The 72089-nt window shown below is 39.0% G+C and overlaps 1 protein-coding gene and 1 non-coding gene across 2 annotated transcripts; one reads left to right on the top strand and one right to left on the bottom strand.

The window, feature by feature from the left end:
- Positions 1 to 41887: 41887 nt before the first annotated feature.
- LOC142175580 (small nucleolar RNA R71) lies at positions 41888 to 41994 on the bottom strand. The gene has a single exon (XR_012704689.1). It is a non-coding gene; the product is annotated as a small nucleolar RNA R71 (small nucleolar RNA).
- Positions 41995 to 42258: 264 nt separating this feature from the next.
- LOC107828140 (uncharacterized) lies at positions 42259 to 43458 on the top strand. The gene is made up of 2 exons (XM_075241842.1): positions 42259 to 42521; positions 42699 to 43458. The coding sequence occupies exons 1-2, from the start codon at positions 42259 to 42261 to the stop codon at positions 43456 to 43458; spliced, it is 1023 nt and encodes a 340-aa protein (XP_075097943.1).
- The last annotated feature ends 28631 nt before the right edge of the window (positions 43459 to 72089 follow it).

The raw sequence follows: 72089 nt of genomic DNA, 5'->3' as shown, positions 1-72089 counted from the left end.
CTACTGACAATTCAAACACCGAGCCATATACTTCACAATATCTTTCTTCATTCTTCTCCACCAGTAGTGTATTTTCAAATTATGGTACATCTTCGCGGTGCCCGGATGAATGAAATACCGTGAAGTATGGTCCTCTTCAAGAATCAGCTCCCGTAACCCATCAAAATTGGGCACACAAATCTGACCTTGAAGTCTCAACACCCCGTCATCACCAATAGTAACCTCCTTGGCATCATCGTGCTGCACCGTGCCCTTAAGGACAAGAAAGTGGGGATCATCATACTGACGTGCCTTGATGCGCTCAAACAAAAAAGACTGTGAAACCACACAAGCAAGAACCTGGCTAGGCTCCAAAACATCCAACCACATGAAATTGTTGGCAAAAACCTAAACATCCAAAGTTAACTGTCTCTCCCGAATTGGAATAAAAGCAAGACTACCCATGCTCTCAGCCTTCCTACTTAAAAACATCGGCCACCAAATTGACCTTCCCGGGATGATAAAGAATGGTGATATCATAGTCCTTTAGTATCTCTAACAACCTCTGTTGCCTCAAGTTCAGATCCTTTTTGCTTGAATAAATGTTGTAGACTCCTGTTATCCGTGAAAATCTCACAAGACATGCCGTAGATCAGCGCGTGAATAATGGCTGCCAACTCCAAATCATGCACTGGGTAGTTCTTCTCAAGGTTCTTCAATTGATGCGAAGCATAAACAATCACTATACCCTCATGCATCAACACACACCCAATGCCAATCTGTGAAGCATCACAATAGACTGTATAAGAACTGGATGCTGAAGGTAAAACTAGAACTGAAATTATGGTTAAGGCAGTCTTGAGCTTCTGAAAGCTCTCCTCACACTCGTCAGACCACCTGAATGGGGCACCCTTCTAGGCCAGTCTAGTCAAAGGTGCTGCATTGGATGAAAAACCCTCCACAAAATGATGATAATACCCAACCAAGCCTAGAAAACTTTGGATCTCAATAGCAGCAGAAGGTCGGGGCCAACTCTAAACAAGCTCAATCTTCTTCGGATCCACCTTTCCCCTTACTGGACACCATGTGGCCCACAAATTCCATCGAATCAAGCCAAAACTCGCACTTAGAGAATTTTACATATAGCTTATTCTCCCTCAAAGTCCGGAGCATGATCCTCAAGTGATGCTCATGATCCTCACGATGATGAAGGAATCATGCTGCGAGAATATACCAATATATCATTAATGAACACGACAATGAAGGAATCAAGATATGGCTAGAACATGCTCCTTTATGCACGTCATGAACAACATATCTGAAGACTATATCTTCCACTGATGGTACCTTGATCTCAAGTCAATCTTCGAGAATACCTTAGCACCATGAAACTGATCAAACAAATCATCAATATGCGGTAGTAGATACTTGTTCTTGAGAGTAACCTTATTCAACTGCCTGTGGTCAATACACATCCTTATAGATAAGTCTTTCTTCTTCCCAAATAGAATTGGATCGCCCCATGGTGAGACACTCGGTCTGATGAAACCCTTATCAAGAAACTCATGAAGTTGTTTCTTTAATTCCTTCAACTCCACTGGTGACGTGCGATATGGTGGAATAGAGATGGACTGAGTGCTCGACACCAAGTCAATACCAAAATCAATATCCCTATCAGGTGGCATGCCCGATAGGTCTGCTGGAAACACATATGGAAACTCTTTCACTACCCAAAACTGACTCAATGGTAGGAGTATCAACACTAACATCCCTCATAAAGGCCATGTATGCCAAGCACCCCATCTCAACCATCTGTCATGCCTTCAAAAAGGACACTACCCTACTAGGAACATGACATAATGTACCTCTCCACTCTAGCCTCGGTAACCCCGACATCACCAACATTACGATCTTAGCGTGACAATCAAGAATAACGTGATATGGTGATAACCAATCCATGACCAAAATCACATCAAAGTCTTCCATATTGAGTTATAAAAGGTCTACCCTAGTCTGATAACCCCAGATAGTGACCAAACACAACTGATAGACATGATCTACCATATTCAAATCCCCCACAGGCGTACACACATAAACAAGGGTACTCAAAGAGTCACGAGACATATACAAATATGAAACAAAGTAAGATAACACAAATGAATAAGCGGAACCCGAATCAAATAAAACTGATGCATCCCTATGACTGACCGGAATAATACCTACGATGACAACATCTGATGTTATAGCCTCAATACTATTATGAAAAGCATAACAATGGGCCTGGCCTCCATCTATAGGATGACCTTTACCCGCATGTCCTCCACCTCTATGTGGTTGTGTAGGTGGAGTAGAAACTAGAGCAGAAACCATAGCTTATTACCATGCGGAGGTCCATCCCTTCAAAGTTGCGGACAATCTCTCACCATATTCCTAGTATCACCACACTCGAAACAAACTCTCTGAGGGAGTAACTGCAGGTACTGAGTCGGACCCGGATGGATAGAATAGCCATTGTAGGAACCCCGTGCAGAAGGTGCACCGGAAGATGGCTGTCCGAAATGGATACTTTGAGGTCCTTGAATAGCTGGAGCACTGCGAGTATCCTGAAGTGGAGAATGAACCGGTTGACTGATAAAACCTCTACCATGACGAGCTGAAGACGCAAAGCAAGAACCACTAAACCCAAAGTCTCGAGGCCTCTTTGCCTCCCTATCCCCTCTCTCCTGGTGGTGGATACACTCCAACCTCCTAGCGATATCAACAACCTGCTGAAATGGAGTATCAGTCTCCAACTCCCGTGCCATCCTAAATCGAAGACCATAACCAAGTCCCACAATAAATCTACGGACCCTCTCTCAAATAGTAGAAACTAAGGCAGGTGCATGATGAGTTAACTCACTGAACCTCATAGCATACTCAAACACCGTCATAGTCCCTTGGCGCAACTGCTCGAACTCAGTGCTCAACATATCCTTGAGGGTCTGTGGAAACAACTCCCTCAAAATTAGATATGAAAACGGAGCCCAAGTGAGTAGTGTTGCACTAGTTGTCCTACTCTCCTCATAAGCTTGCCACTATCTATACGTCGACCCCGTCAGTTGGAAAGTAGTAAGGTTGACTCCACTCACCACTATTCCCATGGTGCGCAGAATATGGTGACACTAGTCTAGAAAACCATGTGCATCCTCAGAAGTTGAGCCACTGAAAGTAGTAAGGTAATACTTCTTGAACCTCTCAAGTCTCTTCTACTCCTCCTATGATGCCACTGGCTGACCTCAAGCTGAGCTGCAATCACGGGTTGTACCAGCATAACACTTGGAGCCTGATCAACATGATCTTGTTGGTCTAGAGTAGGGGCGGAGGGAGTAGTTCCTAATACTAGGTAGGCCTAACATAGAACAAGATCAATGCAAAATACCACATAAAATATTAATGAAAAGGTCAAGAGTGCCATGAATTAACTAACAATGAAAATATGGAAGTCACATAAATTCCAAAACCAATATTACTGAGTCATAAAGTCTACAAAAAGTACATAATGAGCACCAAAATACAGAACTGCTTGGAATACAATAAATATCAATATGGAAACAATAGAAGGTGACTCTGAGACCTGCAAGCGGGACAACAGGTATACCTTGAAGTCTCCTCAGCAACTCGAAATTAGTCCACTAATATCCAACACGCTCTGAGGTACTTGGATCTGAACAAAAACGCTTAGTATGAGTACACCACAACGGTACCCAGTAAGTATCCAGACTAACCTCGGTGGAGTAGTGATGAGATTAAAGTCAAGACACTCATTAGACATAAAACATGTGCAGAATATCAATTTGAAGACGGAAAGCAAAATCAATAAATGGCAACAAAGAGTAACACATGATGACACAGAAAACTAACCCAAACATAGTTAAAATGCAGGTGAATCAACTAAGAAAACAATGACAGTTCAAATCTCAAGCCGTTCCAACACAAGATTTACAACAAGAATCACTCCGAGGTACCGCACCTTATAATCACAAGTCACAAGTCACCCTTATGACACCGCGTTAGCTTCACATTTTTATTACATTTTTCCGAAATAGGTTCACACATATAAGCCCCATTATCTCACCGTGTGTGCTTCACAATGAAGTATTTTCCCTTACTAGCAACACACGCATAAACCCTCTTATCTCGCTGCATGCGCATCAATGTACACACAACCCCTATTCCGCCGCATGCGCATCTCATCATAATGCAACAATAACAATCACCCGCACCTCACGTACACATGTGCCTCAACATCAGCACAATAACAATACCAATGCCACAACAAGATACATCCCACGGCTCTCCAACAATGCGTATAGGAATCATAACAATAATATAAGGATGTGTGGGGTGAACAACAAAATAGAAACATGTTTCATATCATAAATAACTCCAAATCAAGGCATATTAATAGCCTAAGGTCTAATACGATCATAATCACCACATACGCCAGTGTACACCCTCATCACCATATGGACACGTCGTTTCACATATTACAAATTAGACCAATTAGGCAAGATACTTACCTTAATCAAGCTAAATCAATCCTCTAATAATCCCTTCCCGCATGCATCAACCTTCGGACGGCTCGAATCTAGAAAAAATAACTTAATAACATAAATAAAAGCCATAGGAAACGATTATGCAAGATAATGATTCCATCTTTAAATAAAATCAAAAAGTCAATCCAAAAAGTCAACCCCGGGCTGGGACCCCAGAATCCGACAAAACTCACAAATTCCAAACGCCCATTCTGATATGAGCATACCAATTTCATCTAATTCTGACCTCAAATCGGCTTTCAAATCATCAATTTATGTTTTAGAAAACTTTTTACTAAAATTCTCAATTTCTTCAATTTGATTCATCAAACAATCGCTAGATTCAAGGTTGGAATCATGAAGCATAAATTAATCCGAGTAAAAAATACTTACCACAATCCAAATCATGAAAATCCCCTCCAAAATCGCCCAAATTCGAGCTCTATAACTCAAAATATGATAAAATAACAAGAACCTTCGAAATAGAGTACTTAAATGGTCTGCCCAGGTATACAAATCACGATCGCAGAACAACCTTCACAATCGCAAAGAACAAATTCACCTAGCTGCTAAACCCTTCTTCGCGAACGCGACATCCCAATTGTGAACGAGATGCCCAACTCAGCTACACCTATGCGAGCACACCCCTACACCCACGAACGTGAAGGCTTAGAGCCTAACATACCCCTCTGGGCTCCCCTGCTCGCGTTCGGGAATCACTGCCTCCCCAAAGTTCTGTGAACGTGAAGAACAAATGTGCCAGACTCCAAAATGCCCTCCGCGAACGTGACTCCTTAGTCGCGATCGCGATGAAGGAAATGAGAACTAAGAATCAGTAGTCCAAATTAAGGTGGAAATGGTTCGAAACCCATCCGAAACACACTCGAGGCCCCCACGACCCTGTCCAATCACACCAACCAATCCCAAAACATAACATGGACCAACTCGAGGCCTCAAATCACATTAAACCATATCAAAACCACGAATCACACTTCAATTTAAGCCTAATGAACTAATAAACTTTCAACTTCCTAAACTCATAACGAACGATATCAAAAATACTCCGAAAGACCTCAAATTTTGCATGCAAGTCCCAAATGACCCAGCGGACCTATACCAACTCTTGGAACCACAATCCGAACCCGATATCAACAAAGACAACCCTCTGTCAAACCTATCTACCGTCTAAACCTTCATCTTTTCAACTTTCGCCAATTCAAGCCAAAACAACATAGGAACCTCCAAATCCAAATACGGACATATGCCTAAGTCCAAAATCACCATATAAAGCTATCGAAACCATTAAAACAATATTCTGGAGTCGTCTACCCAAAAGTTAAGCTCTGGTCAACTCTTACAACTTAAGCCTTCAATCAAGGGACTAAGTGTCCCAAATCAATTCAAAACTCTCCCGAAACCAAACCAACCAACCCCGCAGGTCATGTAACCACAAATACACATATGCAAAGCATCAAATAAGGGAATCGGGGCTAAAATATTCAAAATAACTGGCTGAATCGTTACACCTAGTCATGATGGCACCTAACCCCAACATGCTAGGTAATACAAACAATGAATAATACAACTTAAATGAAAGATCATCAGTAACAACAAATAAGAAGATGAATATCCATAATATCCCAAGAATTGGTAGTACAAGTCATGAACAACTAAGATTTAGATTTACGAAGCTAGTTCGAAGAATAAATACAACATATGTTTGAATATATATAAACAGAAGTACACATCCTAAACTATCAAGAACAAGTGGTAGCTTATATCTAGAATGCAAGTACATCTTCAATGCTAGCATTCGTTATCTACAGTAGCTCAACTCCAAGATTTACACACAAGGTGCATAAGTGTATAACCGATCCCATATATTCAGTAAGTATTCTGACTAATCTTGGTGAAGTAGTGACGGGATTTTTAAGTAAAAAAAACTCACTTTGAATAACTTGTGCAATTCAATAACATGTACAATATAGAGAAATATCTAGAAAAGATAGTCATAGAATAATGGCTACCAATAATAAAGGTGCACAACTGGTGTAGGGGCAATAAACAAGCTTTGTCAATTAAACAGATCAAGCAAATACAAGTTGTACCAACTCCTCACACAAAGAGACATGTTCCAAGTAGTGTGTGTACTCAAATACTCATACATGAATGTAAAGTTTGTACATAAAAATTATCCAATTCTGTATCAATTTTTAAATACCATGTTTATGAGTCTAACGTTCAATGTATGATGATGACTCTCTTTTTCCATCAATCCGACACTCTCCAAGTGTCTAACAACAACAAGTCTCGTAGATATGTAAAATACATCAACTAGCATGTGTATATGATATGCATGAATAATTCATGTAAATGCATTAATATGCACTAAGGATTGCTCGAACGTCCAACCTTCCACGTTTATGCTCAACAACTCATCACATAGGATCCCATGTCACAATCAACTAGAAACCCGTCGGTTTCTCCCAACCTGCGTGTACTCCATCTACAGAGAAACATGAGAGGGTGACCCTAGGGGGGTGGATCCATATCCACATGCAACACAAACAACTCATGTGCCAATAATCATAATAACCGCACGAATAACTCACGTGTTGCATGAACAACTCACGTGCCATAATCATAACAACCATACGGCCAACTCACAATGGCCAACTACCTTGCCATAATCATAACAATAGCATGGACAACTCACATGCTACACGAACAATTCACTTTTCATAATCATTATCACATTACAATCACCGCACGATCGTGCATAATCAATAACAATATCCCAAAATTTGCATGGCAAAAACCTCTTCTCATAAACTCATTCCATATCCCAGAATCTTAGGCAGTAATGTATGCATATGAATATGATGTAAGCATATAAAATGCAAGCAGATAGAGAAATAACCATGCACAGATATATAAATATATACAAGGGATGATCACTAGGTATGATGTATGTCTCTATGTACGTATGCCCACAGACCCAACACATAATACGTCGCTCAAATAATCATCATGCTCAAATAAGCATCAAAATCCATTTCATAGTCTTTAGTGTGGGTAAATAAACTCAAGTAGTCATACATCAATTTAAGGCATAACACAGATATGTATTCATAACACACATGTGACCACGTCTAAATCTTGTATAGATACAGTCTCAAGAATAGTTCATTATGCTCCAAATAAGGTACCATTAGCCTTAACATTAACCCTACATGGTTTATCGTACTCACATAGTCAATCAATTGATTAAAACATAGAAGCAAGCAGAACACAAATCAAACAAGGCATAAGGTAATCTAAAATCTAGCTCGAGCATGAATATCCATGGAAAGTTTATATACACTCGTCGCCTCATATATACATTACCTCAACATGTAGCAAACAATACCAATTATTAGAAAAAAATCTCCTCTATCAAATCTAGGGAAGACACTTACCTCATCCGGGCTACTCCAAATCTCCAAAGTTGCATTTCCTTGAAAAATTACCTCTAACCGACTCAAATCTAGCCAAACATCAACAAAGAAAGTCAACCAATGCCACATAAAATGATCCCAAACTATAAAGCATCGATCTTTAAAGAATTCTCAAAAGTTCAACAAAAGTCAACCCGGGCTCGCGTGCCCCAAATACGGAACCCATATCAAAATCCAATGATCCATAACCTTCCGAGTCCAAATATGTGATTAGATTCAAAAATCGAGTCCAAATCGGTACTCAAATTCCCAAAATACACTCTCTTAAAGTGTAGGCAAAATCCCAAATTTCATCTCAAAATTCCATATTTTGGGTGTTAATAATTCAGTTAATAATTCATATAGATTCTTGAAATAATACAAAAAATGATTAGAAATCACTTACCCCAAAGTCTTGTATGAAAAGCTCTAAGCAAAATTGCCTCTCTCCAAGTCTATGGCTTAAAATATGAAAGAATAGGTAAACATCCCGAAATATAACACTTATAGGTATGCCCAAAACTACTCTTCGCTATCGCGATCCACTACTTCGGTATTGCAAAGCATAATTCTGCACCCGTCTGGAAAGACTTCATCGCGAATGCAGGAACACCATCGTGAACGCAATGACCAAAGGACCAACCTTCTATGTGAATGCGAGTTGTCCATCGCGAATGCATAGACAAAGCTTTAGCCTTCCTCAACTACTGCACAAACACGACTTCCGTCAAAATAACTCTATGCGAACACGACCCACTGATCGCGAACGTGAAGCATATCAGGACACCATGTGATTAACTGTGCAATAAATAAAAATGGTCTGAAACACACCCGAGCCCCTCGTGATCTCGTTCAATCATACCAATAAGTACCAATACATAATACGGACATGCTTGGGGTCATAACATCACAATAACATTTAAAACCAAGAATCAAAGATTTATTCATTCTCTTCAATTTTAAACATTCAAACTTCACTGAATGCGTCCGAATCACACTTAGATAGTCTGCATCACAACCAAAATTTGCACACAATATCCAATCCACCAAATGAACCTATCCAAGGTCTCAAAACCCTAATTCGAGTTCGATAATACCGAAGTCAACTCACGGTCAAACTTATAAACTCTCCAATTCTTCCAATTGCTACTTTTCGACAAATAGAGCCAAAACCTTCTAGGAACAACCAAATTCAAATTTGAACATATACCCAAGTGCAAAATCACCAAACGAACTCTGTTGGAATCATCAAATCACTAATCCGAGGTCGTTTATTCAAAGGTCAAACCTTGGTCAACTCTTCCAACTTAAAGCTTCTAAATTGAGAATCACTCTGTTAAATCAATCTCGAGCCACTCAAAAATCAAAACCATCTATGCAGGAAAATCATAATATGCTATATGAAGCCACTCAAAGTCTCAAATCACATAACAAAATTCTAGAACTCAAAACTATAACGATCCAGATGGTCATTTTGTGTATTTGAGTCCCCTTCCCCTATTGGAGGTTTTCCGTATATGTATTTAGTATTTTGTGCCTTGTGGGGTTGATTGGTTTGGCTTCGGGAAGGTTCGGGAGTGATTTGAAACACTTTGTGTCATTTATGGAAGCTTAATTTGTAAGAGTTGACCGAGATTTAACTTTTGTTCAAACGACCTCAGAATGATATTTTGATGGTTCTAATAGGTTCTTATGGTAATTTTGGACTTAGGCGTATGTCAGGATTTTTATTTCGAGGTTCCAAGGTTGATTTTATTCTATTTGGCAAAAATTAAAAATTTGAAAGTTTAGAAGGTTCATAGGTTGACCAAGAGTTGACTTCGGTATTATCAGGTTTAGATTGTGGTTTCGGGAATTGGAATACATTTGTTATGTTATTTTGGACTTGTGTGCAAATTTTAAGGTCATTCCGAGTTGGTTAGACATGGTTCGACATAAGTTTAGGAAGTTTGAAGTTAGATTAGTTCATTAGACTTGAAATAAGGTACGATTTATAATTTTGATTTTATTTTTTGGGATTTGAGACCTTGAGTAGGTCCGTGTTACGTTTTGGGAATGGTTGGTGTGATTGGATTGGGTTCCGGAGGCCTCGGGTACGTTTCAGGGTGCTTTCAGACCAATTTCCCCTTGTTTTGGGCTGTTGGTTTCTGGTGCAGAGGGTCCTCTTCACGATCGTGGAGTGGAAATTTTGGGCAGACGAGGTTTTACACTTTATGTTCACGCGAGATGCATGGCGTTCGCGAAGGGCTAGGATGTGATGCTTCGTGTTCGCGCTTAGGTGCCGCGTTCGCGTGATTACCTTCGCATTCGTAAAGGGCAGTATTGAGCTGATGTTTTTTTCTCCTTCACAATCGCGATGCATATGACTGGGCAAACCTTTAAGTTTCTATTTTCGGGACTTTTACCCATTTTGCCATATTTTTGAGATTGGGAGGTCGGATTGAGGAAATGTTTGAGGCGATTTTCACCCACCTGGATTGGGTAAGTGTTTTTGAGTCAGATTTAATTATTATTCATGATTCTACCTTTGAGTTTGCATTTGATTGGTGAATCTAAGATAGAAAATTTAGGGGTTTGGAAAAACTTTTGTAAAGTGAAAATAGAGAATTGAACCCGATTTGGAGTCGATTTTGGATGAAACTTATATGTTTGGACTTGTATTGGAATGAGTGATCGGATTTGTGAATTTTGTCAGGTTTCAGGAGGCGGGCCCAGGTTAACTTTGTGCAATTGATTAAAGATTCAATCTTTGTAGCTTGGGTTTGACTCCTATGCATTTATTTGAAATTATTGAGTTTCTTTTTGATAGATTCGGTACGTTCAGAGGTTGATTTGAGAAGAAGGGATATTTTGGCAGATTAGAGGCTACCGAGTTGAGGTAAGTCTCTTGGTAACCTTGTTAAGAGGGAAACCCCTAGGATTTGACTCGTTTGCTATGTGTTTAAGTTATTAGGATAGTGTATATATGTGGTGGCAAGCGTATATGCATATATCAAGTTTATTTGATGACATGAGTAGAATTTTAGTATTTTTAAACTTTGTTTGACTCCCTGCTCAATTAATTCATGATTTATTTGACTTATGTTTCTATGTTTGCTCTCTTATTCATGATAGAAATCATGTCTAGGCTTATGATCAATTGTGAAGGCATGGGAGCCCATTCTCGATATGTTATATTGCTTAAGTGCCATAGTCACATAGAGATTTTATGAACACATATCTGTATAATATTTATTAAGTCCTTGTGCACCTTTATATATAATTCTTGAGCATATACATACATTTAAATAATGGATACAAGATTAAGACTGAGAATTTTGGCACGAAGGGTAAGCGTGCAACTGAGATACAGTTATGGCACATTGGACTTGATGAGAGGACAATGATTCATGAAAGATGCTATTATGCCTCTCTTGTGCTTGGATTTGGATCCGTCACTCCGGAGTCAGGGGATAACTCATGTTACTTTGGGCCTGTGAGCGTGGTCGGTACATAGATTTTATACCAGGACGATACATGGATTTTGTATCGGGTTATGTGATTCTTGGATTGTGTGTCGGGTGTAAGGCCCCTTAAACGTTCACCAAGGATTTGAAGTTTTTTGTAGCCAAAGTACGCAAATGTGTTTGGAAGGTGGTAGGTGCGGAATTTTGGGTTATGCATTGTATCGTGGAGTGGGTGGGAGAATTTTGCAAAAGATGGGAGAATTTTGGGTTACGTCAGTACGGAATTATGTATCGTTGAGGGTCATTTCGCGGTCCAATATGTGGCCGCATATTTATTTTGCGGACTGCACTTTTATCGCCGAATCAACATAAGAATTTCTGAAGGGAGATTCGCAGAATTGATCGGCGGAGTTTGATCTGTCGCAGATCTGGCCAGACCAAACCATATTTTTGAAGCCCATTCTGTGGTCCCTTTGCGAACTGCATATCCATTCTGCGGTGCATTATGCGACCGCAGACCCGACTCAGAGGATTAAGTTTTGGAATTTTGTACCCGACGTTATTTTAATATAAGGACCTAAGGGGTTATTTTAGAGGGTAATCAGACTATTTTAGAGAGAGAGAACACGCTAGAGAGAGGGGAGGATCTCTAAACTCTCTAAATTCTTGCTCAAATCTTGAGAATTCAAGGAAGGAACTCACAAGGCCTTCTACGACGAGGTAAGCCTTCGCTCCTAAGGTTCCATGCAAAGCTTGTACTGTATTTATGAGCTTGATTTTATTATTTTGGGGCTTATGGGATGGTGATCGAAAGCCATAAGCCCTCTATTTCGAAATTAAGTGTGTGGAGAGTGGAGGATGTGATTTTTGTGGGTTGGAAACAAACGTATGAGCATCTTAATCAAGGTATGTTGGCTAAACTTCTTCTATAGAATCGGATTCCACGATCCCCGTATAAATTTCAAGCATGGTTGTCCTAGTTCCTATTTCCCTTGTTCCGGATTGCTTCCGATGGTTGAATTCCAAATGTTCATGACCTTTCTAGAAAATGTCTTAATTTCCAATGCCATGCTCTCTTCCTTATAAATGTTTAGCAATTTCTTTGATTGGTCATATGCACATGAAAATGAAGTAACGACTTTTGTACCACGGATCTACATGATGGAAATTCTTAAAAGGATGAATTACCAAATGCTCATGAAGCTCTACATATTCCTTATTTTCTATAGCCATGATATTCTTATTAAAAATATTTTAAGCATGATTGATGCATCAAATGCTATGATATAAACTCATGTTTCGATTGCAAATCAATATGCTCTCCTTTTGGAAGAAATTCAATGTGTTTAAGGCTCTTTTTACTCATGCTTTTGAAGCCATTATTTCCAAATGTTCTACATATTGGTATTTTATAATGATCCTTGAAAGTAAAGGAATGAAAGTACGAAATATAAAATGCGGACATCGTGCCAAGAACGAAGATTTACATGTGTAGCCAAAAGTGCCAAGGAAATGAATGGATTTTATGAAGGGATACGAGATGAGTATTTTCTTTATATAATATTGTTATTTTTTTGGGAGTATCTTTACATAAACGAGAAGGTATAGGTTGTATAGGCCTACACCCAAAACTACATGTATCGGTGTAGGAGTTGATTAAGGGGTAAATCCCTGTTATATTGTGTTAAGATTATTGCCCTTAATTAGGATGAATTTATTGCTAGCATCAGTCTGATTTTGCATGTAGATCCACACGGCATCGTGGTGAGATGGCTTAGCCGATCGAGTGATAATCGGATGCCATGCCTGGTGGTTCCTCCTTCTTTCCATGTAGATCCACACTTATCATGGCGAGATGGCTTAGCCAGTCGAGCAGTGATCAGACTCCATGCCACGAGAATGGTGGTTTGTCCTTATTGATATTATATTGGATTCACCTTACCATATCGATCCACATATACATTGTGGTGAGACGGTTTAGCCGATCGAGTGGTGATCGGATTTCATGCCATGAGCATGGTGGTTTGTGTTGGTAGTAAATAATCTCCCAACTAAATTAAAATGGTATGATTGAAGGTTTTACTCACACTATGTTTTCTATTATAGATGGCACATTACACTTACATCCATTTACTAAACTTTCATGTTTTCCCTACTTATGTTTCTTGTTCTATTTTATGTGAGGGTACTTAGCTTTACATACTAGTACTATTCCATATGTACTAACGTCCCTTTGTCGGGGACGTTGTATCTTTAATGGATGCAGATGTTTCCGCAACAGGTGGCACAAGTTCCTGATAGGTGTAGCCTCTTCTCAGCTGATTCGACGAGCCCTATTTTACTTCGGGGCCTTATGTAATTTGATTTTGCACATTATGTTTTGAGGTATAGCTGAGGCCTTGTCGCCGGCACTTTCATATTGTACTCTTGTTCACTTAGAGGCTTCACAGACGTACTGTGGGTTGTATTTTAAATCGAAATCACAAACTAATGACGTTGTTGTATTTGTCAGATGTTCCACTTCTAAAATATAAATGTGTAATGTTTTTGTAATCAACAAAATGAAGCTCTTATAAGAATGAAAGTTGGTGTTGTACATACTATTCTCTTGATTGGTTTAACTCTTTATATTTATCCTTAAATTATTCATGGACAGGGTTGAATGGTAGGCAATAAGTAGGATTGCTTGACTGGGGTAACTCAGTCGAGTTTCGGTCCCGCTCCCCAAGGTCAGAGCGTGACATCAGGTACATGGATCTTGTACCGATTGAGAATGCATTCTTATTATTGACTTGTTTCAAGTATTTATTTCATTGTAAATTGTTACTTGTCATCCTTATATTCTAATTGGAAGTCTTGGATCCATTATTTGAGCACGTTGTCTTTTATTAATACATCTGAGCAGTGATAAGGTTATTTCTGTACTAGAAAAGCATGCTTAGTACCTTTCACCTGCTGATATATGTGGTTCCTAATATTCATGATATTATTCACTACTTCAGTTCTTATTCTATTATTACATATGTGTGGTAAGTATTCGAAAGCATCTAACCTCTCCACTACTTCTTCGAGGTTAGACTTCATACTTACTGGGTAGCCACTGTGGTGTGCTCATACTACGCTTCTGCACATCTTCTTGTGCAGATCCTCAAGGTTGTCCTAGCAGAGCTTCACGATTGGGCTTTGAGATCTTATGGAGACTTAGGGTGAACTGCACTTCATATATCTACTTCACAGTTCCCGATTCCCTATTCCCTCTTATATTTCTATCTTATTGTACTTCAGACAGTTTGATATGTATACAGACTTTATCTCATTTTTGTAGTTTGCTTGTGTACTTGAGCACCTAGTCTTGGGGATGTATTGTATTGGCTATTTTTAGGCCTTGCTTGTGGTTTCATTAGATATATTCACTGTTTTGAGATTATTTACATCTTTAACTGCTATATATCTTTGTTAAATAATAAATGGACTTTATTTGTTATCTTCGAGTTGGCTTGCTTAGCAAGTTCGGCTAGGCTCCATCACGGCTTTGAGGTAGGATTTTGGGTTGTGATAAGTTAGTATAAGAGCTCTAGGTTATGTAGGTCTCACGAGTCATGAGCAGGTCTATTAGAGTCTTATGGATCGGTACAGATACATCTCTACTTATCTCCGAGAGGCTACAGGATGTTAGGAAACTGCACTTCTTTCATTTTTTATCGTGCGACTTATTGATTCGAAGTTTGAATCCCTATTTTTCTATATTCTTGCAGATGGTGAGAACACGTTGATCGAGAGCATCTAGTCAGGCACCGGCCGCTCAGGCTAGGGAGGTGCGAGGCCATAGTCAAGGTAGGGCAGCGCCCGCGCTACAGTCAGAGTCCATGCTAGGGCAGTCACTGCGGAGCAACCAATAGCTCCGGTAGATGAGCATGTTTTTGATCAAGGTGAGCCACTTAAATCAAGGTGAGCCATCAACAGCTCCGGTGGATGACCTTGTTTGTTTGGTCTTGTGGAGGGTCTAGCACAGACCAGAGTACTTCATATGGCATCGGCTACTTCTCAGGCTGGGGGAGGGGCCTAGACTCCCACTACTCACACTCCTGAGTAGGTTGTGGCTAGTTATCAGACCCTAGGGGTGGTGTAGGTTGGAAAACACCTCCCCGTAGCTGATGTTAGACCAGTAGTGGAGGCCGCTATGTCTGAGGAAGAGCAGAAGAGGTTTGATCGGTTTAAGAAGATGGGTCCTCCATGTTAAGATGGTGATCCTTTGACAAATACACATGATTTCTTAGATGATTGTCAGGAGATTCTACGGAATATTGGTTTGGTGGAGTCCAAAGGAGTCACATTCACTACTTTTAAACTTCAGGAGCGAGCCAAGAAGTGGTGGTAGTTATATGAGCGTAGTAGGCTAGCAAGGTCACTTCCACTGTCTTCGAGCCAGTTCTCACATCTCTTCTCATAAAAGTTTATTCCACTAACACAAAGAGAGGATATGTGGGGTAAATTCGAGCATCATCACAGTCACATGACTATGACTGAGTATGAGATTACATTTACTGATCTATCCCGTCAAGCATATTTTATGATCCCCACTAAGGTTAAGAAGGTGAGGAGGTTCATTGAGGTGCTAAATTTTGGTACTAAGATTTTTATGGCCGGAGAGGCAGAGAGTGGTACTACATTTATTTAGGCTATGGATATAGCATTCAGGATTGAGTGCATTCACGGTTAGAGTAGAGAGGCCATGGTTGGGAGGGGCAAGAAGCCCTGATATTCTGTCGGTTTCAATTGTACTTCATCTGGCGGTAGGGATCATTTTGGGAGAGGCTATCCTAGCAGGCCAACTCCTTCAACTTATCAGCCCGTTTGTGGTGCTCTAGTTTAGTCTTCATTCAGTGCATTACCAGCACCGAGCTCCTACTGTGTTTCTTCAGCCCAAGGTTCTTCTAGTGGGTATTCACATTACCAGAGGCAGCCTTAGATTGAGTAGCCATTAACAGCTCGAGGTTGTTTTAAGTGTAAAAAGGTAGGGAATATCAAGAAGGATTTCCTAAACATGGTAGAGCAGCACAACAAGATTCTCAGGCAATGACTCTAGATCCAAGTGTTACACCACCAACCCTAAAAGATAGAGGGGGAGCTCAGGCAGTTAGGGCACACCCCAGAAGCGGAGGTGAGTCTGGCGAAGGTCGGGCCCACTATTATGCATTCCTAAGTAGACCTGAGGTAGAGGCCTCTGATGTAGTTATCACAAATATTGTTTTGCTCCTTCATAGGGATGTATCGTAGTTCTTTTGATATTCATGTTCATGTATATACACCCATTGGTGACTCTATTGTGGTGGATCGTGTATATCGGTCTTGTTTGATTACTATTGGGGGATTTAAGACCCGCGTGGATCTTCTGTTGCATAGTATGGTGGATTTTGACATGGGTATGGACTAGTTATCTCCGTATCATAATATTCGGGATTGTCTTTCTAAGACCGTGACATTGGCTATACCGGGGTTGCCAAAATTGGAATGGAATGGTTCTTTGGGGTATACCTCTAGTAGGGTGATTTCATTTCTTAAGACTCAACGGATGGTAAAGAAGGGGTATTTGGTGTACTTAGCCTTTATGAGAGATGTTAGTGTTGATAATCCTACCATTGAGTCAGTTCCTATAGTGAGGGAGTTTCCAGATATATTTCCAACAGACCTACCGGGCATGCCATCCGTTAGGGATATTGATTTTGGTACTGAATTGGTGCCGGGCACTCAGCCCATATCTATTACATTATACCATATGGATCCAACAGAGTTGAGGGAATTGAAAGAGCAGTTGAAAGATTTGCTGGATAAAGGGTTCATCAGGCCTAGTGTATCACCATGGGGCACACTAGTGTTGTTTATAAAGAAGAAGGATAGTTCCATGAAGATGTGTATTGACTATCGACAATTGAACATGTTTACCATCAAGAACAAATATCCATTGCCTCGCATTGATGATTTATTTGATCAGCTTCAGGGTGATAGGTTGTTCTCAAAGATTGATTTGAGATCGGGGTATCACTAGTTGAAGATCATGGCTTCGGACATTCCCAAGATGGTTTTCAGGATTCATTATGGGCATTATGATTTTCTAGTGATGTCTTTTGGTTTGAAAAATGCCCCAACAAACCTCATGCATTTGATGAACATTATGTTTTAGCCGTATTTGGATTCGTTTGTTATTGTGTTCGTTGATGATATCCTGGTATATTCCCATAGTTCTGAGGAGCACGAGTAGCATCTGAGAACTGTGCTCCAGATTTTGAAGGAGAAGAAGCAATATGCTAAGTTCTCTAAGTGTGAGTTCTTGCTAGACTCGGTACCATTCTTGGGCCATGTGGTATCTAGTGATCAGTCAAGGTGGAACCGAAAAAGATTGAGGCAGTTTAAAGTTGGCCTAGACTTTCTACCGCTACTGAAATCAGGATTTGCTTTGGCTTGGATGGGTATATCGCCGCATTGTGGAGAGGTTTTCATCTATTTCAACCCCATTGAATCAATTGACTCAGAAAAGCACTCCGTTCAGGTGGTCGGACGAGTGTGTGGAGAGCTTTCAGAAGCTCAAGACGACATTGACTACGGCTCAAGTGTTGGTTTTGCCTTCAGGATCGGGACCTTATATAATTTATTGTGATGCTTTAAGGGTTGGTCTTGGATGTGTATTGATGCAGGACAGTAAGGTGATTGCCTATGCTCACGCCAGCTGAAGCCTCGTGAGAAGAACTATCTGATGGATGATGTAGAGCTAGATGCTATTGTACACACGCTCAAGATTTGGAGGTATTATCTATATGGCATATCTTGTGAGGAGTATACGAAACTCCGGAGTCTTAAGCATCTATTCAAATAGAAAGACTTGAATTTGAGGCAATGTGGATGGTTGGAGCTACTGAAGGACTATGATTTTGCCATTCTTCATCATCCGGGGAAGTCCAATGTAGCAGTTGACGCCTTGAGTAGAAAGGCGGAGAGCATGAGGCATTTGGCGTTTATTTCGGTTGTTGAGAGATAGTTAGCTATGGATATTTAGGCTTGGCCAATAGGTTCATGAGGTTAGATATCTCAAAGACCCGTAGGGTAATTGCTTGTGTTGTGTCGCAGTCGTCTTTGGTTGAGTGCATTAAGGCATGCCGGTATGATAATCCGCACTTGCTTGTCCTTAAGGACATGGTGCATCGAGGGTGGTTTGAATTAGGTGACTATTGGTGATGATGGGGTATTGAGGCTTCAGGGTCAGATCTGTGTTCCTAAGGTAGATGGTTTGATAGAGTTGATCCCTGATGAGGTTCACAGTTCGCGGTATTTTACTTACCCAAGTTCTACGAAGATGTATCGTGATTTGAAGAATTATTATTGGTGGAGAAGGATGAAGAAGTACATCATTGAGCATGTTGCATGGTGTTTGAACTATCAGTAGGCCAAGTATGAGCATCAGAGACCGGGTGGTTTGCTTCAGAGGTTAGATATACCGGAGTGGAAGTGAAAGCGTATCACTATGGATTTTGTGGTTGGGTTGCAATAAAACTTAAGGAGATTTGATGTTATATGGGTCATTGTGGACAGACTAACCAAGTCTGCATATTTCATTCCGGCCATGACTTCCTACACTTCTAAGCAGTTGACTCGGATTTATCTTAGAGAGATTGTTCTCCTGAATGGTGTGCATGTGTCTATCATTTTGGATCTAGACACTCAATTTACATCCCATTTTTGGAGAGTAGTGCAGCGTGATCTGGGCACACAGGTCGAGTTAAGTATGATATTTCATCCTCAAATGAACGGACAATCCAAGCGTACTATTCGTATCTTGGAGGATATGCTAGGAGCCTGCATAATTGATTTCAGAGTCTAGTGGGATCAGTTTTTACCATAGCCAGAGTTCATGTCACTCCCTGAACTCAGGGAGCGCAACCGGCACTCAACCGAGCAAGCCTGTTAGATTTCCTTCTACCCAAACTAATCCACGAATAAAGAGAAGATGCGCTCCATTAATCAAACACTAAAAAGATTTCATTTCCATTAGCAACTTCACTCGTAATTTCCAAAATATTACAAGTTTATAGCTATAATGAAAAATATGTTTGCCAAATACCAACATTTTTAGTTCAATTCCCCACATCAAACACAACCCAAAACCTGTCTACGGAGCCTCTAAGTGCAATAGAAGATTAGTATGGAAGTGCCGACAACAAGGCCTCGGCTATACCTCAAAACACAATGTACAACATCAAACGACATCAGGCCCAGAATAGAGTAGGGCGCACAAAAACCTGCTGAAAAGGGAGTAACTGCTAACGAGGACCAAAGCTGCCCGCTGATGAACCACCTGCATCCATTGAAGATGCAGCACCCCTGACAAAAGGGACGTTAGTGTCACGCCCCGAACACGAGGGCGAGCCCCGCACTCGGTGCCTCACTTAACATAGCATACCAACTTGCGACTGAGGGACTCTGAACATACAATGTCATACTTTGGCCATGTGACCACATTGCAAGACAATTTGCGAAGCAAAATATAAAACAGAACAGAAACTAGCTTTGACTAAACATAAATATAAAGATGGGCCGACAAGGACGTCATAACTACTACAACTGACAAACCAACAAAATATACATACAAAACCTACAAGGCCAACATGCTGCACTAACTTACAAGATATGTCTACAAGCCTCTACTGATAGATGTCCTGTGATCGGAACAGGGCCCTAACCTACCCATAAAATATATACATAATATGTACATAAAACCCTAGACCTGGCAACTCCAAAGGACGTGGAGCTTACCGATCAGGCTGAACTCGGGTAACATCTACTGAGGAGGTCTACCCGTCTGTCTATCTGAACCTACACGTATGAAATGCAGCATCCCCGAAAAAGGAACGTCGGTACAAAATAATGTACCGAGTATGTAAGGGAATAAAATAACTGAAAGCTGAAACTGAACTGATAATATAATAACTAAAAGTAACTGGGAGTCAAAGATGATCTAGAGATATACTTACCTACTGATACTGACTCAACTCCTTCAATATAGTAAGTAAAATAAATGTCTGGCCCTATAAGGCTCAGCACGTGTAACTGCTCGGCCGTAGTAGGCTCGCTCCTAGGTTCTCGGCCATACTAGTCTCTGTATCTCTGCCATCCCGGGCTTGTTCATAGGCGCTCATCCATAGTAGGCTCGGTATATAACTTACCATAAAATCAGAGGTTGCCCAATAGAGGCCTGCCCACCGATTATATCTCAATGGTGGTGAAAATACTATAATACTGGATATATATAGACCCTCTGCTCTCTTGAATGGAAGAAGACAATACTCAATTGAATATAAAGTCCCAATAAGGGAGAATACTGTAACTTATGAGACTAGGATAATGTATATAAATTTGGGAGTATGAACTTCTCTTTATGCCTCGTTATCAGACACATGTAGTTACGAGATCATGCTAAAATGAAGGAAGGGCTTAGCCTTAACATACCTTATCAAAATATTTCCAATCACCAAGTTGAACTCGCCTCTTCGTACCTTAATCTACAACAATGATAATAATACTATCATTAATTATTACGAAAGGTACAACTATCGCACAACGAACGACAAGCTTATTTTGTATTAAAACGAGCAGCATCTCCCCTATAATCCTTATTTCCTCCAAATTTAAGATAACACCAACAACACAAGAATACAATGATAACAATATATATACATTATTTTCCAACCTTATATACACCACAAAATACTACAAAACAGCCCAACACAGCCCAATCTCTTCATATACAAAACGACCACCGTAGTAGTGTCATACAGCCAGAAAATGTTACGACAAACGACCAGCCCACCACCCTGCATTTATGTGGTGTTTCTACACACCCTTCCTCCTCCAAATCTCCACAAAACAGTAGTAAAACACGCATCCCAACAGCAACACAAAATAGTCCACAAAACAGTCCGCTACAAGTGAATAACTCGAACTCACGGCTTCCGATCACCGTCCCTTGAGTTCTTAAAAATATAGAATGACTTACCATGCATTTAGAGAAGACAAAAATTGATGAAAGAGAGAAGTAAACGTACCTTATTTTTTGGATAACACAGCTCCTATCTTGGCTCTTCAAATTCTGTGTTTTACCTTCAATTAGAACTTAAAAGGGAGAAAAAATCAATTAGGGTTTGTGGAAAAATTTTGGGAGGATTTTTGCAGAGCTTATGTCTGGTTATTATGCCCTATTATCAGTATAATATATGAAGAAAATAGGCCTTTAAAGGGCATCTTTGGACGACCAGAACTGGCCCATTTTCGGACTCTCATTTAAGCAAGTAGGTGACACACCTACTTGTCACCTAGCAACTTGCATAGTCTCACAAAAATGCATATATCTCTCTACTCCGATGTCGTATTGACAAAAAGTTCAATGCATTAGAAACTAGACTCATAGATATTAAATTTTATGGGTGGAACGCCCCATAAATCTAAGTATATTGGGAGAAAATTGCAGTTACATTTGACCCAACGTTTCAGTAAAACTTATGAACGTAACTTGTGATGACTTTCATCGACTTTTGTTCCACAACTCGCTTGACTTTAAAACATAACACACTACTATCATACGACTAAGATAACTCATAACATAACCTACTTATCATACTAAGCACCCTAGTCTCACCCCAAAATTATATGTTATAACATTCCCAACTTGTCGACTTTCGACGAAACATTATTTTTTTAAATTCCTTTAGCTTCTGAACCTACCCACCCTCTTTGTACTTGTTGTTCATGATCTTCAATAATTGTAACCTCTGAGGTAACATGATAACTTACTTCATATACTTCCAAAGATGATCCCATTTTTGGTCTTACATTAGTTTGCTTACGACGCACTTTTACGTACAAAGATATAGGATGTAACATCATTCCCCCCTTGGGAACAGTCGTCTTCGAATGTTTATTCTTAGAGACTTTGGAAAATTTTTGCCAGAGTCTCCTCCGTACACTAGACTAAAACCAACCTGCACGCAACCAGAAAATATACTATGCATGCCACGCATGGCCAATGTCTATAAATAGTAATACTTTGCCTCACACAGCCGTAAATCATAAATACTGAAAGTCAAAAAATATAAGAGCTTACCTGATGACCTACTAGCCTGAATAGAGTTGTGTTGTAGCATCCCATCTCGAGCCATATCTTCAGTTTGAAATAGGTGGGTATATTTAGACTTCATTTCTTCCTCCGCTTCCCACGTCATCTCTTCCACGTTCTTGCTTCTCCATAAAATTTTCACGGAGGCTACCTCCTTATTTCGTAGCTTGCGGATTTGTCAGTCTAGAATGGCAACTGGAACTTCCTCGTATGATAAGTAATTCGTAATTTGTACATCATCAATGGGCACCACTAGGGTAGAATCGCCAATGCATTTTCGTAGCATAGATACGTGAAAAACTGGATGGACAGACTCCAATTCTGAGGCCAATTCTAACTCATAAGCTACTTGGCCCACTCTCCGAATAATCCTATAAGGCCTAATATACCATGGGCTAAGCTTGCCTTTCTTGCCAAACCTCATCACGCCCTTCATAGGTGATACCTTTAAGAATACCCAATCATTAACCCCGAACTCTAAATCTCGTCGCCGCATGTCAGAATATGATTTTTGACGACTCTGAGCTGTCAACAGTCGCTCCCGGATAAGATTTACTTTCTCTTCGGTCTGCTAAACAAGGTCTAGTCTATGTAACCCAGATTCTCCAACATCAAACCGCCCTATAGGAGATCTGCACTTACGCCCATACAAAGCCTCGTACAGAGCCATATGGATACTGGAGTGGTAACTGTTATTATATGCAAACTCGATAAGAGGTAGATGTTCATCCCAACTTCTTTTAAAATCTAACACACATGCTCGTAACATATCCTCGAGCATCTGAATTATGCGCTCGACTCATTCTGTGGATGAAAAGTTGTGCTGAGATTCACTTGAGTCCCTAGACCTCCTTGTAATGGCCTCCAGAAATATGCTGTAAACTGGGCCCCACAGTCAGATATAATAGATACTGGTACTCCGTGTAGCCGCACTATCTCCTTAATATATAACTTCGCATAATCTTCGATTGTATATATAGATCTGACTGGTAGAAAATGGGCTGATTTCGTGAGCCTATCGACTATCACCCATATAGAATTGAACTTACGATGAGAACGAGGCAAACCTGCGATGAAGTCCATGTTTATCGCCTCCCATTTCCACATCGGGATCTCTATAGTCTGTATTAGTCCTCCGGGCTTCTGATGCTCTAGCTTCACCTGCTGGTAACTAGGACACTGGGCGACAAACTCAGCAATGTTCATCTTCATATCGTTCCACCAGTACACACCCTTAATGTCATGATACATCTTTGTTGACCCAGGATGAATGGAGTACCACGAATAATGTGCCTCCGACATAATCCTGTCTCGTAGCCCTACTACATCTAGAACACACAGACGACCCCTATATCTGAGAACCCCATCTCCCTAAAGCACTAACAACGCCTTCTTCTGCTGCGGAACTCGCTCTCTCAATTCGACCACCTCTGGGTCCTCGTACTGCCTTTCCTTGACTTCATCTATGAGAGATGATTTTGCAGTTTTTTGTAGTATAACTCCACCATCGTCATAATTTACTAACTGAACCCCCCAAACAAGACAATTGATGAATCTCTCTAGCTAATTGTCTTTTTTCAGCCTCTACATGTGCTAAGCTACCCATAGATCGGCGACTTAAGGCATCTGATTAGCTTTCCCTGTATGGTAAAGAATGTGAACATCATAATCTTTCAATAACTCTAGCCATCACCTCTGTCGCAAATTCAACTCTTTTTCTTGAAGATATATTGCAGGATTTTATAATCTGTAAATACATCAACATGAATACCATATAAATAATGCCGCCATACTTTAAGTGCATGTACAACCGCAGCTAACTCGAGGTCGTGGGTCGGATAATTCCTCTCGTGCTTCCTCAACTGCCTTGAAACATATGCAATCACCTTCTCATGTTGCATCAGGACACATCCTAAACCGACACTTGAGGCATCACAATACAGGGCATAACCCTCTGGAAGTGTTAGAACTAGCGCTGAGGACAACCTGTTCTTAAGCTCTTGGAAACTCTGCTCGCAAGCCTCTGTCCACTGAAACTTAGTTGCTTTCTGCGTCAACTTTGTCAATGGTGCCAAAAGGGAAGAAAAACCCTCTACGAACCTCCGGTAGTATCCTGCTAAGCCTAGAAAGCTACGAACCTTTGTTGGAGTGGTAGGTCTAAGCCAGGATTTCACGGCCTTAATCTTCTGAGTGTCTACCTTTATACCTTCATCGAATACAATATGCCCCAAGAATGCTACAGACTTCAACCAGAACTCACATTAGAAAACTTAGCATACAACTTACGATCACGGAGGGTTTGGAGTACCGCTCACAGGTGGTCTGCATGCTTATCCTCTGAATGTGAATTAACCATAATATCATCAATAAATACTATCATGAACATATCTAAAAATGGCCGGAATAGGCTATTCATCAAGTCCATAAATACGGCGGGTGCATTCGTCAAGCCGAAGGACATGACAAGGAACTCGAAGTGGCCATATTGGGTTCTGAAGGCTGTATTCGGAATATCTTTCTCTCAAACTCTAACCTGGTGGTGTCCCGACCTCAAATCTATCTTTGAAAAGAATCTAGCCCCCTGCAACTGATCAAACAAGTCATCGATCCTTGGAAGTGGATACTTATTCTTAATAGTTACCTTGTTCAACTGCCTATAATCGATACACATCCTCAGCGAGTCATCTTTCTTTCGCATAAACAATACTAGTGCACCCCAAGGTGAGGTACTGAGTCTGATGAAACCTTTCTCTAGCAAATCTTTTAACTGCTCCTTCAACTCCTTCAATTCGGTAGGTGCCATTTTATATGGAGGGATGGATATAGGTTGAGTTCCCGGAAGCATATCGATGCTAAAATCAATCTCTCACTCTTGAGGAATACCTAGAAGCTCATCTAGAAACACATATGCGTACTCTTTGACTACTGGAATAGACTGAAGTGTAGGTATCTCAGCATCGGCATCTCTAACTCACACAATATGATAAGTGTGCCCTTTTACGATCATTTTCCTTGCCTTCAGATAGGAAATAAACCTACCTCTGGGTGTCACTGTATTACTTACCCATTCAAGGACTAGCTCACCCGGAAAATGAAATCTGGCTGCCCTTGCTCGGCAATCAACTGTTGCATAGCAAGCTGCCAACCAGTCCATGCCCATGATAGCATCAAAATCCATCATCTCTAGCTCAACTAGGTCGACTGAGGTCCGACGACTACAAACTGTCACCATACAACCTTGGTAAACCCATCTAGCAATAATCAATTCTCCAACCAGTGTAGATACCGCAAAAGGATCACTTAGTATTTCAGGCACTATACCAAACTTCCCCGCGATAAATGGGGTAATATACGATAAGGTAGATCCTGGATCTATCAAGGCATAAGCATCGTGAGAGCAAATGGTCAATATACCTATCACAATGTCTGGTGAAGACTCTTGGTCCTGTCGACCCGCTAAAGCATAGATACAGATCTGATTACCACCTGAAGTGGAACCTCTACCTCTGCCTCAACCTCTACCAGCCGAATACCGAGACTCGCACCCTGAAGGATGCACGGACATAGATGATCCTATTGCTGAACTTGCTGGTTATGCCATACCCCCCAAAATCCATATTTGGGCAATCTTGCATCATATGCCTCGGACGCCCACAGGTATAACAAGCATCAGAACCTGCTCGGCATTGACCCAAGTGTCCTCTACCATATATGTCACACCGCATCGGAAATGACCATGTCTCCCCTGAACCTCATTGTCGTTGCAAAAATGACACTTGTGCGCTCTTACTTGGTCCTGACTGAGTATAGCGGTCATATATGTAACCCTGTAACAGAAGTGGCGGAGGCCTAGGTGGCCGTCCGAAGTACTGGGACCTATAACTACCTTGAGACTGGTCCTGAGACCTGGGAAATTGCATCCTCTTATGCTGCCCTTGCTCAGTCCTCTCTGTACCCTGCTGCCGATGCCTACCCCTTTATATATTCTGGGCGAATGCATGAATCCGTGATATATCCATACTATCCTGCAATGCAGCGGTGGCACATGCCTCGGTCAACTTTGGGGCCAACCCTGCTATAAATCCGTGGATCCTGTCCTGCATAGTAGCAACTATGGATGGTGCATATCTGGCCAATGAGTCAAAATGGAGACTATATTCTCGAACATTCATATTTCCCTGCTTGAGGGTTAGAAACTTATCGACCTGAGCCTGTCGGATCTCTCGCGGTAAGTACTGGTCAAGGAAGGCATCTGAAAAATTCTCCCAAACAGCTGGAGGTACATCACGTCCCCTAGACCTCTCCCATCCCTCGTACAAAAGGATGGCTAGATCTCGGAGTTTAAAAGCTGCTAGCTTAACTGCCTCTTTCTCCGTTGCATGCATAACCTAAAAGATCCTGTGAATCTGATATATGAAATCCTACGGATCCTCCCTCTGATCTGTCCCCGTGAACTCTCGGGGATTCAAAGCAATAAACTCTCGAACCCTTGAACTCCCAGACCCCTCAGAAAATCCTGCACTAGCTGATGCCCTAGCCTGTTGCTGGGTAGCTACCAACTATGTCAACAAATGCACTGCACTCCTCAAGTCCTGATCTGATGGAAGTGGAGGGGGAACTGGATGTGCGGTATCCGGAGGAATCTCCTCAGGTGGTGGAGGAGCCGGTAATGGCTGAGTAGGGGTCTCGCACTAGGCCTCAGATTGGGCCCCATCTACTGGGGGTACCCTACTGGTCCCCTCACTTGCTGTTGTATCTCTCCTCTGGCTAGCCGTAGTCTTTCTAGTCACCGTCATCTATGTATGCAAACACCAACACGTAAGTTTAACTCAAATTTCCTATAACTCAGTTCTACAGCACGATTTAGATTTGGAAGAAGGGTAACCAACTCCTAAATGCCCTGTAGTTCCTTGCTTATATAATGTGGTGCACAACACATCTATAAACAAGACCCTACTAGACACAGCTTGTAGACACCCTAGGACAGAACTGCTCTGATACCAAGTTTGTCACGCCCCAAACCCGGGGGCGAGACCGGCACTCGGTGCCTCACTTAACATAGCACACCAACTTGCGACTGAGGGACTCTGAACATACAATGTCATACTTTGGACATGGGGCCATATTGCAAGACAATTTGTGATGCAAAATAGAAAACAGTACAGAAACTAGCTTTGACTAAACATCAATATAAAGATGGGCCGACAAGGATGCCATAACTACTACAGCTGACAAACCAACAAAATATACATACAAGCCCAACATGCTGCACTAACTGATAAGATATGTCTACAAGCCTCTACTGATGGATGTACTGTGATCAGAACAGGGCCCTGACCTACCCATAACATATATACACAATATGTACATAAAACCCTAGACCCGATAACTCCGAAGGACGTGGAGCTTACCGATCAGGATGAACTCGGGCAACACCTAATGATGAGGTCTACCCGTCTATCTATCTAAATCTGCATGCATGAAATGCATCGTCCCCAGGAAAGGGACGTCAGTACGAAATAATGTACCGAGTATGTAAGGCAATAAAATAACTAAAAGATGAAACTGAACTGATAATATAATAACTAAAAGTAATTGGGAGTCAAAGATGATCTAGAGATATACTGACCTGCTGATACTGACTCAACTCCTTCAATATAGTAAATAAAATAAATGTCCGGCCCTATAAGGCTCGGTACGTGTAACTGCTCGGCCGTAGTAGGCTCGCTCATAGGCGCTCGGCCATAATGGGCTCGCTCATAGGCGCTCGGCCATAGTAGGCTCGGTATATCATCCATTCGTGGCTCACTCATAGGCGCTCGACTACAATAGGCTCGATATATAACTTACCATCTGATCAGAGGTTTCCCAATAGGGGCCTGCCCACCGATTATAGCTCGATGGTGGTGAAAATACTGTAATACTGTATATATATATATATATATATATATATATATATATATATAGACCCTCTACTCTCTTGACTGGAAGAAGACAATACTCAATTGAATATAAAGTCCTGATAAGGGAGAATACTATAACTTATGAGACTAGGATAATGTATATAAATTCGGGAATATGAACTTCTCTTTATGCCTCATTATCTAACATATCTAGTTACGAGATCATGCCAAAATGAAGGAAGGGCTAGCCTTAACATACCTTATCACAATCTTCCCAATAACCAAGTTTAACTCTCATCTTTGCACCTTAATCTACAACAACGATAATAATACTATCATTAAGTTATGAAAGGTACAACTATCGCACAACGAACGACAAGCTTATTTTGTATTAAAACGGGCAGCATCTCCCCTATAATCCTTACTTTCTCCAAATTCAAGATAACACCAACAATACAAGAACAGAATAATAAAAACATATATACATTATTTTCCAACCTTATATACACCACAAAATACTACAAAACAGTCCAACACACCAAAATCTCTTCATACACAAAATGACCACCGTAGTAGTGTCAAACAACCCGAAAATGTTATGACGAACGACCAGCCCACCACCCTGAATTTATGTGGTGTTTATCCACACCCTTCCTCCTCCAAAACTCCATAAAATAGTAGTAAAACACGCAGCCCAACAGCAATACAAAACAGTCCACAAAATAGTCCGCTACAAGTGAATAACTCGAACTTACGACTTCCGATCACCGTCCCGTGAATTCTTACAAATATAGAATGATTTACCATGAATTTACAATATAAAAAAATTGATGAAAGAGAGAAGTAAACTTACCTTATTTTTTGGATTACTCAGCTCCTATCTTGGTTCTTCAAATTTTAGGTTTTACCTCCAATTAGAACTTGAAAGGGAGAGAAAATCAATTAGGGTTTGTGGGCAATATTTGGGAGGATTTTTGCAGAGCTTATGTCTGGTTAATATGCCCTATTATCAATCTAAAATATGAAGTAAATAGGCCTTTAGAAGGCCTCTTTGAACGACCCAAACTGACCCATTTTTGGACTCTCATTTAAGCAAGTAAGTTACACACCTACTTGTCACCTAGCAGCTTGCACAGTCTCACAAAATGCATATATATCTCTACTCCGATGTCGTATTGACAAATAGTTCAATGAGTTAGCAATTAGACTCATAAATCTTCCATTTGATGGGTGGAACACCCCATAACTCTAAGTATATTGGGAGAAAATTGCAGTTACATTTGACCCAACGTTTCAGAAAAACTTATGAACGTAACTTGTGATGACTTTTGTTCCATAACTCACTTGAGTTCAAAACATAACACACGACTATCATACGACTAACATGACTCATAACATAACCTCCTTATCATGTTTAGCACCCTAGTCTCACCCCAAAATTACATGTTATAACATTCCCAACTTGTCGACTTTTGACGAAACATTATTTTCTTAAATTCCTTCGACTTTCGACGAAACATTATTTTCTTAAATTCCTTTAGCTTCTGAACCTTCCCACCTTCTCTGTACTTGTTGTTCATGATATTCAATAATTGTAACCTCCGAGGTAACATGATAACTTACTTTATATACTTTCAAAGATGATCTTATTTTTTGTCTTACATTAGTTTGCTTACGACGCACTTTTACGTACGAAAATATAGGGTGTAACAGTTAGTACATATGAAATAGTACTTGTATGTAAAGCTAAGTTTCCTCTTTCAAAATAGAATGCCAATATAAGAAGGGAAAGCCATGGAAATAACAATCAACAATCAATGATATCCAAATGCCAAGTTAAAACATAATAATTTCAAAAATACGAAGATAATATTATTTTTGGTTGGGAGATCTTTAGCACCGATATACCAATGTTCACAATACCAACGTACTTTTATCACGGAGTCCGATCACGACCCGATCGACTAGGCCGTCTCCTACGAGACATCAACCACAATCACAATCTTGATCACAATTTCAATTATAATTTCCAGCACAATCACCACCATGTGTGCGGCATGGCATCCGATCACGACCCGATCAACTAGGGCATCTCACCACAATGCCGTGTGGATCGACATCATCCTTCTTTTTTTAATTAATCATCTCATCCCAATTAAGGGAGATAATTTTATCATATCAATCTCATCCCAAATAAGGAGAATAATTTTATCACATCAATCTCATCCCAAATAAGGGGAATAATTACAACCCACTCCTACACCGGACGTGTAGTTTCGGGGTTGGGTTATTTCAACCTACCCTTCCTCAGTGACTATCGATACTCCCAAAAATATTTTTGATTTGCATACAAAGGAAACAAAAGCACAAATTGCATTTTATCCCATAACCTTTCATACCGTATATAGCTTCATTGGTACTTTCAGCTACTTACAACATCATTATTTCATTGGCTCTCTTGAACATGCATATGATTCATCATTCATGGAACGGTGTCCATATTTAATATTCCATACTTTCATATATTTCCTCTCATGTATCATAAATATCAACATATATAATATTCCGAAAATCACAACTTTAAGTTCATTGGAAATGAAGAATTTAAGCACAATAGATTTCTTTTCAAGAAATGGAGTAAAATGATTGGCAATCGAAGCACAAGTTAAAATCATAAACAAGTAACACACTATTTGTTCTTGAAATACTTTTCCCCAAAAAGGGCAATATACAATTTCCACTCACGAATATGTAAGAACGCAAAACACATTGAAAATACTCATAAAGCATAGCATTACTTAAAATAGCCACATATGGGCATTACTTGAGAACATAAGCTTCTATGAAAATCTACTTTTGATGTAATTTTGGAACAGTTGAATCAAGGCTCATTTCATAATCTTTCTCACATTATCTCATTTCATTGGCACCACTAGCCACAAGTATAACTTTCATTCTTGGCACGGTGGCCACACTCTATATCTTCAACTCACTTCTTTCACTTTCGAGCATCTTTATAGATTATCAATAACAGGGCATTTTCAATCAAGACTTTAGGTACACATATGAGCAATTAAGAGTCTTAAGCATATCGAGTTTTTCTCACACAGTTTGGCATACTAGGTTTCATTTGGAACACGACTCAAAGCCATAACATTTTAATACACAACCCGTACTTTGAACATATATCTTTCGACATAAGGCTCATTCGGAATAGTCAAGTTTATAAGGAATAACTCGGAATATAGGAATTAGGAACTTGAGCCAACCATGTTTGAAACTTACGGGAACATCATGGAATTAATTTCTAAAAGAGTTGTTTACCCAACATACCTTGCTTGAGCTTTTCTTAGATTACTACAATGTTTCGGAAATCCTAGAAACTTCAATCTATTTAGAAACATAACAAAAGTGAACCATAATTAGAAAGATATTCGTGGGTTCACCTCATTTAAGCATTTCATCAAACACTAGATGTGCAAATTTGATTACAAGATTCTTCCACAAGATTTTCTTCACTCCACAACCCAATCTTTACCCATTTGAACTCAACAATCTTCCCACAAACCTTATTGGTACATGCATGTATACATAATACTCTCACACCCAAGAATCATACTCCCAATCACCCATCTTTTACCCCAAACTCGAAGTTGAAGACTAGGGTTAGAACCTTACCACTTGAGTGAAGATCTTGTGAGATTTCGTTGTTGGGTTTCAAATCTTAGATAAGATCTTGATGAACAAAGCACTTGAGTTTCTTCCTCTCTCTAGAACCCTCTCACTTCTCTCTAAAAATATCAGATTTGTGCCTTCAAAATGATCCCCAAAGGCTATTTATCAAAATGGGGTCGGGTTATAAAAATAGGAAAATGGACCCTACAATCTCAACTATACGGTCGCAAAATGCACCACAGATCACGTCTGCGGTCCGCAAACTGGACCTCAAAATCTGGACTGGTCTGCGACCGTTATGCGGTCCGCAGACCACTTATACGGCCGCAGAATGGATGTGCGATCGCAGAATGGGCGCAAAACAGCCTTCAAAGTTCAAAAGCTTTCTGTTCAACTCCGCAATGATTATGCGGGCCGCGAAATAGTTCTGCGGTTGCGAAACAGATCGCAGAACTGCCTATTTTTGCCAAAAATTATCATTCACACCTCAATGCATTCTTCAACCCAAAATGTTTGTACCACGGTGAGCTTGCGAGCCGCGAAGTTTCTATAGTCCTCAAACACATAAGTATACCTCGGGACCACAAAACCTCTAATTCCGTTGTTAATTTTTACGAGGCCTTACAGTTCACCTATAATAACAAAAACAACAACAACTACTAATAGAGTATTCAAATTTCCCCATACAAGGCCTTATATGTGAGGCGATGTCGTTCTCCGGTTGGTTGGTTTGAGCCTAGGGAGGCTAGGTTGTTGGGCACTGATCTAGTTTGTGATACTTTGGAGAAGGTGAAATTTATTCAGGAGCGGCTTCGTACAACACAATCCAGGCAGTAGAGTTATATTGATAGGAGGGTTTGCCATGTAGCTTTCTTGGAAGGTGAGAGAGTTTTTCTCAGTGTTTCGCCCATGAAGGGTGTGATTAGGTTCGGGAAGAAGGGAAAGTTGAGTCCTTAGTACATTAGTCCACTTGAGGTCTTAGAGAGAGTGGATGAGGTGGCTTACAAGCTTGCTTTTCCACGTAGGTTTTCAGGAGTTTATGTCGTGATTAATGTTTTCATGCTTCAGAAGTATCATAAGGATCAGTCACATATGTTAGATTTCAGTTCGGTGTAGTTGGATGAGAAATTGGCTTATGAGGATGAACTAGTGGCAATTTTGGACAGGCAGGTTCAAAAGCTGAGGTCGAAGGATATTACATCGGTGAAGGTTCAGTGGAGAGTTTATCCGTTTGAGGAGGAGACTTGGGAGACTGAGCAGATATCCACATCTTTTTGGCACTCTAGGTATGTCTCTAAACTCGTTCGATGATCAATGTTTGTTTAAGAGGGGGAGAATGTAATTATCCGACTGGTTATTTTATGTATTTGAGCCTCGTTCCTATTTGATGTTTTTCCTGTATGTGTATTTATTGTTTGTGGCTTGAGGGGTTGATTGGTTTAGCTTCGGGAAGGTTCAGGAGTGAATTGAAACACTTAGTATCATTTATGGAAGCTTAAGTTGTAAGAGTTGACCGAGGTTTGAAATTTGTATAAATGACCTCAGAATGGTGTTTTGATAGTTCTAATAGGTTTGTATGGTGATTTTGGAATTAGGCGTATGTCCTGATTTAGATTTGGAGGCTCCTAGCTTGATTTGGTTCTACTTGGCGAAAGTTGGAAATTTGAATGTTTCGAAGGTTCATAGGTTGACCGGGAGTTGAATTTGGTGTTATCGGGTTTAAATTGTGTTTTCGGGAATTGAAATACGTTTGTTATATCATTTGGGATTTTTGTACAAAATTTGAGGTCTTTCAGAGTTGGTTATACGTGATTCGAGATGAGTTTTGGAAGTTGGAAGTTGGATTAGTTCATTAGGCTTGAAATGAGGTGCGATTTGTATTTTTGATGTTATTTGGTGGGATTTGAGACCTCTAGTAGGTCTGTGTTATGTTATGGGATTGGTTGGTGTGATTGGATAGGGCCTCGAGGGCCTCGGGTGTGTTTCGGGGTGATTTTTGGGCCAATTTCCCCTTGTTTTGGGATGCTGGTTTTGGTGCAGAAGGACTTCTTCGCGATCGTGGAGGGATGCTTGCGATCACGGAGTAGAAATTTTGCACAGACAAGGTTTTACACTTCGCGTTTGCGAGAGATGCATCAGGTTCACGGAGGGCTGGGATGCGATGCTTCGTGTTCACACTCAGGTTCCGCTTTCGTGGAGGCGTGTAATCAACTAGGAGATTTGCCTACACAATTGCGCGATGAGTCGCGTTCGCACAAGCTTGGCTGATGAAAGGTCGCGTTCGCGAAGGGGAGTATTGAGCTGGTGAGTTTTTAACCTTCGCGATCGCAGTATAGGTCCCGCGATTGTGATGCATATGCCTGGGCAGACCTTTAAGTTTCTAGTTTTGGGACTTTTACCCATTTTATCATATTTTAAAATTGGAAGCTCGGATTAAGTCGATTCTTTAGGCAATTTTCACCCACTAGGATTGGGTAAGAATTCTTTACTCGAATTTGATTATTATTCATCATTCCACCTTTGATTTTTGCATTTTATTGGTAAATCTAGGAGAGGGGTTTTGGTAAAACTTTTCTAAAGTGAAAATGGAGATCTGAACCCCGATTTTGAGTCGATTTTGGATGAAACTTATATATTTGGACTCGTATTGAAATGGGTGATCGAGATTTGTGAATTTTGTTGGGTTCGAGGAGGTTCGATTCCTATGGCTTTATATGAGGTTATTGAGTTGTATTTTTCTAGATTCGGCACGTTCAGATGTTGATTTGAGAGTAAAGGCTATTTTGGGAAATTAGAGGCTACCAGGTGGAGGTAAGTGCCTTGGCTAACCTTGTTAAGAGGGAAACCCCTAGGATTTGAATTGTTTCCTATGTATTTAAGGTATTGGGGGTAGTGTATATATGTGGTGCCGAGCGCGCATGCATATGGCAAGTTTATATTATGAGTGGAGTACAATTTGAGTATTTTATGCTTTGTTTGACTATGTCCTCAATTGATTCATGATTTGTCTTATGTGACTACGATTGCTCTCTTATTCTTGCGAGAAATTCATGCCAAGACTTATGATCAATTATGGCTAGTTCGCAATTGCGACCAACTGTTCGCATTTGCGGACATTGAAATTGCGAACAAGAGTTAGTAATTGCGATACCTGAAACTTGGTAAAATATTGGGATTTTGGGACTTAGCTAATTTTACATCATTTTTGAGACCTAAACTCCATGTAGGTTTAGAGAGCAATTTCTTCCCAACTTCATAGGCTAGTTACTTTAACTTATTTTCATTCAATTTTCATTACTTTTCATGAATTGTATTATCAAATTTAAGATCATAAAGTAAACATTGGGGCTTATGGGTAGAAACAAGGGATTTTGTAAAATTGGGATTTAGACATCAAATTGAGGTCGGATCTCGAAACAAATCACATATTTGGACTCAGGGATGAATGGTTAATCGAGATTATGTCTTAATTTCGGATTTCAATCACTTGGGCCCGAGTTAACTTTTCCAATCATGTTAAAGATCGAACCTTTTTAGTAGGAGGGTAGTTTCTAAAGCTTATTTTGACTTGTTTGAATAATAATTGACTGGATTCAGGTATTTTGGAGGTTAGTTCTAAAGAGAAATTCGTGTTGAGTTGTTGATCTTATTCCGGAAAGAGGTAAGTATCGTGACTAACCTTGATTTGAGGGAATTAGGACATGATTGGTCTATTTTCTACGTGATCTATATGTGGGGACGGCGTATATAGAAGGTGACGAGTGTATATGCGTTGTCATGGGTTTAAGCATACAGGGTGCGTTACGTTACTCTATTTTACGTCTTTAATTATACCATGTCTTTACTTATTCCATATTATTACTTGTTAGGTGCTCATACTTGATACATATTTTACTTGATGTATGTGTCTTCCCTTGTTACATGTCTTTAATTGCTACGTGTTTTAGCTTATTTCATACTTTTAGCTATTTTACGCCTTTAATTGTTACGTGCTCTTGCATGGTATTAGATAGACGCTTTTACCTGTCTCGTTCCTTTACTTGCCTTATTGCCTTTATTTGTTTCATGTTTCACTCTACTATGTTATATCGGATTGCCTTAGAGGATTATGCATTTTAGTTCCCTTTTTATGTTCAGTGAGAGGACGCATTAAGCAGAAGTGGACGTGAAGCTTGATACACAAGTCATTCCTAAAAAAGATAGTTTCAAGTACCTTGGGTCTGTTATCCAAGGCAACGGGGAGATTGACGAGGATGTTACACATCGTATTGGAGCGGGGCGGATGAAATGGAGGCTCGCATCTGGTGTTTTGTGTGATAAGAATGTGCCACCAAGATTTAAGGGAAAGTTCAATAGAGTGGTAGTTAGACCAACTATGTTTTATGGTGGTGAGTGTTGGCCAGTCAAGAAATACCATGTCTAGAAGATGAGAGTAACAGAAATGAGGATGTTGATATGGATGTCTGGGCATACCAGAAAAGATAAGATTAGGAATGAAGTTATTAGGGACAAGGTGGGAGTGGCCCCTGTGGAAGACAAATTACGAGAATCGAGGTTGAGATGGTTTGGGCATGGGAGGAGAAACATCTATGCCCCGATTAGGATGTGTGAGTGGTTGATCATGGTGGGTCTGAGGAAGGGTAGAGGTAGGCCAAAGATGCATTGGGGAGAGGTGATTTGATAGGACATGATGTTGTTTCAGCTTCCTGAGGACATGACCATCGATAGGAAGGTGTGAAGGTCGAGAATTAGGATTGTAGGTTGATTGGTAGTCGACAGTTTCTCCTAATCTTACATGTAGTATTAGTATTATTCTTACATTTTCCTGTTCTTAGATCTTTGTTATTCCATATTGTGTCATTCTTACCAGTATTGTTAGTAGTATTCTTGCATTTCTTATTTTTAGATCTTTGTTATTACACATAGTGTTTTTGTTTTTTTCTTGTTGTTGTTATTGTTGGTTGCTTCCTGTTTAGGTTTTTTTAAGTCGAGGGTCTATCAGAAATAACATCTCTACTTTCACAAGGTAGGTATAAGGTTTGCACACACACACTACCCTCCCTAGAACCCACTTGTGAGATTACACGGGTTTGTTATTATTATTGTTGTTGTTGTTGTTGTTATTGTTGTTGTATATTGGATCAGGTTGCACGTCGCAATAATATTATTATATATATTAGATCGGGTTGCACACCACAATAATATATATATATATATATATATATATATATATATATACTAGATCAGATTGCACGACAAAACAATATTATTATATATTTTGGATCGGGTTGCACACCGCAATAATATTTTTATATATATTGGATTGGGTTGTGCTCAACAACGGTGTTATTATTGATAGTTGGGATCGGGTTGCACGCTACAACGGAAATGATGTTATGTAGTTATTCTTGGTTGTACGCTCCATTACCGTATTGTGTTGTGAGCTTGCGTTGTGATGTTATTTTGGGTCCCTCTGATATCTACTTCTTTTATTCCATTCCTTATGTAGTTATTCATTTCTCTACATTGTTATTATTGTTTTACTTATTACTCGTACAGGTTTGCAGTGAGTGTCTTGTCATAGCCTCGTCACTACCTTGTCAAGGTTAGGCTTTATACTTACTGAGTACATAAGGTTGATTATACCCATATTACACTTCTGCACTTCTTGTGCATATCTCAGTGTTGATCCCAGTAGCGTTCAAATTTGATTGCTCGCACTCCTTTTCTTTTAGGAGACTTGAGGTAGTGCTGCTTGGGGATCGCAGACCCTGGTGTCCCCTTCCTGACCTTACCTATTGTTTATGTACCAGACATTATTGTATTTTTTATTTCAGACTTGTATTTAGTATTATTAGTGGCTCATGTACTTGAGACACCGGATTCTGCGTTAGTTTTAGATAGCAATGGTTGTACGTCTATAATACGTTTATGCTATTTTACTCTTTATAATTGTTAATGCCTCTTTAGTTATTAAACTGCTTTAGTTGTTGTGCTAATGTTGGCTTGCTTAGCAAGCGGATGTTAGGCGCCATCACGATCCCATGGTTGGAATTTTGGGTCATGACATCATAGAAGTTTAGGACACCATTTCTGTTTATGTAAACTTCAAACATATGTATTTATTCTTCATAAAAGCCTTGCAAACCTAATCTTGTGGCTCATGACTTGAACTGCCACTTCTTGGGATAGGTTTATTGGCTTCTTTTGCAGTTTTCATTAATGATACTGATGACATCTAATTATAGTTGTAATTTATATTGTTTGACTTAATTAGCGGATTTGGTTAGGTGTCATCACGACTTTATAGAATTTTGAATCTGGCACTTTCGTGCATACTTCATACCATATAATGCAAACATAATTAAGACACCACTTCAGACGATATAGTGTAAACTTCAGACACCACTTCAAACAATACAGTACAAAATTTCAAACACCATTAATGCAAACGATACAATGCAAACTTCCGACAAATCCAATCCGAAGTTTGCCTAAAGCTCAATTATGTATTGGGACTTATAAGAGCAGATTCTAATGGTTGCTATAATTAAGAAGAAGATGAAGACCACATAATCCACTCATATTGTTGACATGATATTTGAAGTTCTAGGAAGATTGTAGCTGAAGTCACTGTACGTCAATCATCTGTCACCCCGAATTCGTGAAATTGTATTAAAATCGTTAGAACTTTACAAATAAATCTTAAGATTTTGACTAATATTTTAGAACTTTAATACACCATGTATGATAAAAAAAAAGTAGTGTGTTACTTTCATAATTAAAGATTTCATTCAATTCATTAAAAGATATGCATGTATCTTTTTATTCAATTGATCAAAAGTTTCCTCGTGCACATATTCATTGAATAAAGTTTTTAATGAATTTATTAATAATGTATTAAATTTTTTTGGTAGTTAGAAACTTTGTTAATCACCAAGCCATAGCTAAGTCAAACACATCTAGCTATCTAAACTATCTACCATCAGCTAAAAAACTCCATGACTTAACTTCAGGCTTTGGAATGTATTAGTAGTTTTCTTTTAATATTCATATATTTTGAGTTTTTAAATTTGAATAATATTCTTATCTATTACATGTAGCATTAAATAAAAAAATTAAACATCGCATGTTGTTATAAGTATTTGTATGATATTCATTCATTATAAAAGCCATAAAATACCACAAAATATAATATAATTATTATAGAGAAATTTGACCCTATAATTCAATTTGTTCACTATATAATAATTTCTATTATCATATTTATTATTTCCGTAAACCAAATCGTTGGACCAAGGGAAATAGGTGATTTTAAAAGTAAAATTACATGTCGTTCATAAAGATAAAATAGAAGATAACTCAATACTCTAACGCGAAAAGGGGTTCAGAAAGATAAAATGGATGATAACTCAATACTCTAACGCGGAAATCAATCTCATTATACTCTTTTGTTTAAGATTAATAAAATGCTCATTTGATATTAAAAAAATAAAAATCGTTGGAGTAGCTACGAGGAAAGAATTAGCAAAAAAAAGCTACGAGGAAAGAAAGGACGAAAAGGGAGAACGTTGGGAGCGTGAATACCATCACTTTCATACCGTTTGCTCTGTTTATAAGTTGGCAGTACTTCTCTTTTCACGAACTATTTGTTTGTTTCGTAGGATACAAAAATGGGAGTTCAAAGCCCACGTTTCGTAATGGAATGTCCTTCTAACGCCTTTGTATACGTTTATCCTTCTCTTTCTTTAATTCATCGGGTATCCAAATTGATATTCGTATATATATTTATATGCATATTGCCTCGCATTTTACTCATGTTTCATAGATTTCGAATGTGTAATATCATAATTTGTACTAATTTGTAGTATTTTTATGTATAGGAATCATCCGGAGACAATATGGGACGAAGGTGTGTGAGTTGAAGCAAAAAGGGAACGTGGGGCGCTATCTGTGGCGCAGAAGTCAGAACAACAAAAATCTCAGCGCCATGGAAAAGGGCCACATAGTAGAGCACAGGGTAGCGTGGGGCGCTATCTGTGGCGCAGAAGTCAGAACAACAAAAATCTCAGCGCCAGGGCTGGCGCCCCACGCTACCTTGGACGCTAGTGATGGGAATTTCTCCTACTTCGTCCGGAACAACGTTCTGTTGACCCAAAACACCCCCTCTACCAACTCGTATAAAAGCAAGCCTGAACCTATTTTGGGGGAGAGACGCCACTTTGAAATGAAATTACACACGCGGAACACTCGGGAGTAAGGATTCTCAGTCTTTCTTCATCTTTCTTAGTATTCTCAATTATTCAACAATTGTGAATTTGTTTTGATCTTATCATGAGTGGCTAAAACCCATAGTTCTGGGGTTGTGATTTAGCCATGAATATTGTTGTTTGACGTTGACTTATCCTTGATTACAATTGTTAATATATGGTTATTTTTTTAATTCTGCGATTAGTTGCTTAATTGTCTGTCCAACAGTTAGGTTCTATTTACTATATATGCTATGCTCGGGAAAGATACGTCTAGGTTAGACAAGAATTTAAGAGGGGATGATCTTAACTTTGAGTGGGGGTGGATTTGTGGTTAGGATAGGAATATACCTAATCGTCATGCTCAATTGAATATTGCTATCTTAATGCGTTCTTAATAGATTGATTCCATGGGAAGATAGGCGTTAATCTATTTTGAATAGGTGAGTAGTAATTCGGGAGAATACTACGAGAGAAATTATTAGCAATCATGAGCGAATTGTATGAAAGGGAGAGTTAATTAGAACGCAATAGTATTGGTGAATCAATCACAACCTGGAATATTCATCTCTACTGAATAAACAACAACTAGTTTACTGCTTGATTAATTAGTCACTTGTTAGAATCATTGCTTAGTATAATCATACTTTTGAACTATGATTGACTCGACTGAATAATAATATTGGTAAAACTAATGGGTAGTTAATACAAGTCTCTGTGGGTTCGACACTCGATTTATCACTTTATTACTTGTACGACCACGTATACTTTCGTGTGCGTTTGGGAGCAACAAATTTTTGGCGCCGTTACTGGGCAGATGAATATTGACTACTTTACTAGCTTTTACTTTTGTTGTATTATTTCGTCAAGTCTAACGTTTCTTATTGGTTGCTCTGCTCTCAGAAATTCTGATTGAATGCGAAGAGTCAGAAGCCATGATAGACTTCAAGGCTTTGACCCCGAACAAGAGAGAATATTTCACAGGAGGTTGAGATAAGCAAGGGACACAGATAATCTTCAGGCACTTGTTCAATTACTTGTGAAAAATGAAGAGGAGCAATATATGGATGTTCAGGAGGTGGTGATGCCCAGCACTGCTATGTCACCTCTAGCATTGTGAAGCCCAGAATCACTGGGCACTTTCAGCAAAAACAGAGCTTGATCCAGTTACTACATGCAAATGGGCAGTTTATTGGTCTTCAACATGAGGATCCACAACAACACATCCTGAACTTCTTTGAGATTAGTGATACTTATATCACTAATGTAGTCACTCTAGACTATGTGAGGTGCACAATGTTCCCGTTCTCTCTGCTGGGCGAAGCAAAGCGGTGGTTGAAGACGAAACCAACTAATTCAATTACATCATGGAATGATCTGGCGAGGAAATTTTTGAACGGTTCTTTCCTTCAGGCAAAACTGCAAAGATCAGATGTGAGATAGTCGCCTTCAAACAGAAATCAGGGGAGTCTTTATATTCAGCTTGGGAGAGGTTCAAGAGGCTGCTTAGAGATTGTCCTCATCACAACGAAACAAATGAAGTGTTAGCTCACACCTTCATAAAAGGGCTCCATCCAGAGACAAAATTGTGGTGGACGTTGCAACGGGAGGTCAAGTATTGGAGAAAAGCTTCGATGAGATATATGCATTACTGAACAAGTTCTCCAAAAGTAATCCTGATTGGCAAGGAGAGATGGGAAGACATATTTTTAAAAAATCTACGGGGGTCCTCGGGTTAGATGTTGTTTCTGCATTATCATCATAGGTTTCCACATTGGCCAACCAAGTCAATAAGATGACCTTAGTTCTTAACAAGCAACAAGCTCAGCCAGTGCTACAGGTTCAGATATTTTGTCAGTCAATGCAACAGGTTCAAATATTTTGTGATGTATGTGGAGATGGTCACATGAGCGATTTATGCCCAGATAATCCAGAATCTGTATTTTTCATGGGTAATGCAAATAGGGGCCAGACAAACCAGTATGGGAACACTTACAATCCTAATTGGAGGAACAACCCAAACTTCTCATGGGGTGGAAACCAATTTGCTCAGAATCAGTACAGGCCACAAGCTCCTTAACAACAATATAGACCACCACATACTAAGCAACCTAAAAACCCAACGTGTCATATTGAGGAGATGATAAAGATATTGATGGCTGATCAGCAGGCCCAGGCAGTAGCCCACTCTACAACTATTCAAAAGTTGGAGAGACAAATGGGGTAACTTGCCAGTGCCCAAAATACTCAACTAGTTGGAGCTCTTCCAAGAGACACCGAGGCTAATCCTAAGGCATTTATTAATGTTGTGTCATTGAGCAATGGGAGACAGTTAGAAGAAGTCCTATTGAAAAAGAGAAAGCAAGTGACCTTTGGTGAGAAACCGGCCACCATAGAAGCAGAATCAGAAAAATCAAAGGAGTCAGAGAATCCAGTTGAAGAGGCAGTGGCACAGCAACCCCAAACACTAGTTGCGAGGCCACCACCTCCGTTACCTCAGAGATTGCATAAAGTGAAGGATAATGCTGCTTGTAAAAAGTTTCTTGATATATTGAAGCAGGTGCAAATTAATATTTCGCTGGTAGACATCTTGCAAGAAGTGCCCAAATATGCCAAATACATCAAAGAAATAGTGGAAAATAAGAGGAGATTGGCTGAGTTCGAGACTGTGGAACTCACTGAAGAATGTAGCTCAAGAATTCAAATCAAGCTACCTCAGAAATTGAAGGATCCGGGTAGTTTCACTATCCAAATCTCGATTGGTAAGCATGCAGTCGGGCGAGTTTTGTGTGATCTTGGGGTGAGCATCAATTTGATGTCGCTATCTATTTTCAGACAGTTGGGGTTGGGTGAGCCGCGCCCAACTACATCGATTTTACATTTGGCTGATTGCTCCCTTGCTCATCCAGAAGGGGTGATTGAAGATGTGTTAGTTCAAATGGGTTCTTTCATATTCCCTGCCGATTTTATTATCTTGGACTATGAGCCTAATTAGTTAAGTCCCATTTATTTTGGGGCATCCATTCTTAGCCACGGGCCGAGCTATTATTGATGTATATGAAGGAAAAATGACAATAAGAGTGGGTGATCGAGTAGAGGTATTCAATGTGTATAAAACACTCAGATTGCTAACCCACTATGAAGAGCTATCCATGATTTTCTGTGATAGAAAGTGATGTGACTTCATTGATGCCTTATATGAGCCCCATAGATCCTCTTGAACGAGTTTTGATGGGGAATGAAGATGAAAGTGAAGATGAGATGATGGAAGAAATTGAGCAAGTCCTTAACATGTCTTGCAAGTATGTCCATGGGCTTGGGAGATTTGAGGAGTTGGACAGACCAGTTTCTCTGACCCCTCCTAAACCATCTGTTGAAGAATCTCCAAGGCTAGATCTCAAACCTCTCCCAGCACATCTTCTCTATGCTTACCTGGGGAATTCTGAAATGTTGCCAGTGATTATCTCATCCATCTTGACCAATGTGCAAGATGAAAAGCTGCTAATGTGCTTCGTGAACATAAAAAACTATTGGGTGGACAATTGCTGATATCAAGGGAATCAGTCAATCATTATGCTTGCATAGAATTTTTCTGGAAGATGGACATCGCCCCAGTGTTGAGCAACAAAAGAGGTTAAATCCTATTATGAAGGAGGTCGTGAAGAAGGAAGTAATTATATGGGTTGATGCGGGTATCATCTTTCCCATTTCTGACAGCAACTGGGTGAGCCCAGTGCAATGTGTGCCTAAAATGGGGGGATGACTGTTGTAGAGAATGAGAAAAATGAGCTAGTTCCTACTTGCACCGTGACTGGGTGGAGAGTTTGCATTGACTACAGAAGGCTCAACAAAGCATCCCACAAGGACCACTTTCCACTTCCATTCATTGACCAAATGTTGGACAGGTTGGTTGGGCATGAATATTAATTCTTCCTTGATAGTTATTCGAGGTACAACCAAATTGTCATATGCCCAGAGGATCAGGAGAAGACCACTTTCACGTGCCCTTATGGCACTTTTGCTTTCAAGCGAATGCCATTTGGTCATTGTAATGCACTGGCCACTTTCCCAAGGTGCATGATGGCATTTTCACTGATATGGTGGAAATATTTGTAGAAGTATTCATGGATGATTTTTCAATCTTTGGGTCTTCTTATGATGACTGTTTGATAAATTTGGGCAAGGTGTTGGCACGTTATGAAGAAACAAATTTGGTGCTAAATTGGAAAAAGTGTCATTTTATAGTGCAAGAGGGCATCGTGTTGGGACATAGAGTGTCAAAGAGTGACATTGAAGTTGATAAGGCGAAGGTGTAAGCGGTTGCAAAATTACCTCCACACATCTCTATAAAGGGTGTCCGGAGTTTCTTGGGCACACGAGTATCTATAGATGCTTTATTAAAGATTTTTCAAAAATTGCTACTCCATTGTGCAGATTTCTTGAAAAGGATGTGACCTTTAATTTTGATGAAGCCTGCCTGAAGGCATTCGAAGAGCTCAAAGAGAAGTTGGTGGTTGCACCCATTATTGTGGCACTGGATTGGTCCTTACCATTTGAACTTATGTGCGACGCCAGTGACCATGCTATTGGGGCAGTGATAGGCGATAGGAAAGACAAGATGTTTTACTCCATATACTATGTGAGTAAGACTCTTGATGATGCACAACTGAATTACACCACCACTGAAAAGGAGTTTTTGGTAGTTGTGTGGGCCTTTGAGAAATTTTGGGCATACTTGGTGGGAACAAAAGTTATAGTCCATAACGATCATGCAGTAATCAAGTATCTATTTACAAAAAAAAAAATCCAGGGCTAAATTGATGTGATGGGTTTTGTTGTTGCAAGAATTTGATGTAGAAATACGAGATCGGAAGGGTACAGAAAACCAAGTGGCCGACCATCTATCAATACTGGAAATTCATGAGCATGTGGAGGAAGGTAGACAAATTGAAGAGACATTTCCTGATGAATAACTTTTTGCCATCACCCATGACCCTCCTCCACGGTACGCGGACTATGTGAATTATATTGTGAGTGGGGTGTTTCCTCCTGAAATTCAATCTAAGGCTAGGAAGAGGTTTCTTCATGATGTGAACTTCTACTACTGGGATGAGCAATTCTTGTACAAATAGTATGCTGATCAGTTGATAAGGAGATGCATTCCTGAAAAAAGAGGTGGAATTAGTGTTGTATGATTGCCATGCCTCACCTTATTCGGGCCATCATGGAGATGATAGGACATCTGCTAAGGTGTTACAATTGGGGTTCTATTGGCTAACATTGTTTAAGGATGACCGTGCATTTGTTAAGAAGTGTGTCTAATGTCAGAGAACAAGAACAATCACGAAGAGGCATGAGATGCCTTTGAATAACATCCTAGAGTTAGAGAGTTTTTATGTGTGAGGGATACACTTCATGGGACCATTCCCATTGTCTAGAGGAAATAAATACATATCGCTAGCGGTTGACTACGTGTCAAAATGGGTAGAGGCCGTCGCATTGCTAACAAATGATGCCAAGGTGGTAGCCTTTTTTGTGAAGTAAAACATATTCTCGACATTTGGGACTCCACGTGTCTTGATTAGTGATGAAGGGACACATTTTTGCAATCGGTTGTTGAATAACCTTCGAGCCAAATATGAGGTCCGCCACAAAGTTGTCATGGCATATCATCCGCAAACAAGTGGACAATCTGAAGTGTCCAACAGAGAAATAAAGCATATATTAGAGAAGATAGTGAGTGTGAACAGGAAAGACTGGGATGCAAAGCTAGATGATGCCTTGTTGGCATATAAAACTGCATACAAAACACCAATTGGGACGTCCCCGTTTAAGCTTGTTTATGTGAAGGCATGTCACTTGCCGGTTGAACTTGAACATAAGGCGTATTGGGATATTAAAAAGATGAATATGGACTTTGAAGTCGCGGGCAAGAAGAGGCTCTTGCAGTTGAATGCATTAGATGAGTTCAGGCTGCACTCCTATGAAAATGCTAAGCTTTACAAGGAGAAAATAAAAATATGGCATGAAAAGTGTATCAAGCCGCGTCACTTTAAACCGGGCCAAAAGGTACTATTGTTCAATTCTAGGCTTAAGCCATTTCCTGGGAAGTTAAAATCAAGGTGGTCAGGTCCATTTGAAGTTGTGAAAGTCATTCCCTATGGTGCAATTGAGTTGCGCACTTTAAACGGTGAAAGAAAATATTTAGTAAATGGGCAAAGAGTCAAGCACTATTGGGGAGGTGTCATTGATCGTCAGAAGTCTAAATTAGTACTCGTTTATGAGTAAGTGAGGCCCTCCGTCATGCCGCAATGTTAAATTAGGCGCTTGTTGGGAGGCAACCCAATATTTATTGCTTTCGTAGTTTAATTTTTTTTTCTTTTTAGTTAGAGTAGATTAGATTTTTTCTTGTTTTCTCTGTAGGAATAGAAATCATAGGTAGAATGGTGTGGGATATGTAAAACAGATATATTAAGTGCTCGGGGGGGATTCGGGATTGCATTGAAAAAAAAATGGAAAATTACAAAAACAAATCCAGGCCACCACCCAGCACTACCTGGGGCGCACAAATCAGATTGTAAAAGTCCTCCAGCGCCAGGCCTAGCGGGACGCGCTGAGCTGGGGGCAGGTAAGTTAATTTGTTTTTTTTTCTTTTCTTTTTCATTTTTTGTTTTATTGTTTTTCTTAACCCCTGTTTCATAAAACCCGATCCAATTACCCACTTCTACTTACCCCTTAACCCATCTCCTATTTTTCATATCTATTCCCCACCTAATTAAATTAATTTTAACCCCTTAACACCCCCATCCCCCCTCCCCACTTATCACCTGCCACTCTCTCTCTTTCTCCCCCGCGAGTCTCTTTCTCTCAATTTTCTTGTTTTCTTCCTTGCATTCATCTCAAATCTCTCAGGTATGTTCCCCTTCTCCCTTTTTTTTTATTTATTTTGTAAATTATATTACCCATTCCCCCTCCCAAACGAACCAAACCCAATTTCCCCATAAGTGGTTTCTTTATAACTTATTTTCTATAGTGGGTGGCCTATTGTGCAATGACATTAGTTGCTAAAATTCGTTGTGAAGTTGTATACGGAGTAGTTAACTTCAATTCTCTATACTTCGTTTAAAATTTGGGAGAGGCACCATTTCCACCATTGTTGAATTGAGTTGCACACACTTAATGCCCACCATATGTTTGATAAAATGCTTGAAAGAGTAAATTGTGCATCGGTGAAATTTGAGTAGCCGAATGTAGTTATATGTGATGTTGGGCTAAGTGTGGGGTGTTTGGGGGTGGCTTTATATAAACCGAAGCTTATCTTTAATGTCCACATGCCATAACCACACCACTCATACCATGTATCTTGTATTATGTATGTTGTATCACTTTGTTAGAAATAGCTAGTGTAGTGTATTAGTTGTAGAGATTGAGGACAATGTGTTACTTGATTGCACTAAGGCTAAGTCACTTCGCCATGTTCGACTACTTGATTTGTGTGGAATAGTTAGTGAATTATAATTGTGTGGCATGGGGAAGTCTTGAGTACCCATCGCCTTGTGGTGCAACATTTGTGCACTTTGACCAATATTGTGAGTATATTACATAGAGCCTTCAATTTTAAGTGTGGGGTCATCTTTGACTCTCACGATAATCTTAGGCAGATTTTTTGATTCATTCTCACATTCATAATTATTAGGTTGTAGGTTGATATGGCTCATGACAGTGCGAACAAGGGCAAAGGAGTGGAAAGTCCTCTACTACTGCTCCCCCTCCTAAAAAGCGCAAGCAAGGTGAAGGGTCATCTCGGCAAGCTAAAGGGAAGAAGGTTGTCGACGGGTCAAGGAGAGCACCATGGTGACCAAGGCCCCGTTTGGATATGGTTCGAGAGGACTCCATCCGGTGGTATCACATCTTTGATCCATATGGGAGGTACGTCTATGAAATGTGGATCAACGTGAAAGCTCTGGAGAAAAACTAGGATATGCTAGACCGGTTGAGAGATATGGCGATGGATAAGTTCCTTGAGTCCCCGTGGCATGCAAATTTGAGAATGGTGAGGGAACTCTATGCAAATTGGAATGGGGATCGGTTCATGTCATGGGTTCGAGGAAAGAAAGTATCATTGGACAAGGCATCTTTATGAAAATTCTTGGGAGTTGATTGCCCTAACCCGCGAAGGCTGCTAAAGTTTGTCAAGTGCCCGAGCTACCAGGCTATATGTCATACTCTATGTGGCATCAATTCTAATGCAAAGTGGACAAGGACTAAGGGTGATGCCCATCTTATGATGATCCACTTCGAATTCAACAAAACTGCCAATGTATGGCAGAACTTTGTGCATGCCAGACTGATGCCGGTTGAGCACAACAGTGAGTGCACTCGAGCCTGAGTGTATTTGATATTTTTTCTTATAACTGGGTGACCCATCAATGTGGGTGAGATCATGTTAGGAGAGATGGCCCGCATATGGTTTGGGTGAAAAATAAATATATTCTTCTTTGGAAACATGTTGACGCAGTACATGCTCTCTCGGGAGGTACCTGAATACCCCAGTTATGATAAAATTATGGAGGCACCAAAGTGGTTGATGGATATTACTTCCTTGTTGGAGTCTACGTCCAAGCTGAGCTAGGTGGCGCAGAATGAGAGGGACAAAAACATCAATAGGTATCTATATAGCTCCCTGAATGTGATAATGAGGAGGTTGGGCGTGACAGATGAGGAGCATATGCATCTACATAATGATCTGTCCAGTTCTTCAAAAGAAATGTTGGGAATTGCACCTGGAGGTCCCATTCACCTGTCAGAGGATTAAAACACCTACAAAGGCTCGGATGATGAGGATGATTTTGGTGCTGACGTCATGGGGCCAATGGCTTTGGTGCCCCTGGGAGCAGATGATGATGAGCCCGGAGCTGCAGTTGGTGGGCATTCTAAGGAGGAAGGATCTGAGTATGACCCCCATGGGTCCGACTAGCAGGGACTTATTCTTTCCACCTTACTTTGCTTTAAATTCTTATATATATCGAGGACTATGCATAGTCAAGTTTCTAAGAAACAAAACGATCAGAAAAAGCTCGGATTTTTCCCAACGATGGATCATTTGGACACTTTTCTTGACGGATTAAAGTCCTATTAAAAATACCAAAAAGATGTTTTTTAGTTAGGTAGTATCCCTTGGTTTTTCTTTGGGCGCCGGCTCTTTTTCTGTGGGGTTAGCTTGAACCAGGTACTTTATTTTTTTTAAGAGTAGGATAGGAAGAAAACAGAGTTGCTCGGAGGTACCTGTTGACATGTTTGGTGATGGTAAATTAGGCTATGGCATGTGCTATGTCTTCCTGTTATATTTGATTTGAAGTGTGATGCCTAAGTAATATAAATAGCCTACTCTGTGACGCCTTTTCTCAGTTGTTTGACTTGTATGTCACCTAATGCATTATTGCTTAAAATTTCTCAACTATATGTGCTTACTTGACTTGAGAGTTGAATAGAACCATCTTAATTGAGTCATGTGCAATGTGTGTGTGAGGATTTGTGTTATTCGGTGCTATCCCGTATAGTCTAGAACTTGCCCCGTGTGTTAATCGAAGCGAAATGATTAAGTTATTCTAGTCTAGGAGATGACGTAGGCATTTCTTGCTTGATCATAGATGTGCTTGTCACTTACAAATAAAATGTTCCCGTTGCTAGCCCCTTTGACCGTATAGACCTTTTTTTTGGCACCCACATTACAAGCTGTATCTCTATTTGTTCTTAATTTGAGCTTATTGAACCTTTACCTCCAGAGGCACTTAGTCGCTAAAAGAAGTACAACAACAACAACATACCCAGTATTATCCCACATCGTGGGGTCTGGGGAGGGTAGTGTGTATGTGTCACGCCCTAAATCGGGGAGCGCGACCGGCGCTCAACCGAGTGAACCCGGCCGAGCAAGCCTATTAGATTTTCTTCTACCCAACTCATCCATGAATAAAGACAAAATATATCTCATTAATCAAACACTGAGGGGATTTCATTAACAACCCAAATTTCCATTAGCAGTTTCATTTATAATTTCCAAATTATTACAAGTTTATATATATAATGAAAAATATGTTTGCCAAAATACCAACACATCTAGTTCAATTCCCAAAATCAAACGCCACCCACAACCTGTCTACGGAGCCTCTAAGTATGACTGAAGAATAGTATGGAAGTGTCGGCAACAAGGCCCCAGCTATACCTCAAGACACAAAGTGTAACATCTAGTGACATCGGGCCCAGAATAGAATAGGGCTCACCAAAACCTGCTGAATAGGGAGTAACTGCTAACGAGGAACAAAGCTGCCCGTTGCTGAATCACCTGCATCCATTGAAGATGCAGCACCCCCGGAAAAAAGGACGTTAGTACATATGGAATAGTACTAGTATATAAACTAACTGTCCTCTTTCAAAATAGAATGCCAATGTAAGAAAGGAAAAACCATGGAACAACAATCAACAATCAATGATATCCAAATGTCCAAATTAAAACATAACAATTTCCAAAATACGAAGATAATATTATATATTTTTAGTTGGGAGATCTTTAGCACCGATATACCACTGTTCACAATATTACCTTTTACAATACCAAAGTTCACAATACCAATACCACCATACTTTTAGCACGGAGTCCGATCACGACCCGATCGGCTAGGCCATCTCATCCGAGACATCAACCACAATCACAATTTCAATTACAATTTCCAGTACAATCACCACTATGTGTGCGGCATAGTGTCCGATCACGACCCGATCGGCTAGGCCATCTCACCACAATGTCATGTGGATCGACATCATCCTTTTCTATCAATCATCTTATCCCAAATAAGGGGAATAATTTTATCACATCAATCTCATCCCAAATAAGGGGAATAATTACAATCCACTCCTACACCAGCACGTGTAGTCTCGGGGTTAGGTTATTTCAACCTACCCTTCCTCGGTGACTATCGATACTCCCAAAAAATATTATTGATTTGCTTACAAAGGAAACAACAATACAAATGCATTTACCTCATAACCTTTCATACCGTATATAGCCTCATTGGCACTTTCAACAACTTAACATCATTATTTCATTGGCTCTCTTGGCCATACATATGATTCTTCATTCATGGCACAATGGCCGTATTTCATATTCCACGCTTTCATGTCTTTCCTTTCATGGATCATCATCATAAATATTAACAAATAGAATATTTTGGAAATCACAACTTTAGGTTCATTAGTAATGAAGACTTTAAACATAATGGATTTCTTTCCAAGAAATGGAATAAAATGATTGGCAATCGAAGTGCAAGTTAAAATCATAAAACAAGTAGCACACCATTTATTCTTGAAATACTTTTTCCCGAAAAAAGGGAAATACATAATTTCCACTCACGAATATGTAAGAATGCAAAACACATCGGAACTACTTACGAAGCATAGCATTAGTTAAAACAGCCACATACGGGCATCATTTGAGTTCATAAGCTTTTAGGGAATTCTATTTTTGAAGTCAATTTCGGAACAGTTGAATCAAAGCTCATTTCATAACCTTTCTCACATCATCTCATTTCATTGGCACCATTGGCCATAAGAATAACTTTCACTCTTAGCACATTGGCCACACTTTATATCCCAATTCACGTATTTCACTTCCAATCATCTTTATAGATTGTCAACAATAAAACATTTCCAATCAAGATTTTAGGTACACATATGAGCAATTAAGAGTCTTAAGCATATTGAGATTTTCTCACACAATTTTTCATCATAACCTTCATTTTAAACTCGACTCAAAGATATAGCATTTTAATATACATATAATTCTTGATCACATTCCCAAAGGATAATATAATGTAATAGGAATATTCGGAACACGTTTTGAATACATAATTCTCGACACTTTGCTTATTTGGGACAATCGAGTTTATGAGAATATCTAGGAATATAGAATAAGGAACTTGAGACAACCATACTTGAAACTTACGAGAACATCATGGAATTCAATTCTAAGAGAGTAGCTTAGCCAACATACCTTGCTTTGGCTACAAGGTTCTTCTACAAGATTTCCTTCACTCCACAATCCAATCCTTACTTATTTGATCTCAACAATCTTCCTACAAACCTTATTAGTATAGGCATGTATAAATAATACTATGTTAATTATCCAACATCATCAAGTCACTATTCAATGCCTTCTCCAACAAAACTCTAGGTTCAAGAACATCCATTTCAAGAACTAGTGCTGTATCTTATCCAAATGGTGATTCCTAATTAAATTTGTTCATCAATTAAGTTATCAAGTCTATTGAAATCATTAGAAACTCAAGACATATGTATTTATATCAATTCATCACTATTCATCTTCTTCTTTACCCAAAAATGGCATTCTCAAGATCCACCCTTAGGGTTCATACAATATCCCATTATTACTTCAAATAAAACTCTTAAACATGCTACCCATACTCCAATATGACATATATATGAAGCTCAAGTGAAGGGATTACCTCTTGGTGGAACAATCTCACTTTTCCTCTTTTTGGTGTTCTTAAAGATTCAACCCATTTCCTATGGATTTTATCCATAATAATATTAGTGTTATCACTAATTGATGTTATATAATCATCCTTGTGCCAAAACAACTTACCTTGAAGTGTATCCATGGTGGAAGAGCTCCTCCTTCTCTCTAGAAATCAATTCCAAGTTGAAGAACTAGTGTTTTCTCTCTCTAAACCTCTTGTTTCATCCCCTTTAAAATGGCCCCTAAAGCTGCGTAGCCTCCCTGCGTAGGCTATGCACAAAGGCTATGCAGGGTGGACTTCTATCCCCCTTCAGTTAGAAGCTGTTGGATTTGCCTACGTAATGGTGTGTAGGCTACGCTGCTATGCTGCGTAGGCTACGCAAGACTCGCATAGCTGTTCTGCCACTCTTTAGTACAAAGATTATAACTTCTTGTAGGAATCTCCAAATGACAAACGGTTTGAAGAATTAGTGACTATACACATAGACATTTCTTTTGATAGGTTATACACCATAAAACTCTTCATATCTTGAGATTTATGCTCATTTGAAGTTAGATCTTGTGTGAACTCACTTGAAACTTTATCGCATCATATAATTTTCAACTTGACTTAGCCTTAGGACTCTTCATAGATTATAAACCATTATTTATGCACCTCATACATATATTATCATGGTCAATTGAAATCATTCAAATTATCAGTCTTGCTCATACCCGAATTATATAATTAGTACTTGTCAATCTTCTTAATGGTCTTAACATACTTCAAAATTTTCCGGGGTGTTACAGTATGTAGACCTTACCCCTACCTTGTAAGGATAGAGAGGTTATTTCCAGTAGACCCTCGACTCAGAAAATCATAAGCACCACATTAATGAAAATACAGACAAGAAGAGACAGTACCAAAAATCCATATAAAAGTAGACTAAAAATAACAAGACAGTAAGGTGATCAACAATGAAAGAAAACAACGGTTAGTCATAAAAACGTACTACCAACAGAAAGCGAGACAGCGTGCCAATACTACTGTTATGAACTCTTTAGACTACCTACTCTACTACCCTAATCCTCAACCTCCATACCTTCCTATCAAGGGTCATGTCCTCGGTCAGTTGAAGCTATGTCATGTCTTGCTTAATCACCTCTTCCCACCTCTTCTTTGGCCTACCTCTCTGTAGGCCCTCCAATGTCAACCTCTCACACCTCCTCACCGAGGCGTCTGTTCTCCTCCTCCTCGCATGACCAAACCACCTAAGTCGCTCTTCCCGCATCTTGTCCTCAATATGGGCCACACCCACCTTGTCGTGAATAACCTCATTTCTGATCCTATCTAACCCGGTGTGCCCGCACATGCATCTTAACATTCTCATCTCAACTACCTTTATTTTCTGGACATGAGCGATCTTGACAGTTTCTAAAAAGAAGTAAGGTGAGATATTGGGAAATAGGTTTCAAATGGAATCATGAAAGGGCATATAACGTGCACTAATGTTGTGAAAAAGGCCACTAGATGATGAACCTTAATGTATGGAGTGTGTGTAGGAAAAAAAAAAGAGAAAAGAAAAATAGCAAAAAAAAAATACAAATAATGAAAAAAAAAACGCACACCTCCTAATCTTACTAATTTGTGCTAGTGGGGATGTAGAAGTGCATAATCGAGGGAAGGGCTATGTTGTATATAGTTTGTGGCGAGTGAATTAGTTGAGAAGAAAACGTGTTCGATTCTTGAGTGTAATGTATTAAAGTGCTTAAGCGGGTTAGTCAATATTCCTAAATGTATCCTACTCATCCCTTAGCCTACCTTACAACCCATAAAGTCCTAATTGATCCTAGAATTTGCTAGCTTAGATTAGTAGAAATGTACACTACGGGCAAGCTTATGGTACGACTACGTGATGCACATGAATTCTTTGTTAGAGTGAGCGACTTTTGTTCAAACTGTGTGATGTGCTTAAATTAAGTTCAAAGCCATATTTGAATGTGTGAATTATTCGCTCTTTTGTTTGTTTGTGAGGGACCATGATCTCATGACGGATTGGTAATATTTTTAACTTCTCTCATTGTGTGAGTGCGCGAGTTGAGGGTGCTTAGTGGTGACGAGTCGGCTCTTGAGGTAGGGTGGTTATGGATAGGTTTTTTGAATTGGTTGAATTGAATGTTTATACTTGGACATGTTTAAAATGGGAAGAATGTGAATTTTGTGTGTTCATGCTTGATTGCCAGTATCGATCATAGTCAAGAATAGAGTGTATGATTAAAAATTGAATTGCTCTTCCGTGGTTGATGTGTACATTGCTGGGGTGTAGTTGATAGTCCTATTGCTCGAGGATGAGGAAGAGTCTAAGTTTGGGGTGTTGATATTTGTCTTAAAGTACGTATATTTATATGCATATTGCCTCTCATTATACTCATGTAAATAATTGCGCTTAACGTAAGTCGAACCATTAAGCGCAATCTACCGTATTTTTTCCATATTACGAACACAGTGTATAAAGATTAAAGAGTTAAGATTATCTTATTTATCAAAGTGTTACAGAGTGACGATTCATATGAATATGGAAGAAAAACAACTAAAACATTACCCTCTTCGTTTGTTGGGGCAATAGGCCAACCGATTTTGGCCAATATTTTTATTTCTAATCCGAATTGACCCAGGTTGTACATAATCCGAAAGTATCTTTCATCCTTTAGCCTAGTACTATCCCCACACTTTTCATTAAATAACGCACACTATGATATCCCTTGTATTGCACAATTTCATGTTGCGGTGATATTTCTTGTAATCTAAAGAAAGACGGGAAGATAACTATAACGACCCGGCCGGTCGTTTTGAATATATTAGCCCCGATTTCCTTATTTGATGCTTTACATTGTGTAATTATGGTTATGCGACTTGCGGGGTTGTTTGGTGTGATTTCGGGAGAGTTTTGGTGTGATTTGGGACACTTAGGGGTCGTTTGGTAGGAGGTATAAGAAAAAATAATGCAAGCATTAGCTCTATGCATTACTAATACCTTGTTTGGTATATTTTTTCAACCTTATGCATTAGTTATGCAAGCATTAGTTATACACCTTATTTGGTATTATCATATACATAACTAATGCAAAGAAAACCATGGTATTAACAATGCAATGGGTTTTAATGCATGCATTAGCTTAGTTAAAGATAAAATTGTCCTTCAAAATTTATGCTTAGTTAAAATATGCTATTATATTAATGCAAGTTTGAAATAATCCAAATAGTGAGAAATAAAATTATATCCCTAGTAAATAAATAAATACCTTAGCATATTTCCTTTTTTATAAATAAATATTCAGTTCCATACTAAAATATATGTAGACAAATCAAATAATTTTCTTAAAACTTATTTCATATAAAAATATTCCTCAACATAAGTTTCTTTTAAAAAGATAGAGTGATGGACTAGTTTTCAGGGCATTTTTTGTAAATAAATAATTCTTTTAGAAAATGTGCAATGATTTAATACATCAAACCAAATAATGGATAAAAATTATGTCAGCATAACTAATGCCAGCATAACTAATACAAGCATAACTAATACCAACATTACTAATACACCCTATTCAGCATTATTCTTATGCACCCTACCAAACGATCCCTTAGTCCTTTGGTTGAAGTCTTTAGTTGTAAGAATTGACCGGAGTTTGACTTTTGTGTAGACGACTCTTGAATAGTATTTTGATGGCTCCAATAGATTTGTATGATTATTTTGGAATTAGACGTATGTCTAGATATGAATTGGGAAGTCCGTATGTTGTTTTGGCTTGAATTGCGAAAATTAGAAAGTTGGGGTTTGGAAGGTTTATAGGTTTGATCAATAATTGACTATATTGATATCAGGCTTGGAATGTGATTCCGGGAATTGGTATATGTCCGTTGCGTTATTTGGGATTTGCATGCAAAATTTGAGGTCATTCGGAGTTGTTTAGGCTTATTCAGCGCAAGTTTTGAATATGGAAATGTTCATTAGTTTATTAGACTTGAATTGAGGTGTGATTAGTAGTTTTGATGTTGTTTGATGTTATTTGAGGCCTCGATAGATTTTGTGTCATGTTTTGAGATTGGTTGGTATGTTTGGACGGGATCCCGGAGACCTCGGGTGTGTTTCGGGTTGAGTTCGGATCATTTGGGGACTTAGAGGGTTGTTGAAGTCTGCTGAGAACTGATGTTTTCACACCTACGATGTTTGGGCCGCAGGTGCGGCACCGTAGAAGCGGATGGTTAGCCACATATGCAATTTTTGGTTAGCGGATCTGGGTCCGCAGGTGCGGACATGGAAGCAAAGATGTCCAATCACAGAAGCGGAAAATATCTGCAGAAGCGGAGTATAGCCAATTGGGCTAGGACTACAAGTGTGGTGTTTGGTCCGCAGAAGCGGAAGCACAGATGCGCATTTCTATTCGCAGAAGTAGAATCTCTGGTCTTTCGTGGAGCCGTATCTGCAATACATTTTTCGTAGATGCGGAGTTGCAGATGCGAGTGTTTGTCCGCAGAAGAGAAATGCTTGGGCAGAATACAACTTGGTCAAGGGTTTTATTTCATTTATCACACGTTGAGTTAGATATCTCGGTTTTGGGCGATTTTGGAAGAGATTTTCACGATTTGGTTTGTGGTAAGTGTTTTTGACGTGGATTTTTTATTATTTCATGATTTCCACCTCGACTTTAGTGTTTGATTATTGATTTGAATTGAATAAAATGGAGATTTTGGTAAAACCTTTCTAAAAAGATAAATTGGTGATTTGAACGTTGTTTTGACGCCGGAATTAGATGCTTTTGGTATAGTTGGACTCGTATCGGAATGAGTGTTCGAAATTTATGAGTTTGGTTGGGTTTCGAGGTGAGAGCCCGGGGTTGACTCTTTGATTTTTATTAAAGATCGAATCTTTATTATCTGGAATTCTTTCCTATAGCTTTTATTTATGATATTAAGTTATTTATGATATAGGAATTCTTTCCTATAGCTTTTATTTATTATCCGGGTGTTCGGAATTTATGAGTTTGGTCAGGTTTCGAGATGCGAGCCTGAAGTTGACTTTTTGATTTTGATTAAAGATCGAATCTTTATTTTCTGGAATTTTTTCCTATAGCTTTTATTTATGATATTAAGTTATTTTGGCTAGATTCGAGCCGTCCGGAGTTAGATTTGTGCGGGGAGGTCTTGTTAGTTGACTAATTTAGCTTGTTTGAGGTAAGTATATTGCCTAACCTTGTGTGGAAAAAACTTTCCTGTAGGATTTGGTTTGTTTGCATTATTTGTACTATGTGAGCGATGTGCACACAAGGTGACGAGGGTGTACACGGGCGTATATGTGTGGTTTTGACCGGAATAGACCGTAGGCTATTAATATGCCTTAATGTGATAATGAACTTTATATGAAACTTGTGAAATCACTTTATGATTATTTGATCATGCTCATTTCATTGAAATAGCCATAAACATGATTTATCTATTGAACATCCCTCCGCTTCTATGATTATTTGTTATGTCCTTGTGCACGGTTGTTGAAAGTTGCGAACTTACACTTTGATGACACTTTGGCACTATTGTTGTGATATTGTGACACTTGGTCTTTATTGTTTTGTGGTACTGTGGCACTTGTGGACATGTTGAGCAGATTGATTGGGGTGTTAGCACGAGGTTTTGTTGTACGATGTAGTTGTCTATAGTTGTGCGCGCAAGGCGAAATAAAGGTGGCATATCACTTTATGTGCACATGCGGCGTAATAAGGGTGGCGTTTGATGATGTTATGTGATATTTCGGGGTGTCCTCATTGTTGTTGTGATTGTATTGAGACGGGGCTATTATTCTTATTTCATAATTATTTCTGAAAGTCTCTGTTTTGCATTTTCATGAGATAAATGGTTGTATTTGATATTTCATCATATGTCTTACCTCTATTTGTTGTTTTGTTATCAAAGATGAGTTTCACTACATTGAGTTGTCATTACATGTTCTAAAAGAGATTGTGATTTCTGTTTTCAGTTATACTTTAGTTATCATTTTCTTTGATATAATTATTGCATAGGTTATTTGTCTAGTGAGTATCACCCGACTTGAACCTCGTCACTACTCCACCGAGGTTAGTCTTGATACTTACTGGGAACCATTGTGGTGTACTCATGCTATTCTTATGCACATCTTTTGTGCAGATCCAGGTACTTCGGACCGGACTGATCACAGTGAAGCTTAGCGCACACACCAGAGACTTCAAGGTATCCTTGCATGATCCGACCGCAAGCCTTGGAGTCACCCTCTTGCTTCATCTTTATTGTCTTTGTATTTCAGACAGTACTATATTTTGAGATTGATTCTGTGTACTCAGTTAGAGCTTGTGACTCTGTACCACCTAGTTCTGGTTATTATGTAGAGTATTTGCCGCTTCGGCCTGTATTACTCTTATTTCTGCTTTTATGTTAAGATCCGTTTTAGTTATTTCATGCTTTTACTGTTTTAAATAATATTTAATGACCGTCTTACCTAGTTGAGAGACTAGGTGCCATCACGACTACTAAGGAGGGATTTTGGGTCGTGACAATAACTAAATTTTTTCAGTTGATATTGAAGAGTTCAAGGTTATTATGTAGAGTATTTTCCGCTTCGGCCTGTATTACTCTTATTTCTGCTTTTATGTTAAGATCTGTTTTAGTTATTTCATGCTTATACTGTTTTAAATAATATTTATTGACCGGCTTACCTAGTTGAGAGATTAGGTGCCATCACGACTACTAAGGAGGAATTTTGGGTCGTGACAATAACTAAATTTTTTCAGTTGATATTGAAAAGTTCTCGGTTATTATGTAGAGTATTTTCCGCTTTGGCCTGTATTACTCTTATTTCTACTTTTATGTTAAGATCCGTTTTAGTTATTTCATGCTTTTACTATTTTAAATAATGTTTATTGACCGGCTTACCTAGTTGAGAGACTAGGTGCCATCACAACTACTAAGGAAGAATTTTGGGTCGTGACAATAACTGAATTTTTTCAGTTGATATTGAAGATTCGCAAAACTTTTAATGCATGGTATTGGTTATGTAGATGCAATCCCTCTCATATCGCTACTTAGTAGTATTTGTTACTCTGCTGGAGTATTGTTCCTCTGCCACTACACTTGAGAATTTAGTTATTTTTAATTTGGTCGATTAATTGTGGTTGATTGAAAGTTGAAGAATAGAGGTCCATCACCGAAAGTTGTTCAAAGCTTCGATTTCGAAAATTGAGTTTTTCGAGTTTGTTAGTAGCTTGTATTAGGTGTTGTTCCAATTGATTTGAAACATCAAGAGGAGTTCAAAACATAAATTTGAAGTGATTTGAAGTGGATTTGAGCTAGATTTGAGCTAAATTTCAGAAGAGGCGCAAGGATTGTATAATAGTGTATATGTATGTATAAACACCTCTTATTCGCTATTATATACTTTTATACACCTATATACATAATGTACCTGCCTTGTACAAAAGTGTAATTCTTATTCAAAATAAGTCTAAATCTCCATTAAATGATTTTAAATTTTATAAATGACCTCCTTAGACTATTTTTAACAAGTCTAAACAACACCCACTTAAACCCAATTATTTAAGCTTGTTCAACAATGGTAAGTTACCTTAAAAATATGATTTTCATCACCCAAAATGGATTTAATTTGTTGAACTAATATTTGAGTCACAGATACTGCTTCGGAGATTAGGTTAGAAGCTTGAACTTTTAAAAACATATAATAGCGATTTTGAGAACTTATTTGGAGTTGGATGTTAAATCCTGACCCATTATTTTTGGGCTACAGTTTTACAAATATAACGATACGACCGGTCATTTTGAGTTCTAGAAACTCATTCCCCTATTTGAGAGTTCTTGTAGGTTGGTCTGATGATTTATGAATTGTGGGGATGGGTAGCTTGTTTTACGAAAGATTCAGGACTGATTTGGAACTTTTCTAAATTGAGTCTTAATGTTAAAAGAGTTAGACCAAAATTAATATTATGGGTAAACCATCCCAGATGGATATTTTAAAGATTTCAATAAGTTCGTATAATGATTTTGGACTTGTAAATATTTTCGGTTCGGGTCCTGGATGGCCCGTAGTTGATTCGGCGCTTCTAATCGAAAGTTGAAATTTTGAACTTAAGAAAGTTTGAATTTTTGGTTTGTTGCTTGGTTCTTGGTTTTGATGTTATTTTTAGTATGTTGAAACTTTAAACAACCTTGTAGGGTATACAAATTTATTAGGATGATTGGGCGGGGTCACGAGAGGCTCGGGTGAGTTTCAGGGTAGTTTCAGAGCATTTCTGATTGAGTTGGATTGCTAGTTTTCTGGAGCCAGGGGTGTGAATCACGATCGTGTAGCATGTGCTGCGATTGCGTAGAAGGCTTTGGGAGGGGAGTAGGCTTTGTTCTTCGCAATCGCATGAGAAGGTCCATGATTGCGTAGTGTGGACCGGTAAAGCATCGCGATCACGTAGGAGGATTTTGGGGGCTAGGGTGTTGCTCTTCGCGATCGCATGAGGAGTGTCACGATCGTGTAACTTGAGGCAGCAGGTAAATCACAGTCACAGGGGGCGTATTTAATGTTCAAATTTTAGGATGTAGCTTATTTTCACCATTTTTGAGATCTAGATTTCCCGATGAGGCAAAGTTTGATGAGATTTTTACTCCAAGCTTGCGGTTAAGTAATTTTTAATTGGTTCATATATCTTAATTCCCCATACATTTCTACAACTAAAATATGGAATACCAATTTGGATAGTGATTTAAAAATTAATCACATATTTGGACTCGTAAGGTTATGGTTTAACAGGATTTGACCTTGGACTCAAGGTTTGATCATGTGTGTCCGGGTTGACTTTTGATGAATTTTTAAGATTTGATTAAATATTAAAGTTTTATTATTTGAAATTATTTTTTATAATTTTATTTGATCCCTTTAAGTATTATTTGGTTAGATTTGGATCATTTAAGTGAGAATTTCAAAGGAAAGGCGCTATTCGAGGGTTAGAGCAGTTTCAGGAGGAGGTATGTCACTTGTCTAACCTTGTTAAGAAAAAAATTTCTACAAATTAGAATTATGTGTTACATGCTTTGTAATTTAGGGGTGACATATATGCGAGGTCATGAGCGTATATATGTACACTAAGGTTACACCATATTTTGGTTAGTTTTAGGCTTTTTATGCCTTATTTGATTGGTTGTTATGTTTGACTTATGCTTTATTTAATTATATGACTACATTAGCCTATTTAGTCATGCTAGAAATCATTTTTTAGCTTATGATATTTTATTTGAGCATGATGAACTAGAGATGTTGAAATACTTGGTTTAGCCGTAGTCATACTTTATGTCCTAATTACTTATGCTCAACTTTATTTATTATGTCCTTGTGCATTTTGTTGGTTATTGTTTGAACATATGCATACGTCCTTAGAGATGGAGATGTTGGTACAGACTGATATGATTATGGCACATTTGGACATTTGAATGGATTGATATTATTATGGCACGATGGTTTTTGTCGTGTGGCGATTGTGATATTCATATTATAGCACGATGGATTTTCGTGTGGCGCTTGGATATGGATTCATCCCTCCGGAGTCAGGTGATTACCAATGCTATATTTTTTCCATGTGAGCGCAAATAATATACGTATTGTGTTGAGTACGTGGAGCGTGCTGGATCATGTTGGAGCACATTGGATGTGTTGGATATTGGTTATAGTTGAGTCTTGAGAATGGATGATCATCCTAGACTCATTTAGAAACATTCATATAGGTGCTACTTGGTGCATATTATCTTTATATGCAGATTTAGCAATTGTATTGTATTTTGGCTAACTTACTTGAGAGGCATGCCTATCTTATATTTGATTTTGCACACTATTATTGCATTCACTATTCTCGGTTATTCTCTTCGATTTCATATTATAATGAACCGATCAGATTGAGAAAGTGAGTATCATGCTTTTGTCAAAATCTCGCAACTATTTCTTCGAGATTAGACTTGATACTTATTGAGTACACGTTGTTTCTGTACTCAACATGATATTGGACCTAGCAGCGTTTAGGAGAGCGTAGTGACTGTTTGGAGATTTCATGGTGAGTTGTCATTGTTGCTTTGCAGATTATGGAGTCCCCTTCTTATCCATTTTACTGTTGTTTGATTCATATCGTATTATTATGTTTTGAGACTCGGTTGTATTCTATTTAGTTGCTCATGACTTGTAATCCCATGTTTTAGAAGTTGTTTGTACTATTTCCTCTTGTGTTATTATTGTAATACTTATTATGCTCTATTTATGTGATTAGATTGACTAAGATTGTTGGCTTAACTAGCCAAATGAGGTTAGGTGCCATCACGACCATTTGTCAGATTTTGTGTCACGACCCAAAATATCACCTTAATGATCGTGATGACACCTAGTCTCTAAAACTAGGTAAGCCGATTACTTATAATAGTTAAACCAATTAACATAATATTTTTAAAGTAGAGTTTAACATAAATACCGAAATAAAGGTGATACAAGCATACATGGAAATAATCACAACGATCTTCCCATGCCTAGGTAGTACAGAGTTACGAACTCTAGCTGAATACATAGAAATATCTCAAAACAAAATACAACCTATTTATGTGATTGAGCAGCTCTACCTTGAATCCTCACGACCAAAGAAGCTAACACTGCCTGGGTCCACAACCTCCAACATCTGGATCTGCACAAAAATATGTAGAAGTATAGTATGAGCACACCACAGTCGGTACTCAGTAAGTATCAAGACTAACCTCGGTGGAGTAGTGACGAGATACAAGTCAAGACACCTACTAGACATAATAACATGTGCATTATATCAGTATAAAGCTAATAATGGAAGCAAGAATCAGTAGATGGCAACAAGAAATAAACATGTGATAAATCAGTAAAGTAATCAGAACACCGTTAAAGTACTAGTGAAACCAAAGAAGGAAAACAAATGACAACCAAATAATCAAGTTGTTCTAACACAAGGTTTACGACAAAAATCACTCTGGGGTACCACACCTCATAACCACAAGCCACGAGTCCCAAATCACTAATCATATACACATGGCACCTCGTGCCCACATTATCAATCACAATCGCACTGGCAACTCATGTGATGCACGGACAACTCACATGCCAATATCTCAATCTGACTGGCATGATCACGGGCTCACTATCACAAACCGCCTATCATGGCCACAGACTCAATAACGCAATGAAAGCATATATACAAGAATACATGTGCATGATCAATGAATATCAAGTTTCATACTCCTGAACTAGTATAAATGAAATGTTACGGTATATGCGTGTGCAAGTGTACTATTACATCCCAAGTCAACAAGTAATATCAAAGACATCAAGTAGCCCACTGGAAACAACACAACAAGTCACATAATATGCATGACACATATAAGGAAAATCACACCATCACAGGAATATCATCAATAATATGCCCCCAGGACATCACATATCATCCCTAACATAGCCACTCATATCCCACCGCGCTAACAATATCATAATAGCCTCCCTTATCGTTCTGTCCTGACAGTATATCAATAGCCACCCGTATCACTCTGCACAATCCACAACAGTGAAATGCCACCCTTATGCTCCGCATAACCATAATCAATCGACACAACAAGTCCACATATGCCACAATATTGTCAAAACAACAATACCAATATCACAACAACGTATAGCCTACGGCTTAACAACAATGTATACAAGAGTCTCAATAACAACACAATGAAACAGAGATAACTCAACAATGAAAGATATTCCATAAAACAACAACTTTAACTAAAACATAGCTCTCAATAACTATAACTCCAATTAAATGCATATGAATAACTCAAAAATGAAAGATATGACACGTAATAACAACCTTAATTAAATGAATATAAGAGTGAACTCAACAATGAAAGATAGAACATGTAATAATAACTTTAATTAAAGCATGTAAGAATAAACTTGACAATGAAAGATAGAACGTGTAATAATAACTTCAATTAAATGCTTATGAAGAAAGAGATAACATGTAATAACAACTACAATTAAATGCTTATAAGTAACCTAATAGTCTAGACCTGTCAATTTTCACATATAAGCCGATGCACACACTCGTCACCTCATGTACACATCTTCCACATAATTCAAATAGGCCGATTAAGCCCAAACCTACGGGGTAGTTTCTCCCACACAAAGTTAGGCTACTTACCTCAAAGAAGCTAAATAAATACTCTAAGAAGCCCTTCTCGCGTGAAATAAGCTGCGGATGTCTCGAATCTAGCCAAAATAACTTAATATCATAAATAAAAGCCATAGGAAATGATTCCGGATAATAATGCTTCGATCTTGAACAAGAATAAAAGATGTCAACCCAAAAATTCAACCTCGAGCTCGCACCTCAAAACCCGACAAAACTCACAAATTCCAAATATCCATTCCGATACGAGTCCAACCATACCAAAAGAATTCAATTCCAACCTCAAATCGGCCTTCAAGTCATCATTTTATGTTTTAGAAATATTTTTACTAAAATCTCCAATTTCTCCAATTTAAATCATCAATTAAATGATGAAAACAATAATAGAATCATGAAATATAACCAAATCCGAGTCAAAAATACTTACCCCAATCCAAATCGTTAAAATTCCCTCCAAAAGCACCCAAAACCGAGCTCTCTAACTCAAAATGTGATAAAATAACAAAAAGCCCTCGAAATAGAATACTATATAGGTCTGCCTAGGTATACTCATCGCAATTGAGGAAATACCCATGTGATCGCAAATAACAAATAATGACCAACTGCTGAACTCCTCTTCGCGAACGCGATAGTTCTCTCGTTCTCTTGCGAGCGCGACATGTCATCCGTGAACGCAATGATACGTCATCCGCGACACGTCATAATGACACGTCATCCGCGAACGCAATGACCAATTACCCAGAAACTTTGCAAACGTGATAGTTCTCTCGTTCTCTCACGAACGTGGCACGTCATCCGTGAACGCAATGATTAATTACCCAGCAACTTCGCGAACGCGATATTTCTCTCGTTCTCTTGCGAACATGGAGAGCAAATTCCTGATGCCCTCTTCCAGCTTCCTTTATACGCGATTGCGGTATCCAGTTTGCGATCGCGAAGGCCACAACTCCCAAGCTTCGCAAACGCGTGCTCAACTTTCTGAAGGCGATGTACAAAATGTTTGCCACCACATTACCCTACGCGAACACATCTCCTTAGTCGCGATCGCGATGAAGAAAACCAGATATCAGAACCAGCAATTCAAAACATGAGGAAATGGCATGTAGCCCATCCGAAAAACACTTGAGGCCCCTGGGACCCCGTCCAATCAACCAATTAGTTCCAAAATATAACGCGGACCTACTCGAGGCCTCAAATCACACCAAACAACATCAAAACTACGAATCACACTTCAATTCAAGCCTAATGAACTAATGAATTTTCAACTTCCAAAACTCATGCCGAACCATATCAAATCAACTCGAAATGTCCTCAAATTTTGCATGCAAGCCCCAAATGACACAATGGAACTATACCAACTTTTGAAACCATAATCCGAACACGATATCAACAAAGTCAACTCCCAGTCAAACCTCTCAACCTTCCAAACCTTCAAATTTCTAACTTTCGCCAAAAAGTATCAAATCAACCACGAGCCTTCAAATCCAAATCTGGACATATGCCTAAGTCCAAAATAACCATACGATGCTATGGGAATCATTAAAACACCATTCTGGAGTCGTCTACACAAAAGTTAAATCCCGGTCAACTCTTACCACTTAAGCTTCTAAAATAAGAATCATGCTTCCAAATCCATCCTGAATCACTTGAAACCCAAAACCGACTATACACGCAAGTCATAATGCATAATACAAAGCTACTCGAGACCTTAAACCACCAAACAAAATGCTAAAAATCAAAACGATCGGCCGGGTCGTTACATTTTGGTTTGTAATGAAGCTGGTATTAGAGCTCTAGGTTAATGGGATCTACGAGTCATGATCATGTCTAATAGAGTCTTGGGAATTGGTATGGAGACATCTATACTTATCTTCGAGAGGCTATGCGACATTTAGGAAACTTCACTTTCTTCTTTCTTGTCACGACTCAAAATCTCACCAAGTAGCGATGGCACCTAGCCCAACCCATTAGGTAAGCCAAACAGTAGAAGTTACAAATATAACGAGATATCATCAATAAATAATAAATAAGACTGTAAAAATTGATACAACTATCCCAAGGACTGTAGTACAAGTCACGAGCGATTAAGAATAAGAGTACAACTCCGATTTAAGAACAGATACATCATCTGTTTGAAATTTGCATAAACAGAAATATAATTCCTAAACTACCACGAACAAATGATATCTTGTATCTCGAAAGCTTGTACGTCTTCAATGCTAGGCTTTGTCTTCAGCAGCAACCCAGCTACAGAATCCACATGCAAGGTGCAGAAGTGTAGTATGAGTACAACCGATCCCATGTACTCAGTAATAAACTTGATTAACCTCGGTGAAGTGGTGGCAAGATTTTTATGTCAAAAGATACTCACTTAATATAACTTGTGCCATTCATAAGCAAGAGAAAATAACAGGGAGGAAAACGACAACTAATAATGAAAGGATCAAGTAAAAGAAATAATGAGCCTATTTCACAAATATAACAACCAAACCTTTTCGATAAATCAAGTCTGTGAGGAAGAAAACACTATTCGTGAACCAATATAAGCTATAACTAGAAACCTGTATAATAAACAGGGGTATGTTCAAGTTATCAAATCAAATAACACGATAACACCCTTCGTGCATTTATCTCATCCTCACCAAACATATGCATATATGTCAAATCAATTGGCATGGCAACACCCTTAGTTCATTTTCAATCATCCTCACTATTTACATGTATAACAACATCAAACAAGGTAGAAGGCACATAGCTAACAATAACAATAATATAGGAGGCATAGATGTAGCAACAAAAAGCATGGTAGAAGGCATATAGATGATACTAGCAAACCAGAAAGAAGGAATAAAGGTAGTGGTAACAAACAAGATAGAAAAGAGATAGATGTAACGATGGAAAGCAAGGTAGGAACCATATAGGAAACAGGGGCAGAAACGATATGATACACATAAGTGACAGTATCAGTAAATATATGAGGTACCTAAGTAATAACGACGAACCTAGCAGGTTGCACAGAATACCAACAAGAAGAAGGTAAGATATACATGAGTAACACTGACAATCCAGGCAGAACATATATATATGTACATGAGGGCAAGTAAAACACATAACAATGCATGTCTCTCATCCTCACTTGCATGAACATAACCGTCATTCCATAAACTCAATATAAATATAGTAAAATGCATCTCCCTCGTCCTCACTTGCACAAAAAGACCCGTTGTGCCATGAACTCTCATCCTTACTTGCACGAAAATACCTGCCGTGCCAATATCATATCAAATCGCACGAAAACACCCATCGTGCTAATATCCCTCCTCCTCACCTGCACGAAAACATATGTCGTGCAATATCGCTCATCCTTACCTACATAGAAGCACCTGTGGTGGAATATCGCTCATCCTCAACAAGCATATGTATATTAGTACCAAGCAAGTTAGGATGGATAAATAGGGATGAGTAAGATATCACAATACGTGAGGGATAAGCATAACCATCTTACAACTAGGCAAGCTAACCATTCAAGAGCTACTTAGTCTAAATATCACAGCAGAGTCTGAACATGATCTCAATATGAATAAGGAAAGCTCAATAGCACCAAAATGGCAGGCATAGACATATGTTTGTAATACAAAGCATGGCTACAGTCAAATCAAGTATATCACAACTTCAAGAATATCCCATTAAATTCTTTAAGAGGTCATATATTATAACATGATTTCTAGCATGGATAATTAAACTCATTTAGTCATAGAAGCAAATAAAGCATAAGTCAAGAAGATCACAAAGTTTCACACGGCACAAAGAAATATATAACCTACCCCGAGCATTGATAACAGTGTCACATTCATATATGCTCGTCACCCCGCATATGCATCACCCCCTAAAGTAGCAAAGAATATCATTTATTAGGAAAACTTTCCTCAACAAAGCAAGGCAAGAAACTTACCTCATTACGGAACATGTTTGAAGCTCCAAAACTAATCTTCCTCAAGAAATCAACCCTGGCCGGCGCAAATCTAGCCAAACATCACCAAAGAAGTCAACCAATACCATAGGAAGCAAATCCAATTCATAAAATTTTGATCTTTGAAGAATTTCCAAAAAGTCAACAAAAGTTAACTCAGGTATGCGTGCCCGAAATTCGGAACCAATTACAAAATTCGATGACCCATAACCTTCCGAGTCCAAGTATATAATTAGTTTCCAAATTTGAGTCCAAATTGATAATCAAATTCCCAAAATACACTATTTCAGCTTTGGGAGTTAATAGTTCATGTAGATATGATACCAAAAATGCATGGAAAGCACTTACCCCAAAGTCTTGTATGGAAATATCCTTGAAAAATGGCCCCTCTCCAAGTGTACGGTTCAAAATATAAGAGAATAAGCAAAAGTCCCGAAATTCCACTTAAAATATACTGCCCAGTGATACCATATGCGTTCGCGACCCACTGCTTCGTGATTGCGAAGCACAAAAATCGTCTGCCTCCCAATAAACCATCACGGAAGCCAGCACCTCCAACACCTTCGAGAACGCATCGCTCCTCATGCGAATGCGCTGACCAGACACCCAAGCCCACGCGATCGCATCTACCTGCCCGCGACCGTAATACACGACCAGCCTGACTAGGATCCTCCTTCGCGATCGCACAGCTACCTCCGCGATCATTAAGTTTAAAACTCCACCTACCAACTTCTCTACTCTGCGATTGCTAGTCTCAGCTCTACGATCACAAAGCATTGCCCAACACTAGAAAACCAGCAACATGGAACTCCACTGAAAAGGCCCAAAAGAGCGTCGAATCACGCCCAAGCCACATCAAATCATTTCAACAAGTCCAAATACATTATCCAAAATTATCCAAAGGCCTCGAAACACCACATTTAACATAAAAACAAGTAATCGAAGATCAAATCATTCTCTTGACTTTCAAACATCCAAACTTCGCCGAATGCGTTCGAATCACACTTAGATATTCCAATTCACAACCAAAAATTACACGCAAATTCCAACCAACTAAATGAACATATCCAAAGCTTCAAAACCAAAAAAATAGTCTTATAACACTGAAGTCAACTCTCGTTCAAACTTATGAACTCTCCAATTCTTCAAATTGCCAACTTTCAATAAATAGCGCCAATTCCTTCTAGGAACATCAAAATTCAATTCCGAACATACGCCCAAGTCCAAAATCACTATACAAACCAATTGAAATCATCAAATCACGATTCCGAGATCATTTACTCAAAAGTCAAACCTTGGTCAACTGTTCCGACTTAAAGCTCCCAATTGAATCACTATTCCAAATGAATCCTGAACCACTCAAAAATCATATCCAACCATATACGCAAGTCGTAATACATAACATAAATCTAATCAAGGGCTTAGACCACTGAACGAAATGTTGAAGCTTAAAATGACAGGTCGAGTCGTTACATACTCCCCAATTTAAACATATGTTCGTCCTTGAATGTGCCAAGAGTCACTCCAAAGATGTCCAATCACTGTATAACTCATCATGCACATCACCATTGGTGATCTTACGTCACCTCGATCCATATGAGCTCTTCAACACAATCCTAATTGAAGATTCTTCCTTTAACCTTAGCTTACAATCCTTAGAACTAAATTCCAATTTTTGGAACTCCCTCTAAGTTCTGATTCTTGCATATATACACTATATTAATCTCAACAAGCTGCATCAAACCATCAATATACTGACAAGATATAATCACACAATGTACCACATAAGTTATGTACTCATAGAAATAACTTCCGACCACAATAGATGCTCATTACAAAATCCGGTACTGGTAATATATCTCATATCAAATAAAACCTTATTTAAAACCTTCACAACAATGCTAATGATGAAAGAAACATGCAGAAACTCATAATCACCCTTCAAATCAATAAGTCGTGGAGTTATCTCTCCCGACAAGGACCATTGCCAAATTCTAAGCTCAATAATGACATTATTCTTCCAAACATACCTTATCCCAATCTGATTGCGCAAATTTCAGGTCCAAAAACATTGTCTCATCCAGTACAGGCTTCTTATTTGACAAGTCACACTAAATTCCACATAGAACCTCATACAATATGGCCCATGCACCAAACAAGCAATAACTCATATATGATAAATAATAGTAAGAAGATAAGATAAGACAGCTACCCAAGCAAGTTTAACAGGTAGGGTAATACAAGTTATATCCTTATGAACCATTTCCACAAAGGTGAAGAAGCACAAGGAATCACATCCCATCATAATATCATTGTAGCATGCAATCTGATCCTACACACTATCATTGCAGCATTCAACCTGATCCAACATAATATTGCTATGGCACAAACCCGATCTAATCATATCAATCCACATGAGAGTACCATGGAGAAAACACTTACTCACCAAACACATGCACATCAACATCAAGCATGGTAGAGTGAATAAATATAACTATAGGGAGATGAATAAGCATACTACACTACGGAAAAGGTCAGCACTACTAACGTGCAATAGGCAAATCGACATCTGGTGAGCCAGCTCTCTCATATAGCACCACAAGGCCTAAATAGGACCACAATATGCATGTGAATAATCAAGTAACCTCACAACCCATCATAGAATAAGGGAGAAACACATGAAATAGATTGAGGCATGAATAACATCCATTCTGCCCCATGACACACCCATAGTAAATGTTGCGCATGAGTAAGCAAATCCAATCTTGTGTAGAATACACATTCAAATTAGGCCTGCTAATAGGCTCCCAAACCATTTCAAACCATTACGAAATAATTAAATAGACTTTTATATGTCTGCAATCTTCCCATAACACATACAATTAGC

This window comes from Nicotiana tabacum, chromosome 21, assembly GCF_000715075.1.
Source record: "Nicotiana tabacum cultivar K326 chromosome 21, ASM71507v2, whole genome shotgun sequence".
Lineage (NCBI taxonomy): Eukaryota > Viridiplantae > Streptophyta > Magnoliopsida > Solanales > Solanaceae > Nicotiana > Nicotiana tabacum.
This window is presented reverse-complemented; position numbering and strand designations above follow the sequence as displayed.

Bases quoted from the DNA above. Each gene is read 5' to 3' on its own strand.
- LOC107828140 (XM_075241842.1), top strand. From the start codon at position 42,259: ATGACCTTAGTTCTTAACAAGCAACAAGCTCAGCCAGTGCTACAGGTT. The intron at 42,522-42,698 runs GTACAGGCCACA...GTAACTTGCCAG, and splicing joins AACCAATTTGCTCAGAATCA to TGCCCAAAATACTCAACTAG.